The following is a 72089-nucleotide window of genomic DNA, read 5'->3' as shown; positions in this document are numbered from 1 at the left end:
TCAACTTGGCTCTATGTACTATTTACATAATAAGGTTCTGCTTGTTCACAAGTGGGTTCAAAGTGAGCTACACATTTTATTCTTCCATATTTCACAATTTGTAACTCATGTATGTAGTATGCACTATACTATTCACTCTGATGCAAAAAAATGAACAAGATGGACATAACTACTTTTTCATAACATTCACAGTCTGGTAAAGTGGATGAGAGAGTTAAAAAATAGTTGAGTGTACTAAATTCTATGTTGTGGGAATTACATGATTAATTGAAAGCAGGGAATACTGAAAATAGGCTATTATAGAGTCACTAAATATAGCATACTGCCACTTTCCCCTCAGGTATCCTATGCAGGCATTGTTAATTGATCACAGCATTCTGCCAAGATCGCAGTCATGACCTTGTCACTTTCAGCAGAGTAGTCCTTGTAGTATTTGTCAATCGAAAGGAGTTTGGCAGCAAGTAAGGCTCTTCACAATCTAGTCAAATGTTATGACCCAAAGCCCAATACCAGTATTATGCCCTTCTTAAAAAAAAAAAAAAAAAAAAAAATCAAGTCTCCCCTTTGTCTTCCAGGCATATATTTGTGCCCCTCTGCAATCTGACTCCAACTTGCAAGCACACTACCTATAACTGGCAGAGACTACTATTACATTATAACTCTAATTTGATCTTTCCAATCTCAGTTTCTTTGTGAGATGGGGATAAGAATAGCATCCACCTGACAGGGTTGTCGTGAGGTATAAAATAAATAAAGTATGTATTAAAAGCCCAAAGTCAGGCTCATAGTAAGTGCATTCTATCAGATGCTCTTTTTTAAAATATAAAAATAATTCATTTAGCTTAATATACATACAGTTGGATAGATACAGAAATAATTATAGCTATATAAATATAAATGTGTTAGTAGACATACAGTATTACCTAGGCCTGTCTTCTGGGAGGCTAGAAGCAATGATACCTCAGAGCACAGAGCATACTGAGGGGCCAGACTTGGTTTCTAAGTATAATTTCTGATAAGAAAAAAAACAAAAAAACAAAAGGGCACTGGGTGTTATATGTGACTAATGAATCGTTGAACACTACAAAAAAAACTTATGATGTACTACATGCTGGCTAACTGAACATAATTAAAAAAATAAAAAGATGGTATAGTATTAAATCATACAATGTTATCATGTATGTCACACAGAATTTAAAAAAAAGAACAAGGGCTATTAGAGAAATGGCTAATAGTAGGCTTTAAGCATGAAAAACGCAGGATGAGCCTGGAACATCTTTTAGTACCAGAAAATAAGTTCTAGGTGTTCAGAGAAGAAGAGGTCACTTCAGGCATGAGACTGAGATGGGATACTCCTTGCAAATAAGCAGGAAATTATTAAAGAATGGCCAAAGTAACAGAAGGTAAAAAGTGACAAGGTATAACAAACATATTTCTCTGAATATTGAGCATTATATAAAGTAAAGCTAGAAAATGATACTGAAAAAAAGGCTGTTTCCCCTCTTCCTATTAATTTAGAAATACAACATGATTTGTGAATATAGCTTTGTTCAAAAGTTGCAAAAATACCTAAGAAAATGCTTCAGAGTATTTATTTTAGGAAAAAATACACAAGAGTGACTGAATAAATTAAGCAAAGACATATAATTTATAAAAATTTTAGGTGATAATCAGGCTTAAGTCTTAGGTCGCATGATTTCTACCAACAGAAAACTTGATAAAGTGAGGGTTTGAAAAAGATTTGAACACCAGATTTCTTCATTTTGATTTTATGCCGTGGGAAGTTAGAATCCATTGTTTTAGAGCTATCAGTCTAGATTGCATGCATATATTTGGGGAGAAATATGAAGTATAGAGTTATAAAGTCATTCAGTAGGCTACGCAAGCTCTTCTCTGTCCATTCAAGAGGGCCTCAAAAGTGAATCCTGAATAGGAGTAGTTGGGAGAAAAGACATAAAAAGGAGAGCTGTTAGAATATTGGATATAATAATTATCAGGAAAGAATTTTGATGGAAAGAAAGGATCAGGGTGATACAAAACTTGACGGCACAGAGAATTGCAACATTAACAGAAATAGATCTGTCAAGAGGAGGAAATGCCTTACAGATATCTAGCCATATTTTTGGAGGTTTGCATGAGAACAACAGATGGTTCTAGTAGCCACAATTATTTTCTATAGGGCATATTAGCACATGTTTGGGATGAATCCAGATACAGAAAGACACTTAAAAAAAAATCCTAGTAGATCATCACGAACCTCATTTTAGAAAGTTAAATATATTTGGCAAAGTGGCAGTTGTATGGTAAACTAAGGTAAATAAATAAATAAATAAATAAATAAATAAATAAATGGCAGAACAGACAGAAAAAAGTGCACTGAGGACACACGGAAGCAAAATCTTGGACATGACGTATGACTATGGATATGTGGGTAGTAGTTTCTTAAGAGATGGGCCACCTGCTCTACCAGAGGGTGATGCCATTCCTGGGGCTTTCTCACTCACCCTCAAACGCAGTTCCATCCTTCTCCGTGGTATTGTTTCCACAAAGTAAGGCTGAAGTCTCAGCCAACGTGAGTCTATCTAGCACTTTCGTATTACTTTTATTACCTTGTGATTAGCCATTACATTTAGCCAATAATACTAAGAGATGGATGGAGTTTTTCAAATATCTTAAATGATCTAAAAATGCTTTTTCAATTTTAAAATATCAAACTCATTTAAGATAGAGTTATTTCTGTAGCATATAATAGATTTTTCTGCTTTCTTACCCAGAAAATAGTGAACATACATGAATTTTCTATTAATGAGTCAATGTGATCAACATATTATTGTCCTAATAAATATAGTGAGATGTAACTCCTACTTGCTTTGTCAATGTCACTCTCTCAACAATAAATGGTTACCTTCCTTGCCGTCAGTGGGCTTGGCTCTAAAATCCCCACCACATTCTAACTTATTATTTCTTTTTCCTTAGGAAAGTAGTTACAAAACTCCAACTTTCAATATTTAGCAGAATGAGGGAGTTACGAGTAAGTTGCAAGAGCTTATTTTAGTCTGCAGTTTGTTGTTTTATGGTTAGAGGAATGAAACCTTCTATATGCAATGAAAAAGTTTTGGCCAAGAAGAGAGATTCAGTTTAAAACTGATATATTTTCAACACCAGAACCAAAAAATAAAAATGAAAAAGTTAGATTAAGCAGCCTTAAAGATTAAACATGAAGTAAATAAAACATGTTTTCTGTTTTTATGGCCTTAATCTTGCTCGTAGTATTCATTATGCATTCTTAGATATAGACATAGAAAGAACCTACTTTGAATTCCACTTTGAATCTGGGAATTAATCTTTAAATACACATCTTAGTTGTTTTAAGAAGGAGTGCATTTGTCATACAGAATTATTAATCCAGTTAGAAGACATGCTAATCTTTGTTTTAATCAGCTACATTCTAACAAAGTGAGCCATTTTTAACACAAAATCATACCACCATCTATCTAGTGGTCATTTACTAAAGATAAAGGCATGAGAGAACATCTAGCAGCCTCTAGAGCCTTGATATTACAAACCCACATCTACTAATAGACAACTCAATTGTAACAACAACAATCTGTATCATTATTATTGATGGATCTGAATTTATCTTTAAACCTAGGAAGAGGCTAGGCATAGGGAATCAATTATATGTAGGAAATAATGTACTCACAAAAAAAAATAGTGTTTATACAATATTGTGTAACAAAAATCCATGAAGTATAGTTCCTCACACAAAACAGGAGACACTATTAGATGCACAACTAACTACAATGTGACATGAATGTGATACACGCCAAGATAGAAACACAAATAAAGGGCCAGCAGAGTGTAAAGTGTGAGAGAGAAATTCTATGATAGAGCAGCGGTTCTTAGGCAGAGCGATTTTGCACACAAACACGCTTCCTACATAGCGAACATTTAGCAGTATCTGAAGACATTTTTGGTTTTCACAACTGGGAGGCGGGGGTGGTGGTGGTGGTGCTATGGCATAAGAAAGATAGTAGACGGGGATGCTCGGAAGTATCCTACAATGTTCAAGACAGTTCTCACAAGAAGGAATTACTTGGCTTAAAATATAAATAGTTCCAAGTTGCAGAAACCCTGTTGCAGGAATTGTGAAAAGCTTCCTCAAAGAGCCCACATATTAGTTTTCCATTGAAAAATATGTAGGGTTTTTAAAGGCAGAATGGGGGCGGAAATACAATGAAATGGAACAGTCAGTATGGGCAAAATCCATTATTTTTAAATAAAGGTCATATTCAAGGAATGAAGGATTGAGAATATCATTAATGGCTGGAATGTAATGCACACATGAGGTAAGAGAGGAGGTTGAAAAATTGAGTTGAGGACCATGCCAAGACTTTGCATAAAATGTATTACATATTTACGTACAACACAAACAATGTGTTTCATTTTACAACACACTGGGATGCTTCTATAATTCTATTTTGCAATGAGTTCTTTTCTTGTTGTTTTGTTTTGTTTTGTTTTACCTAGCTGGTATTTCCATGTTAGTCTGCCAGTTTTTCTCCTAATGAGTGATTTTGTTTCACTATATAAATGCATCAGAATGTACACAACCAGTCCACCACCAATGGAAACTTAGACTGTTTTACAATACGTTTATACAAACAATACTACTATTAATATATCTGTACATATTTGCAAATGTTTTCCAGTGATATATTTTCTAAAGTACTTTAGTAGCAATGAAGGGTTTTATGAGAAACCTTTCAAACACAGATGTTTTTGCAAAGCTGAAACAGGAGATTACAAGGACTATAAATAGGGAAGAAACAGTGGGAATGCAAATAAGTAGGCCTGTTCAGTAATTATTGTAGACGTAGATATGATACAGTTGATGTTAATTAGAGGATGTGTGGAATTTGAAGAATCCACATTTTCTAGGATGAGTGCTTGATGGTGATGCGGTAATGTGATGGTTAATTTTAGGTGTCAACCTGACTGGGCTGTGGGGTGTCCGGACATTTGGTCAAACATTATTCTGGGTACGTGTCTGTGAGGATGTTTCTGTATGAGACTGACATATGAATTGATAGACTTAGTAAAGCAAATGTGGGTGGGCCCCATCTTATCAGTTGAAGACCTGAATAAAACAAAAAGGCTGTGAGCAAGAGGGAATGTCTCCTGCCTGACTATCTTCCAGCTGGGACAGTGTTTTCTTCCTGCCTTTGGACTTGAACTGAAATGGCTCTGCTGAGTTTCAAGCCTATTGGGCTTTGGACTAGGACTACACCATGGACCTTCCTGTTCTTAGACTGGAACTTACACCATCAGCTCTCCTCGGTCTCTAGCTTGCCAACCGATCTTGGAACTATTCAGCCCATATAATCACATGAGATAATTCCTTATAATAAATCCCTTAAAATATGCATACATACCTATGGATACATACTAATTACTACTGATTAATAATAAATATGCATATGTACTTATTAATATTAATTAATTATAAAATTCATTATATATTATGTTGTTATATCGCCAAATATATATATATATATATATATATATATATATATATATATATATATATATATACACACACACACACACACACACACACACACACACACACACACAATCTTGGTTCTATTTCTTTGGAGAACCCTGACTAGAACAAGTAGAAATTGTGATAACTTCTTCTTAACATACTGCTTTTGACTTGCTTTATTTGATGTTGCTTGTTTTCAGAATGAGTTTGGGTGCTGACCCAAGTCAAGTGCTTAAAAGCTAGCTCATCTTTTATTATTACCATAGCATGTATAGGTAATAATTGACTTATTAATGACTTTGAATGACTCTCTGGGACAGTAGTAGTTGCCATTCTTATCCTGCCATCAAAACCTCTTGAGAATTAATAAATCCCTATTTTCTGATGAATTCTCAGCTTCTGTTCTCCCTATTGGTGCTGCCCTTTGTTGTTTCTGTGGGATGTACAAAGTCATCAGTGCTATAGGTGCTAGCATCACCATTCTAGTTCTACCAATTTTGCCTGTTTATAAATATTTTTCTGTATCATTTATCTGTATCACCTCCACGCTGGGTGGGGCTCATGACCCTGAGATCAAGATCTGAGATCTGAGATCAAGATCTGAGTTGAGATCTGAGATCAAGATCTGAGTTGAGATCAAGAGTTGGATGCTTACCTGACTGAGCCAACCAGACACCCCTTAATACCACAGAAATTCTGAGAGGAAGTAATAGGCTTCCGACGCTCGGAAACATGTATATATTTATTTACATAGTTTATGAATCTAAATTGACTTCCTGAAATCCAAAAGGCAGAGATGACTTGAGCAAGGATGGATGTTTCTACTCAATGTAAGCTTTATCGCTTCACACAAAGGTGTCCCCGTCACTGTGGATACAGTCATGAGAGATGTTGGACTCTTGCTGCCTTTGCCTCAGGTACCAAAGACACCCAGAGATGCTCTATTTGGTCTGTTAAGGATGGACCAGTGCTCATCCCTTTGTGTGATGCCATCTCAACTCCACATGAACACTAAAGATCAAAAACTCTCTTTGATATAAGGAAAATCTGAGTTTAAACTGTGCCCACAACTTTCTACCTTTTTTTTTCTTGGGATGGTACTTAAGCTCTATAAAACTCAGTTTCCTCATTTAAAAAATGTAATTAAAAATAATTACTTTGTACAATTTTGGCAAAGGTTTTATAAGACAATGTAGGTAAGGCACTTGGAAAAACACTAAATGTTAGCTATAATTGTTGGTACAGGTTCAATAAAATGTTAATTAATGTATACACTTCAGTTATATAGATGCTTTAAACACATTTGGTGCAAGCTGGGATTTAGGCTTTATTTATTTATTTTTCTTTTTTATTAGTTTCAGAGGTAGACAATTCTAGGCTTTACTTTTTGTGTTTTTAGTAATCGTATGCATCCCATTATGACCCACAACCTTGGAAACATATATGTGGTCTATACCTTGTTCAGTGGGAATTTCAATTTTATGGATCTTACATAAGAGTTCTTTTCTTTATTTTATGAAAGTAATTGACAACTATGCTCTTCTTATTATCAGCATATATTCAACAGGTAGTAGTGAATTTATTCCAGAGTATGCATAATATCGTATTCTTTCCTCTTTGTGATAAGAGGAATATAAATTTTAATTTAATGCTATTATTAGAAATATAGCCTAAGGGGGGGGGGAAGAAATACAGTCTAAGACTGGAAAAGAGAGGATTTCTCAACACAGACTTGAGTCTCTAACACGGGAAACAAATATGTAACACAGACAATGCATTATTGGCTGACCTCCAAGGATCAGGAAACTAGACATGTTATTTAAGTATTAAATATAAATAATGAGTTAAAAATGGTAACTACTTATGTGACAAAAAAGCAAGACACTTAATGTGCATAATTGTCTACACTGATAAAAAATATCTCTTGCTTTCTTCAACAGATACCAAATTTATACTTCTCTTAGACTAGCGTACTGCCATTCTGAACATTCAAAATAACTGGGAAGTGAAGAAAAGAACAGATGTCATTAGATGGTTGATAACAAAGTGATATTTAAAACATAAACACAAACAAAAGTAATCAATACACATGATTCATTTGGTATACTGATACATACAAGTGAAACCTAAATCATACAAAATAAATTTTTACGGGAAAAAAAAGAAAGTTATTCACATTCATAGACACTACCTTTTATAACTAAAAAGTGAAATTATATATATATGTGTGTGTGTGTGTATAATATATAATCCAAGTATTATATATATAAAATTTTACTTTTTAAATTTAAAAATTCATATTTTGAAATATGTAATATATATAGTACCTCTGTGTGTGTGCACATATATACACATAGTTTGTGAGACTTGCTTGATTTTCTCTGCTGGCCTCAGTAACTAACCACTCTCTCTTAGACATACATGGAAAGGTATAAATATCCAACCATGTTATTTTTTCAGGACTTGTTGGTTTTTGCAATCAGGAAGAACAAGAAGATGAATCTGCAGGGCCCTTCTGGGAAGCCTGTTAGTGTTTATGATCCCTCCAACCCCCCTCCCTCCTCAGAGTCCCAGGGATGGATTAATGTTCATTGAGCAGACAACTGCATCTTCTTTAATTACTCCTTCAGCTTCTGGAGAACCTTTACTGTTAGTCTCACCTGCAAACTCTGAGACCATTTTTCTTTTTTTCCAAATCTATTTCCACTAAAATCACTTAATAAATTGAAATGTTGATTTAAAAAGCAGACGATTAGGGTGCCTGGGTGGCTCAGTCAGTTAAGTGGCTGCCTTTGGCTCAGGTCATGATCCAGGGTCCTAGGATAGAGCCCCATGTTGGGCTCCCTGCTCAACTGTTTTCCCTCTGCCCCTCACCCCTCTTGTGCTCTCTCTCACTCTCTCTCCCTAATAAATGAATAAAATCTTAAAAAAAAAATACATCAAGCCATGGAGTTAAAAAAAAAAAGCAGATGATCTGGTTTTCTTAAAGAATTTAAAGCATACTATGGGTAATTTCATTTCAAGTCTCACCCCCATCATTAACCTCAATTGCATGTGCCTCAGAGTTCTTGAGAAATTCTCTCAATGCTATACCACGTTTCTCTTTGTCAAGTGGACAACAGCAAGAACAAACGTTAAGCCAACTACTTTGACTGTTCCACCTGGCATTTACACCTGTCAGGGCACAACTTGTAGCCAAAGACAGAAATGTGTCTTCCCTGCCCACAATTGGCTTTCCTGAGTAATATTACATAGCATCTTTGAAAATATTTTTAATGTATTAATCCAATGTCATGAAGTAAGGTTGATCAAAAGGTGCATAAATTGGGGGTGCCTGGGTGGCTCAGTTGGTTAAGCATTTGCCTTTGGCTCAGGTCATGATCCCAGGGTCCTGGGATCGAGCCCCACAATAAACAAACAAACAAACAGTGCTTAAATTACCCTTCATGGATTTTTCCCTTTTAGTATACTGTCACATGCACCTACTAGAACAGCCCTCTTTCATTCCTCCAGCTTCTACATTTCTTCACCAGCAACCAAAGGTTAAAAGTATTGACGACAGTATTGATGACTAGGCCTACCCTCGAAAAGGAGCACAGTACATTAGGATTACAGTAGGACAGTGTATTTCTCAACGTAAAAACTGATGTTGATGTCAGTGATCGATATTCGCTGAAAGTCTTCTTCCTTTCTTGTTTGTCTGTCACTATGACACATTCTTAAGAATGCCCTCCCATGCCATTTTAGTGAATGGACTAGAGGAAAATAGTTTAGCACAGTAATGTTAACAAACACTGTTGCACGTTTAGCAAGGATTCAGGATTTCCTTTCCAAGGGCTCTATCCCACCTTTGCTGGATGTTTCATAAAGACTGGCAGATCACAGTCTTAAGATTGTTTTGTTTTCCTTTCTTTTCTTTTTGAAGTTTGCTCACCAGGAGAACATTTGATACAAAGTGGAGTTAACACTGGTGGGTAGTGATAAAAAGCCCTGGATTCAAAGACTTATTATGGTTCAGAAGCTCTTTCCTTCCTCAAGACATATTCTGTATTCCATTCAAAGGTGAAAGCTGGAAATTCATGTGGTGAAACAAATATTTCGAAGGCCTCTATCCTGGCATGCCAGATGTGAACTTTGAGATCGTTTAAAATAGCAACTTATAAAAAACAAAACAAAACAAAAACACAAAAACAAAGCAAACAAAAAAACAACAAACAAAAAATGATTTCATTAGCATACTAGTATTTACAGATTAGAAATAAATCCCTGAGTTTTGAGCTCCTGTTCTACCTACCAATTGAAGCCAACAGATAATGTTTTCAGCTTGATTTTCCCCATCTGTCACACTGGAATAATTTTCTTCTTTATATTTTCTGTGATATGATGAAGTCTCAGAATAGTGGTAACATGGGAAGCATTAGTAAAGGAGAAGTGCCATGCCTCAGCTCTCACTGCTGTAGCAAAAGCTAATTATGGAGCAGGGAAGTGATAAATATCTAGATTTCAGGCCTAGATAAAGTAGAAATTAATAAGAAGAAAAAGAAAAAAAACCTCCTTAAAGAACCTACTTATGTTTAGATGACTAAAAACAGTGTTGTCTACTGGGGAGAGGTATTTGCTGCAATATGTCCTGGTTTTGCACCTCATTTCCTTTTAGTGACTCAAGTATTGGGGAACACTGTGGGACAGGCCCTAAATGTCACAAGCATCGATACAAAGAACAGTGTTTCCTGAAGCCGGTGACACATTCTTTTATGTTGTCCTTTTCTGTTGAATAGTTGCTTACCACATACACCCAAAATGAATGCTAAGAATAGTCAACAATCCTACCCAAACCATAAAAGCAGAATTTTGATGACATACAGAGGCCTACTGGAAATGCCCTTCTGCTCTTTAAAGGTGAAAGGAGAGGACTGTCAGAAAGTTCTTACTAGATATAAGCAATCGTTTGGAGGCATAAGGAGCAAAGTAATGTCTGAGACAAAATTTACAAGCTTTTAAAAATGAATACAGTATTTTAAAGTTCACTGGAGCATGTAACTATGTATATATACACATACATACATACATATATATACATATATACATACATGTACATATGTGTGTGTGTATATACACTCACCCACACATATGAGAGACAGAGAGGTATTGTGAATTATTTTTTCTTTTCCTGATAATAGCTATGCGACACACATTAATGTTGTTTATATATTTATTTTAAACACTGATATATATAATAGACACTGTTTATATATTTATTTTAAACTACATTCCATTCACCTCTATGGCCTTAATGCATTCAGAATATCCAAGATGATGTGTGTCAATGAAAATAGTTGCATGTATATTCTTTCCCTGCAATGAATTCAAAGCCCACAACGTATATTCATGTATATTATTGTATTACAATTATTTAAACATTAGTGTTACATTGGATTTGACTCAGTGAAATACTAAATGATAAATATCCATATATTTGTTTTCAAGGTACTACATATTTTTTAAAATATGTATTATTATTGACTGTCTCTGTATATTTAAAGCCAGGCAGATGTAAGCTAAGAAGCTACCAATCAGGCAAGAGAACAATGGGAACAGATATGAACACATTCTCCAAGGAAAGTATTGATAAAAAGACTATTAATCTAGAAAATCACATAGTGATTAGATTCCTGAATTTAAAAAAAAGAACCCTGTGCATAGCAATATTGATAAATGTCTAAGAGTCATCATTGAAATTACATCATTTGTATCAAAAATTAACATTATTTTACTATAATTTTGATAGAAGACAACACTGAGAGAATAAATTATTATGTAAATCATAGAAAATCTTGGTATTCTGGATAAAATTTTAAAAAGTTAATGATATTAATAACTATGTCATATATGATTATTTATTATTTCATTATGTTATTAACCAAGGGAAAAAAAAGCCCTCAAAGACAACAGAAGTCCCTAAGGCATCCTGCTGCATATAAAAAAAGACACATGACTTTTACAATCACAGTTAGAGTGCAAAAATACAACTTAACCCTTCGACACATCCCTTATTATCCTTCCACACACATAATTGTTAATTTTATGTAAAATGGCATTTAACAAAATACATACTTACATAGTAATTACATTACTCACATATAATACAAAGTAATACATATTTTCTAAATGATTTGTCTACTTTTTAAATCATTATGTTTCTTAGAACTGGATTAAGTTGACTGAATAGTTAATTTTAGAAAAATTGATTTTTGAACTCAAATGTTGTCATTTAAGCAAAGTGGCAATGCCTCCAAATTCTAGTTGTACTAATACAGTGAATTACTATTATAATTTATTGTATTGTTGAATGAGATGTATAGGTTAAATAGCGAGATGATAATAATAGCCACAACAACGAGACAGCCTAATTCTCTCTCTTGATTTTGACTGTGCTGTTGTTTGAGAATTCTAGTTGTTAAGTTATAAATTTTCCCCTTAAGATCCATATATGGTTTTTAAGCATAGGCTTGGTATCTTATTCTTTGCTTCCCATTGCCATGCACAGGGCTTGGCATATAGTTTCTCACAAGAAAGGTGATTTAAAACCAATTAATGAACAACTCAAGTTAGAAGTGACCGTGATTTGGGGACAATTTAGGCTACTGCAGCAGGTTAAATCTACAAATCATCCCTCCATTCTACCTTCATCTATTGCTGTTTGCCATTAATTTGGAGGAAAAAAAAAGTGAGTACAAATCTAAAATATAACCTTAGGAGACAGAATGTTATGTGCCATGATACATCAATGAGATATATGTAAGGTTTTCTTGTTAGATAAGAAAATTAGAGGACAGAGGAAAATAGAGGTGTACTGGCATAAGGCAACCAATAAATCACTGTACCATCTCAATTCTACAAACATTCTATCCGGGGATGTATCTCAGAAAGATAATCAAATGCACCCTTGAAAGATAGCAAGAAGGCAATACATCATACTTAGGGAAAGCCTTTTGGCATGCTCTAAGTGTTTCATGAGAGCACATACTGGGATGGCTATTTGCCTAGGAGCCTTCAGTCGTGACACAGTGCAGTTTTGTTTTGTTGTTTGTTTATTTGTTTTCAATGAGTTGGCCGTAATCCTTTCCCTTGTAGTCAATTTATCTGAATAGCTTTCAAGTAAAAGTAGCTTGGAAAATCCCCATCTACTAAGAATCAGTATGCTGCCCTACCCTGAAGTCATGATACTTAAATATTGGTATTTAGAAAGCTTATATTTTTAACCAGCTTCCAAATTGTTTCCAATACACCTCAAAGTATAAAAATCACCGCTCTTAGACAAACTGTGATTACCATTCCCTAACTAAACACATACACTGTAGCAGGTAAATATGGCATAATGTTCCTTTTCACTTTAATGAGAATTTTGGATTCATCACTCATTTCCTAAATTTTCTTCAATTAAAACTCTAGCTCTTTTCTCTTAATATACATAAATCCTTTAAAATCAGTCTGAACCTGTCTCATGGCATTTCCCTTCACCATTCAAGCTTCTTAAATAAATTATCATCTATTTATTACTAGTTATTATATGGTTAGTTTCAGAAACATTGGATTATCCCATCTTTACTATTCCCTGACACTGTTCTGGAAAAAGTCATCAAACCTATCTTAGTTATGAAACCTGAAGGATTCCTTCAACATAAAATGAAGTCTTGTTATTTACTCAAAATTTCCATGCTTTTTTTCACTGTCAGGCTTTCGTCAGATTATCCCCTGTACCTGAAACCTGTATTAAATCTCACCACTGCTTCCCCCCCTCAATTCCCTCCCCTTTCCTTGCTCTGAACTAAAAAGCATTTATTGTTTAGTGATCTGCATAAATATTGTTTTCTCTAAAAAGTCTTTCTGCCCTTGCAGACTTGGTTAGTTGATCGTACAGCACATGTAATTATATTGGCAGTGTATTTATTCCTCACTGAAAATTCTCTGTTTTGTTGTTATCTTTCCCGCCAGGTTGCCAGTTCCCAGAGAATAGAATCCAGGTCTTTCTTGCTATGAGGCATTCAACTGAATGTCTGAAAGAATGAAATGCTTCCCCTAATGTTTGCCTTTGATGCAAGCTCCTTCTTATTATATGCCTAAAATTTTGGTTTCCACTATCTCCATTCCTCCTTCTAGGGGTTCCTAAACACTATTTGAGTGTCCATCCTATATCTTGCCAGTTTCCCACCGTATAAAGCCTGCATTTCCAGTGTAGAAGCCAGAGATCTCACTTCCCTGTCTTTTTTTTTTTTTTTTTTTGTCTTTCTTGCACATGGATGCAGACTTGTGACTGGGGCCCAGCATCAATTAAATGCAAAGATTTAGATTCAGTAGCAATTTGAAGAAATGGACACCACATGGAATCCATTTTCAATGTAAGGCTTTCTAGACCAACAAAGTGGAGATTCTAGTATCCAATTCCAAATGTAAGTAGTGTCCACTGGAACATTTGTGCCCAGTTGTGACAGGGGAGTTTGCAGGAGAAAACCATTCCAGTGTTGTATCATTCATGACCTGACTCTGAGCCTAAATTTCTGGCCTTCCCGGAGATACATTAAGCTACCAGATATCATTAAATAAATTCCTTTCCTGCTTAAGCAAGTTAAAGTGGATGTTGTTATTTTCAACTGTGAGCTCTGACAGATACATCCTATTATTCGGAGTTATTCCTTTGCAATCAGTTTTGTAGATTCCTCTCCCTATGTCTGGACTTTAATTGTATTTATTCACTTAGTTATTCAGGAAATATCAAAATTGTGTACCTGTAGATGTCAGATGATGTTCTAGTTGCCATTGATCCTGCAGAGGACAGAACAGGAATATTTTCTGCTGTGTTGCTCATATTCTGGGCTGAGGCAGAAATTACTATTTCATGAGTGATAATTATGCTGAAAAATTAAGTGGGGTACGTGGTACATGGATACTGTTGGAGGTATGGTATACAGGGAAGGCTTCTCTGATCTGGGACATTTAATGAGAATCCTAAGTCTCCGAAACAATCTTTGACTTTCTGCAGGAGGCAGTTTCTAGGCAGAGCGAAAAGTAAGCGCAAAGGTCCTGAAATGGGAATGTAAATCACGTACTTGGAAAAAACCAGGGGTTCAGTATGGCTGGAAAGAATGGATGAGGGGCAGGTAAAGAAAATGAGACCAGAAAGCAAGCTAAAGGCAGATCATGCAGAGCCTCGCAGGACACTGTAAGAACTTGTATTTCATTGTAAGTGAGACTGGAAGCCACTCGAGATTTTAAACAAAGGATGAGATCAATCTGGCTTTTCACTTAAAATACCACCCTGGCTGCTCTCGGGTAAACAGACTGGATCATGGTAGAAGCAGAGACCAAATAGTTTTCCTAGAGAAGAGGTCAGAGCACCAAGCCCTGAGCTTTTTCAGCCACAGGAAGATGAGGCAGGTCTAGCAAAACAGACGGAAAATGTGAGAGGAGGGAGGTAAAAAGGAAGAATGTGCTCCAGACCCATGTGAAGAACAAATTTCAAGGAAGGGGGTGTCAATGACATCCACGAATGTCAGTTGACAAGATGAGGACTGAGAGCTGGCAACATGGAGGTTAGTGATAGTACAAACCTAGAGTTAGTTCCCTCATTTTGTGACTCAATCCCACCTTGTCTATTCCTCGATGACATCTACTTAACTTGTCCTTTTTCTGCTACCTATATTTGATAACTACATGCTTCCATTCATTTACTGTTTTTTCTTATTTTGTACAATGCCCAAATGATTGGTGACACAAAGATCGCATGTTGCTTAATGCAGTGTCCATGCTTTCTGTGCTCCTTAGTAACAGAAGCTCATTTATTTTTTCAGGTCAGCAACAGACTCAGCTGAAAGGCAAAATTGCACAGTCTTCTTTGCAGCTAGGTCGGACCATGTACTAACATCTACGGAATGAGATATGTCAGTTTTATAGTACCTTCAAGAATCGATTTTAGGGGCAGGCGTGTTTCTTTTCTCCATCTGCTCTGGCTGTACTCTGTATGCAATCGCATGGAAAAGTGACAAGATAGAGGAACCCAAACCACTGTTAATTGTACAGATGTAATGCAAACAAAGGCCCAAATGTTGAAAAACAGCCCGAAAAGCTATCTTTCTGGACCTTGATTTTGCATTGGCAAAGCATTTTTGGTAAATTGTTACATGCTGTGCTGTGGAAGGAGGCTGCATGCTGACCAGGGCAGTAGCATTAAGTGGAATTGCAGAGGGCTGTATAGGATTACCTTGTGTTGCCTGTTTTGCTGCCTTCAGTGAAGTCCTACAACAGGATTATGGACGCAAGCCAAGAGAAGCATATCTACCAGCACAGACGGGCACCGCTTATTTTGTAGATCTGCTGTTTAAAAAGGCAACATCTCTGTGCTAGAAGATACAATGTGTTTGTGTGTAGATAGATTTAGAGAAGGAGAGGATACATTTCCTAGGGCTGCTATAACAAATTCCTACAGACTTGGTGACTTACAGCAAAAGAAATTTCTCTCTCATGGTTAGGGAGACTAGAAGTCTGAACTCCAGGTGTCAACAAGGCTAATTCTTTCTGGAGGCTCTGGGGGAGTCTCCCATAATCTCTCTGCTAGCTTCAGGTATTGCTGACAATTTGTGACATTCCTACAACTTTTGTAGTTGTATCAATCTTCTCTCTGCCTCCATTTTTCACGTGTCCTTCCTCCCTTTCTGTTGTGTCTTCACATGGTCTTTCTATAAGGATGCCAGTCATTACATTTAGGGCTTGCCCTAATCTAATATGATCTCAACTATTTATATCAGCAAAATCCCTATTTCCAAATAAACTTACATTCTGTGGTTCCACACAGACATGAATTTTTGTGGGTACTATTTGTCCCAGTATAGACAGACAGACAGATAGCAATGCTGTGGCTTTAACAGCACCAGAGCATTGAAATATGACTCTGTTGGCAAAGATGGTATTAAGGGCTTTGCTTTTCTATCCAAGCTCATTATTTCGGATGGCCTCAATTTTCAAAGAAGTGCAGATGGTAAATAAACAGAGATTAGGAAGTTTAAAAATCCTTAATCTCAAACAATTTATCTATATAATTTTTTTGGCTATGATTACTTGAATTTGGGACTGGAAGCAAATAAATCAGAAGTCTACTAAATATCTGGAGAAATTTATTACCTGTCCATACCTGTCCTGCAAAAACAGCCTGTGGCAGTTATACCCTTAGAGAAATTCTGTGTCCTTAAAACTACACCTTTGGAAAATGGTCTAAGAAAATAAAGCAAACGCCAAGGACACAGTCATCATTACTCGTCTCACTAATGGCTGTGGAGAATAGAGGGAAAGGAAGAACTTTTCAAGACACAGTGAGTGAGTGCGGCGGGCGACAGTTCTCCAGCACTGGGTTTATTCTTATGTGCAAACTTTCTGAGAAGCCGAGTTGTAGACATTTATTCCATTCAGTATTTCCAGGTCTTTGCATTTTGGAACAAAGGTATATACCCGCAGAGAACAGTCAGGCTCTAATTTCAAAGAATACTTCAGTTTATCTACTACTCCAGCAAAACAATCAAAATCTAAAACAAGGCAACAGGAAACGTCCTGTACAATTGATGGATCCATTACATAGGTTTCTTGGATTGGACTGGATAGGGGGTAAACATTCATGGGATGCAAGTGTCCTTATAAACATGAAACAGTTTCTATCTTGTAAAATAGCTAATAGTCATAAGCAAGGTTATTTTCTATGTTAACAATGATGTCTCTGGTATGTATGTTTACTCAACAAATATACACATAAAACAACTCTGACTTACCAAAATAGCTGTTAAACAAAGATTGTTATTTTCCATGTGAATAACCATATCCTTAGAGTTTTATATATACTCCATGATTTATGATAATTTTACAGTCTAATGGTTATAGTTAAACTGTGTCCGATGGTTTGGGGCCAGAATATTACAACCATAGACAAAATGGGAAGTGAGTCCTTCCAGGGCTAATTGCAAGATATTCTGGTGTCATGAAGGGTTAATGCTCCTCCTAAAAAAATAATTACGACTGTTTATATTGTCCATCAATATTAAATGCTTTATTTTATTGCATCTTATAATAACTGTAAACAAGTATGACAATCTGAATCATATTTATTTTAATCCCTAGCAAGTTTTTAAAATTATAAAATGTAAGGATTTATAGAAAGAAGAACTTAGGAATAACTTCAAAAGACTTATCATTATATGATTAAAACACAATTCTTGAATTGTACGCTTATCTTACAGAGTATAACTGTCTTCACAACTCAGAGATGGTCACATATGATTTCTCTCAAAATGTAACTTGCCTATCACTTAGAAGCAGAATATGAATAGTAGTTTGGTGACATACTGAGAAAAAAAAAAGTTGGAATACATAATATCGATAAAGCCTAAACACTGTAATTTCTACAGTTAAATACTGGATATTACAATGGTGTTAGAATTTCTACCTCTAATAAAATAACTAGTGCTCGGATTGCCTATTGCTTGAGCAGAATGCAAGATTACATTTGGTGGCTTCATAGACCTTCGCTGTAACAACCAAAGATGAAATAGATATTCACCACAGATGGGTACTGAAGATCAGGAGTACAGGCTGTAGGAGAAATGTATGAATATATAACAAGCTCCAAGCTGGGAAAAATAAAGAATCTACTGATCAAATAGACTATAAAAAAGAGATTTTTCAGGGTTGGATGTGATCACCTTTCAGCTCCATCTTGCGGAAATGGATAGTAAATATTGTTTATACATAATCTATAAAGCATACCTTCACTTATATTATGGTAGCTCTATTAGAAATCTGCAAGCATTCATATAAATTTAAGTGTTGAAGCAAAATGATTATTTTTAACCACAATATAAAACCTTTTCTCATGTAGCTCTTACAATTTGACTGAGGGAAACATATACTGATAAATTAATAAGGTGTGTATGTGGATCTGTTTGTGATCATAAAATTCAAAGTCTACAGAAACTTTTGAGGAAAAGAACATTATTTATGAAGTAAAGATCAAAGTACATTTACATGCTTATTTAAAAATGAGTCTGCTTCAAATGCACTAAGTTCATTTATCTGGAAGTTACTTATAATTATAAAAAAATTACTAAGTGCATCATTTGATGAATTTCCTCACATTTCATATCCAAAATTTACTTCAGTTGACACAAATATAAATGAGATTTTTTAAAATAATAGTTCACTTCTCCTTTTTTGTTTCAAGATGCTGGAGAAAGGAAAATAAAACCAAATCTTGACTATGTCAGGAAATGCAAAATAAAGTACCTAACTTTGAATAATAACAAGAGATACTGACAGTACAGGAAATATGCATTCATGGATTTTTAAAAAAATGTTTTCTATTTGTTAGAAACAAAAAGAAACTTGATGAAAATGCTTTCCTTTATGAGAGAAATTGGTACACATAATTCTAGATTGCATCTTCAGTTTCTGAATTAAATCTATAAATACAAATTAGAATGTCATTCTACCATAATAAGTTATGTCATATCAATATGAAACACACAATGTAAATTCATAAGCTCTAAGCAGATTTTTCTTTGGTCCCTAGCGTTTTATTAATTGCATGATTTCATGGGTAACAATTTAAGGTATAATTTTTTATATACCAAATATGTTTGTAGTATAGTTTATTAATCAAATATTATTTTAAGTAGTGGTTACCTTATTTAAATACTTAATACCTCAGAATTTTAAAATATTTCAATAGTTATTCATGATCCTAAGGTAGCTTAACTTTTTTTTATTAAACAATACACTTCACTAAAAAGGATTTCTAAAGTTCTGTGGTCTTCCAATGAGAAACTATCCAAGATAAAAAGTTTATCTGTGTGCACTTATGAGCATATCAATTTCATTCAAGTGTGCAAAATCATCTCCTATAAACTCATGAATAACAGCATTTGAAAGAGATTAGCAACAACCACCAATATTATAATAAAATAATTATTATCACAGCACACTGTAATAAGAGTTGTGTGACTGTGGTCTCTGTCTAAATATCTTATTGTTCTGCACTCACCCTTCTTCTTGTGATGATCTGAGAGGATGAAATGCTTACATGAGAGATGAAATTAGGTGAAGGAGGTAGGCATTGTGATGTATTGTTGGGCTACTATTGACCTTCTGACAATATGTCAGAAGAAAGTCATCTGCCTCCTAATCACCTGACTCTGGGAAACAAAACTGTGGGTAAGGGGGGACTACTACATATTTATTTCATAATAATAATGAACAACATACTAAAATATACAGTGATGATGAATGATATCCCGTGAATTGTAGTACTTTTGAATTATTGTAATGAAGCTAAGCTTATAATAATTAGATTAATTTTACCATTTAAATAAACAGCATAATAAAACCATTTACTTTATTATCTGTTAATCTGTGATCCCTTTATGGATAATGCTATGTAACAAATGGTCCATTAATAAAATGATTGAATTAATTTATCAGTAGAAAGTTGTTTGTTCAAGAGGTCTTTCAAACACATCAGCAGTTAAATTTTTGTTACCAATTTATCTGGTAAGATAAAATTCAAAGTTTATAGTTGTTGCTTTGTTCTATTTGAAGTGGAAAAGTTTTCTTTGAAAGAATAAGGACGGTAAGTAGTGTGGGGTTTTTTTGCACAAAACTTCTACATTTTCAGAAGATGTGTATAAAAGTAGATTTATCATGGTATTATTAGACAGCTTAACAATAAGTATTCAAATTTAGACATTTTCACTGATTATATAAGAGATCTGAGAAATGTAGCTTCAACTGTACATTGTCTTTGCCAAATTTATTTCACATAAATAAAGAATACTCAATAAGATTTGTAAAGAATCACCCATGTATTACTGTATATCAATGAGTTCCATGTCTAATAGTATAGGATTCTTAAAGTCCACATTGAAATGCTGTCACACATTTAACAGATTCTGTTTATGAGCCTATACTTTACAATAATCTAAATAACGCATGTGCAGAACATATACCAGTTAGTCTCTTAAAATCCAAAGTTAAAGTCATCATAAAAATCCAAAATGCAAATGAAAGTAAAAGGGTTCAGTATTTTAATAAGATTAAAGTAACTGAACTTAGATCCATTTACTTATCACTGTCTGAAAAAAGAAAATGTAGCGTTAAAAAGCATAATGGACAGAAAGAAAAGTGTACTCTTAATCACCTTCACCTATTTTGATCAGCACTGAGTAATATACAGAATTGTTCAATCACGATATTGTACACCTGAAACTAATACAGCACTGTATGTTAACTACATTGGAATCAAAATAAAATAAAATAAAATAAAATAAAATAAAATAAAATAAAATAATAAAAAAAGAAGTATAATGTAAATATCCTTTGCCAATGCAATTTTCAAAGGCTCTTTTGGGATTTGGGGCCATGCTACTATTTGTAAAATTTTCAACATAAACACAACATAAAAAATAAAGAAGCCTGATTTAAGAATTTCCATAATGATCAAGCCATATCACTAATTCTATGTTGCAATAAATTTTCATATCGGTCAATATTTTCTATTGAGCATTTAAGTATTCAGGAGTCTTTTAAATCTTTCATTCTGGACCACTGGGCCAAGGGAAGAAAACAACCCACTAAGCCAGTCATAGGTCAAATATTGCATGATTCTACATTACATGAGGTGTCTAAAGTAGTTAACTAATAGAAACAGAGAGTAGAATGATGGTTGCAAGAGGCAGGAGGGAAGGGGCAATGGATAATTGCTGACCAATGGGCATAAAGTTTTAGTTATGCAGGATAAAAATGGTCTAGAGATCTGCTGTATGACACTGTGCTTATAGTTATTGAATATTAACTGAATACTTAAAATATTTAAGATGATAATTTTCATGTTATGTGTTTTTTCACCACAATAAGAAGGAAGGAGTGAAGGAAGGGAAGACGGGAGGAAGGAAGGAAGGAAGGAAAGAGTTTTCCCAAAGCATACCCAACAAATGTATTAAAGCAATCATACCACTATTAATGACACAGACTTCTTAAATCAACAATCATGAGAAATAACAAACTTTTCATATAGATCATCATCTGTGCTTCTTTTACATCATGGATCATTGCATTATTAGGTGTTATTATTGGCAGATTCAACTTTCTTATATGGTGAACATTACACAGTTTTAAAGAACCTTCTAAACTCTGCATAATTACATGTTATTTAAAGCCGACACCATGGGAACAGCTAGAGAGAGGTCCATGCATGCTTTAAGACAGACTTATTTATTTCCAACATAATGTGGGATGTGAGGATGTGAAGGATGTGTAGATGCAAGAATGGACATATTTTCCCTGTGTTTCTGAATCATTGTCTTTCTTAAAATGAAATTCTTAAGCATTATGTTAACTTCTGTGGAAATGTAAAACAAATATCAATATAAGTCATTTAAGTTTCTTGCATACTACATTGTTATACTTCCTATTAAGAATAATCAATAACCTGTCACGGTATTAATTGTATCAGGTAAATGTGAAAAATGCAAGTGGGTTGTATCCAAAATTACTTATTACCAAAAGAATTTATAAAACCAGTATAATATGGCTCAATCACATGCAAATTTCATAGCCTAAAGTTAGATATGCTCAATTATTTAGTCATTAACCAATCAAACAAGTCACTTGAACTCATATTCTGTAATTTTTATATGATAATAATGTATGACTCAGATCAAATAACAAATGAGAATGTAATTAAAATGTGAAATGAATACGCAAACACCATTATCATACTTATATAAATGAATTACAGATAGGTCAGAAAAAAACTGGAGTCAATCTTAGAATGCATCTTATGTCTGAATACTTTGTTTGAGTCCTGGCTGACTTAAAAAAAATGGAATATTCACACAATTGGTTTTTTAATTTGTTGTCCATGATAAATTTCCACTGAGAAATGTATTTCTAGAGTTAGACTCTTGTTCTCTATTTTTAGGACTTCGAAAGAAATAAAGGAGTTCCCCTATTTTAGTGCTGCTTCTGTTGTCATAACTGCTTTCTTTGACCTCTGCTTATATCCCCCTCAGTGAAAAGGTCAGAAAGGAATCCCCTCATAAGCCCACTTCCACTGTTCCTTCCCAAGCAATAGAAATGAAACATAAATAGCAACAGGTAAAGGGGTTTAACATGAAGATCAATGGGGGCAAAATTTAATGAGTAAAGTATGCTGAAACAATATTCAAAAGAATTCTATGGTTATGTTCAATCTGGTGACCACATTCCCAGAACCCTGCACTGGAAAATGGTGGATGCAGAACATTTTGGTGGGAGACAATTAGAAATATTTTTTGTAAATCAAAAATATTATTTAAATAAATGCAGAACTAGAGATGGTTACAATATTTAATATTTTATAGAAATCATTCTCCCAAAATTAATCTACAATTTCAATGAATTTCAGATAAAAAACCTACAACTTGATAGTCAAAGCCAGAGTCAATAATAGACAAGAGAACTTTGTATTTAGAAAGGAGAAAGACGGATCTTATTACATTAGAGTTACAAACTTTATAAATCTATAATAATTAAGAAAGTATAGTATTGGGGCACCTGGGTGGCTCAGTCAGTTAAGCATCTGCCTTGGCTCAGGTCGTGATCCCAGGGTCCTGGGATGGAGCCCAGCCTTGGGGCTCCTGGCTCAGCAGGGAGCCTGCTTCTCCCTCTGCCCCTCCCCCCTTCTGGTCCCTGAGCGTGTTTGCGCGCGCGCCCTCTCTCTCTCTCTCTCAAATAAATAAATAAAAAATCTTAAAAAGAAAGAGAGTATGGTATTTTTGTGTAAGTTGGATTAAAAGATCAATGGTGAAATAGAAAGCTCAATTATAAAGTGAAAATCTAGTTTAATATTTGTGTTTCCCCTTTCCTTTATTCATACTGCATTAAAATTTTTTGAGATGATTTTACTCAATTTATAAAATCCTACTATTTTAATAAAGTAGTCTTTAATAGGAAAACAATAACTCTTGTAAGAATTACACATTTTAAAAGATTACAGATGACACATCTATCACATAAAAGTCAAAGACTTTAAGAGTACTTGGTTAGGAAATAATGAATGTGTTAGTTTCATTGGGTCATATAATTTTTTTAAGAATATATTTAAAGGTAGAGTAGACATCCTGAAACGAGGACCAGAACGCAGGCATAAGACTAAAGAAAGAATAGTTCTAAAGAAGGAGAGATCCTCCCCAATGAGAACTAACATTTTTTTTTCAATTAGGATGAATAAAATGTAAGAATAAAAATAAACCTAAGAACTGCTTATGTCTTAAAGATAGACTTAATTTTTTAATGATAAGAAAATGGTGATATGTTGCTATTTATGTTATGAAATATCAATGATTAATTATCATATTGATAATTATAATAACTACTTCTTTTAAAGCTCCAACTGCAACTGAGATTTTTAAATTGAAACTTAGAAAATATTGTTCCTTCTAAACACACAATAGAAGCACAATAAATACTGCTTGACTTTTAAATATTTTTATCCTTTATGAAAGCTTTGCACTTTGCTATTGTGAATAAAATATATCTGAATTTATTTAAGGTGGATATGACTTCAAAACATTTTTAAGAACATATTATATACAACATAAATACAACAATGCCTGGCATAAGATGTTTGTTCTATATTCTATGATCACTTTCTCACAGAAATGTTTGTCACAGTACTAATTTATGAAAACAATGTTTAGAAAACTATTAAGTAGTAAACAGTTCTCTTTCTTTGCCATCTAGAGTTGATATTGTTTTAGCACGATCAAGAGGAGAAACTACTTAAAGACATATTTAGTACAATTCCCCACCATTTCATTCCCCTGTCTCATTGCTCTTTAGACCATATGTAAAACCAGGTGTATCACTGTGGTAAATGAAGTACGACAAATTCATTTGAAAAGCAACCTGTCACTTCAGGTGAAATAACTGATGTGAAATGGAGTCAACCATTTTCAAACTCGGGTTAGTCACACTGTATAAGTGAATGGTGTTTGCTTGTTCTGGTTACCTTTCATGAGAATCAGATGTTTTCCCCCAAATACTTTCTTGAATTGCACACTTCATTAATTTGAATTTTTAAACATTCTTGGTTGACTGCCATGGTATTTCTCCTGGCAAAATTGATAGTTTCTCTTTATAAAAGAAGAAATGTCTATTTTTTAAAGTCAAACCCTAAATCAAAATTAAGTTCTAATATACTCTTTCTCCAAAAGAAACTTACTTATTGAAACATGTTGATTTGACAAACTATCTATGGGGTTAACATCATAAGAATATATATTTTTTGTTTGATACCAAAGCATTCATTCCTTATGTACACTCTAAATATAAAACCAGCACCAGCAATAATTATGAAGAAAGAATTAAATTGCAGGGTGCCATATGTAGTGTATTTTATGGTTGCATTCATATTGATTACATGTAATTTCTACAGCCGACCTCTTTTAGCTTTATAGAGAATATGGCAATTAGACACTGTTACCTCACTACATGATACATTATCTAATAGAAGTGCAGAAAAGCTGTCTGAATTTAAATGTGTATTTTCACTACATTTAAAAAAATACCCTGTTTGATATTTTGAGAATTATAGAACAGATAGTTTAACGTTGCTATTAATTTTTATGATCCTCTCTTATTCTATGAAAAAGAAATCAACATGATTGAATTGGAAAATTTAAAGGTATGAAATCAAGACATGTTTTCCACAGATCTACTCATAAGATTACTGATGTTTTCACTTTTTAATATAATATCTGTACTAATGAAGATTGACATTAATAGCTTTTTAGTAAAATGTGATTTTTGTACCTCTATAAATCACATGTATGTCATTCTCCTTAATGCTTACTCTCTTGCTGCTTCATAATGCAAACATTATCTCAACTTAAAAGATGAGAGAAAGCCTCTCAAATCTACATGTCTAACTATATTCTCCCAATTCAAAGACATTCCATTTTTTTAACCCAAAATGTATTGTATAAGATCCTCACACTGTCACCATAATACTCATGTACTTACTAGCATGATACTAATAAAAAAAATATGTAACATTTTTAAAGTAATTTAAAGGATTCTAAGATGTCTATACCATGTTCAGAATTTGTCCATTATGGTGAAACTGACAGTCATTCTTTCCCACACAACATTTTTGAAAGAACATTTTTGATATGCTTTCTATTTTTCCCCGTTTTTCTCTTAAATAACAAATTTACAGTTTTAGCTCTTTTTTCTGTGAAGTTTTCAAGGCAATGCACATATAAAATCCTATTATAGATGGTGATTTTATTCTACAGAAACACAAAATATGTTGCGCCTGATGAATAGAATTTCAGTCTACCTAAATAAAAAAATCGCATTTGAAGTTCACATTTGAAAGTGACCATTTTAATTTCTTTATTCATGATGTATTGGCCAGCATGTGTTCCAGAGATGTGATGGCACCAACTTAAAAGATGAGAGAAAGCCTCTCAAATCTACATGTCTAACTTCACAGATTAGAATAGTTCAACATCCAAAATACTCCAATTCTTCAGTCACTGTGAGGTAACATTTTCATAGTCCTCCTTTAATATAAAAGCAATTCGTTCTAAATACAATGTGTTTCTGAAACCAAAAGCTTACCATGAGAAATCTTTTTTTTTAAATGTCTACATAAAGATATTATCCTAAAAGGAATTAAATGAACTGCACAACCAGCAGCTATAAAACAATGTACAGTTAATTGGGTCCCATGAGAATCAAGCTTCTGATGTTGGATACAGTAGCACACAGACAAAGAACAAAGATTCCCTCAGATGCCTGAACTCAGGGCGTGATGATGGTGAGCCCTATGTTCTGCCTTCCCCACTAAGACAGCACATGTCTGTTTCTTCCACAGATTCAGCAGAAAATACTGGCATGTGATATAGATTTGGACCTTTTATTATTTACCTGCTAAAAACAGGAAGTGGCCTCACACTGTTGCCATAGATGATTGTAGAAACTTGCAATATATGACATATTAGAAAAGACTGTGACTGTAGAATACTGGAAATAATACATTGTTTGGATATTTGTGTCTTACTCCAAATTCCACTACCTTCTAGCTATATAACTGGTAGGTCTTTTTTGTTTCCTAAAATAGCAATATTGATTTATATAATCATTCATATTGTTCCATAATTTTCCATATTTTACCCTCATCCAAATTATGCATTAATTTCTTATCAACTTCAACTTCATATAAAAATAATTTCTTTATGCAAGCAATCATCAAATATAAATATATTGGTGGATATTTATTATAAATATAAAATGTTAATGTGGGAAAATATAAGTACATTAACACTTTCATAGATTGTTGGTAATCATGATTAAATATTCACAGATTTGAGTAATTCTTTTTTTTTTTTTAATTTATTTTGAGAATGAGAGAGAGAGCACAATAGGGGGCAGAGGCAGAGGGAAAGGGAGAGGGAGAGGAGAGAGAGAATCTCAAGCAGATTCCCCATTAAGCACAGAGCCTGATGCGGGGCTCCATCTCACGACCCCGAGGATCATGACCTGAGCCAAAACCAAGAGTTGGACACTCAACTGACTGAGCCACCAAGGCGCCCCTGAATAATTCTTCAGTAAATCAAAGGGGATAATGACTGAAATGAGCTAATATATGTAATGCATTTATACCAATTTAAATCATAATTTAGTAATTTGATGATCACTTCTTACTGAATTAGCTTATCAACTCAGTATTCACATCTAGTGGCATCTGTAAAATTAAGGGTTATCTAAAACCTTGGGCCTTTTCTAGTGTCTACTTTATGACATCAGTAATAAAGCACAGAAAAATAGCAGCAGCAGCAACAACAAAATATTATGTGTATCACTCAAGGGAAATATGGAACCTATTTAAGGGGTAGACTATCATTGGAACTTCTTCATTCCTGCTGGTTCGTTCATTCAACAAATGTTTACTGAACACCTGCATTATTATACCTTCAGGTGTAATATTATGAACAAGATAGAGAGTCTACTTCATTCAGGTAACAAGCCAGTTAAGAAGACTGACATTGAATAAAAAAGTACAACCTGAAGGTTCTAAGCCTCCACTGATAGCTAATTTTAGAACCCTAGGAAAGGAAGTTGTGTTTGAGGACTGGCAGTCATCATAGGGCCTAGAACAGTCAAGACTATTAGTTGACTGAGAGATTAGTTGTAGATAGGAAAAACACATCAGGATAGGTGACTATTTTCAAGGATAACAAAAGTCAGAATGACTAAGGGAGTGACTGCAGGACAAATTCATGGGAGTTTGTTCCATATATCCAGAGAAGCCTCAAGGCAGAAATACTTGAGTACAACTTCAGAAGACCAGTTGGTGTAAAATATTTTAGGCATATCTGCTTGGTGGAATTCAATGGTGGTTAACAAGTACAATACATACATTCCTTAGGAATGAGGGGATCCTGCTTGTAACTATTCTAAGTGCCAACAGGCATCAATGGGATGGAAGAATCCTGTCTGATTTCCCTGACATAGAGCTCCTTTGCTGATTTCTCTATCCTCAAAGGAGAGAAAACATTTGTCTGGTGTATGGAAGGTGGAATTACCTCCTTTCTTATTGACTCACTACTTTTACATAATGCAAGTATATTTTAGGCCAGGACAGGGAATTGAGCTGTTACTGAAATAGTGATATATTTAAACTATAACTCCAAGGATGTTAAGCATTGGGTTGATACCCATTCATGATTTGGGTGCTAAAAATGATAGAAGTTTGGATATATTATGATACATTCCCTTATAGAAAAAGTAACAATATTACAAAAATACCAATTAAGTGATTTTTGCCCAAGGTCACAGAGCTACTTCATTGGTTTAGGACAGACATTTGAACCCAATTCAGGGTTATTATTTCATGTCACTAAATCTTATTAACAGCTTTCCTAGGACCTGCTTCTCAAGATTAATTTCAGGAAATTCACTTATAAAGCATTTGTCAAAAATTACCTTCAAACAAAGGATATTTAGCAAAAATTATGACGTTATTAAAATTTTTTGTGTATGGACAAAAATTGTAACAGATAAAATAAAATAATTAAGAGGAATTTCCTAAAATTCTAAACTTAATGGTGAAACGACATTTGTCATAACAATGGTGTCAACAGCATTTTATCTAGCGAAATACCTATAATCAAACATCTAAGCATACATTTCCAATTTAAAGGTATTCATAGATGCATATCTATAAAATACGAAGATCATATTTTTCTCTATTATTAAATCTGCCTGTTTCATAATGGCAAAACCCACATTATTTGTGTTAAAATATTCAAAGTACATTTTCCATTTTTCTACACATATTCCCTGAATCCATTCAATGGTCGTCTGAATTTGCCCACAGTCTGTGTATAAGAACTTGGTAGATAATTTACACATTTTCATGTGACTTGCTACTTAATGACTGTCAGAGCCAGAGTAGCAGAAACTAACTTCTCTTATTCTGGGCCTGATTAGAAATATCTTAATATATTGTTGACTTGATATAAGATTCTAATATTAATATTGTGCTATTTATTAAAATGCATTTTTTCAAAGCATGTGAGAGTAAAAATCTGTTGTGTGCATACTACCCTACACATTATCATTTGGATATAAATTTTCAAAAGATTTTAAGGCTTTGTAAAGGTCTGTAACTAAACCCTTTTCCATCTCTACATACTGTGAGTTAGTTTCATGGCCATTTGTCTTTAGGTCTAAATTGAAAATACTTAGAATTTTACTTTTGGTATTTTGCTGCCTAAATGAGTTTTTCATTATGCAGATATTATAGCACTGTGAAAGCTGTGATTAGAATGCATCCAACTTTTTGCTGTAAATTCACAAGCACACAATTTCCAATGAGACAAGTGTTGAAGTAAGCAAGAATCTAAGATAGAATAAAATGAACCTAAAAAGGTATCATGCTCTGTTCATATTAGATCATTAGTAAAAATTAAAATATCAGTGGAATTGTTATTTTCCTGTTTTATCAAGCTCTTAAATTTCAGAGCCATCAAGTGCATCATCTCAATGATATTTTGCCATGAATATTTGTGGGATGCTAAAAATAATTTCCATCTGATTCATTTTTAAGATTCATCAGTGAAGCAAATCATCACTCCAAATTACTAGAAGACTGTTTCTACATAAATGAGTATTTTCTGGCCATTCTGAATACTTATGAGCTAGTAATCACGAGTACAGCTGATTGTTTTTCATAGCTGATGTCCATTCTGATTGATCACTGTGTCCATTTTTAATGGTTTCTGCCTTGCAGTACTGGCTGTAAAACATTTTTAATATAATCCCTGAATATATAATATAACATGGTTACATTTAGTAAAATTAAATATTTATACTCTTGACCATTGAAATATTGTGAGCCAAGTACATAACTGCTCAATAAAGTTAAGAGTATCTATTTAATTTGAATCCAACTTCTAACCAAGCTTCTCTTACATGATTGCTTATGCTGCTTTTTTTCCCCCTTATACTGCTTAATTTTTTTTTATTTTATTTTATTTATTTATTTGACAGAGAAATAGAGAGCACAAGTAGGCAGAGTGGCAGGCAGAGGGAGAAGGAGAAACAGGCTTTCCACTGAGCAGGTAGCCCGACATAGGGCCCCATCCCAGGACCCCAGGATCATGACCTAAACCGAAGATAGCCACTTATGGGGCACCCAGGTGCCCCATTTATACTGCTTTAAAGGCAATATTTTGTTAATTATTTCTCCTCTGAGAGAAGAATCTATATGCATAAATCTTTGTCATTTGGACATGCCTTTTTCTCTTTCTAGTTTTATCATTAGAATATATATATATATATATATATATATATATATATATACACACACACAATTTTTTATATATATACACAATACATATTGGAATATATATAACATATATACACACACACACAAAGAAAGATAATTAAGGAAAATGTTGGATTGGTTTAAAAATAGCTCATCTCATAAAGCAGTATTCAAATTACTCATAGATCAGGTGCTCTCCCAGTCCAATCAGCTGACTCTTGCCACATCATTTCAACCCTTGAAATCTGTGCCATGTTTTCAGTTTTCTTGATTATTTTCAGTTTAATAATTGGGTGCCTTTTATCATAATATCCATTCAACAATGGGTTGATAATTAAGGTATTTAACTAACTTTACCATTCCCTAGACACACTCCATAGGCACCCAATATCGCTAAAAGGTCTCCTCAAAAATGGAATAAAAAAACATTTCTGACTCTATCTCTATCACCTCCTCTTGATACACATTAGAAAGGCAGGTTGGTCACTGAATGTGACTGTCCCAAGAAAGGGATCATCTCTTGTTCCATAAGTGGTTAATCACAAGGACAAAAGGGGACAGAGGGTTTTAAAGAATTTCACAGAATTTTGGATTCTGCCCTGACTGTTTGTGGGCAAGACAATTCTTACTTTCTCTTAAGACCAATGCCAGGCCAGTTTGGTTGGTATAACCTTCATGTGCCAGCAAGATCAAATGAAGGCCTAGGGGATTCAAACTTAATGCTGGATCAGCTGTCTGAATCTGAATTATTTTCTTGCTCGACATGACCCTGATCATAAGGATACTGATCACTGAATTGAGTACCCTTTGACAAGGCCCACTATATTGTCCAAATTAGGTTTAATTGTGGGATATAAATGGTTTCTGTATGTGTTGTAAGATACGCACTCATGCTTCTTGCATGTGGCCCTTCCAAATCAAAGGTTTGGTTCTGAGATTGAATTTTTTAAAAATGTGATGTTATCTTTCCTATAATAGGACAAATTCTGTTTAGTATAAGGGGAAAAAAATGACTTTGGCTTTTGGAATGGGAACACCACAGCAAATGAAAGAAGTGGGAGGGTTGGTTTTCAATGATAATCTTTGTCTTTTTAGAACACCCAGAGTCTTCTTAATGAACAAACAATGCCCTGCAGTAATCTCCTAAAATGCTGCAGAAGCTTTGAATTCAATGGACTGCTGTGCTGGCTACCACTGGCCAGACAACTCTTACCATTTTTTGATTGCTTTTCTCATCCCTAACTAGAAATTGAAGAGAAACAGGTGTTGAGGACCCCAGATTTTACACCTCTAAAACAAAATACCCATGAGTACCTCTGAATATTTCCAAGCATCCATTTCTGAAGGTATTGCTTAGACATTCTTTGTGGCAGAAGAATTACACCCAGTTGGTAGCATACACTAACAAGACATATTTTTCTGTCTATCATAACTCTGTCTCTTCTCTTAAAAAAAGACTAGAATCACTGTGTATGGTGTAAGGGAATGGTCGAGTTTCATTCTTCTGTATATAGCTGTCCACCTTACACCACTAAGAATGGGAAAATTTAGCAAAGCAGGAAACAATTGTTGGAGAGGATGTGGAGAAAGTAGAACCATCTTACACTGTTGGTGTGAATGCAAGTTGGTATTAGCCACTTTGGAAAACAGTATGGATGTTCCCCAAAAGGTTAAAAATAGAGCTACCCTATAACCCAGCAATTGCACTACTGGGTATTTACCCCAAAGATACAGATGTAGTGAAAAGAAGGGGCACATGCACCCCAATGTTCATAGCAGTAATGTCCATAATAGCCAAACTGTGCATGGAGCCTAGATGCCCTTCAACAGATGAATGGATAAAGAAAATGTATGTGGTCCATATATACAATGGAATATTACTCAGCCCTCGCAGAGGATGAATACCCATCATTTGCATTGACATGGATGGAACTGGAGGGGATTATGCTAAGTGAAATAAGTTAAGCAGAGAAAGACAATTATCATATGGTTTCACTTATATGTGGTTCATAAGGAAAAGCATGGAGGACATTAGGAGAAGGAAGGGAAAAATGAAGGGGAGTATGGAAATCAGAGAGGGAGATGAACCATGAAAGACTATGGACTCTGGGAAATAAACTGAGGGTTTCAGAGAGGAGGGGGTGGGGGGATGGGTTAGCCAGTGATGGGTATTAAGGAGGGCATGTATTGCAATGAGCACTGGGTATTACATGGAAACCATGAATCATGGAGCACTACATCAAAAACTAATGAAGTACTGTATGGTGACTAACAACATAATAAAAACCTTAAAGAAATGCAAAGTTAAAAAAAAAGACTAGAATCAATTATTCAAACTGAATTTGAAGCTCTAAAATTGGAGGCAATGTCAACCTGTGTACCTTGATTGTTACAGGTCACACTTGGGGCCTTCCAACAACTTCAACACTTTCTTTTCAAGGTTGTCATGTGTACCACTGGGAATTGTATCTTTTGTGTGGAAGGTAAGCCTTAAGTCATTACTGAAAACACAATGACTTATACATTTGAGGAATTCATAAAAGACCTTCAAGTGTTTAAGCAAACATCTCCAGTAAATCATGTGAACCTCAGATACCAGGGACATTTCTCCAAAATGAGACTACCCTTGGTTAGATTTACTGGGGAGTAACTAACTCATTATTTTTGTGCATATTTTAGGCAGGTATTCCTAGAATGAAGGTTGTGGAATATAAAAGGTGTTATAAAATGTGTCCCTGACTCTACTTGAAAGACACTGATACTGACTCAGTCTTGGAAATCGTTCATGTCAACTTCAACTCACTGCTCAGGACTATTACAGATGATGGAATTGTCCTTACTTTTCTCTTTGGGGACTGAGGTGTACCCTGTACAATCATTAATAATTCCTGCTTTAACTGGACTAGTTCCTTGGGACAAGAAGAAAGGTCCATAGGAGAAAGCCACCTGGATTTCTGAGGTAGCTTAGAAATGATGGTGTATTGGCATATTTATGTGAAAATTCACCAGGAGCCAACATGCTCTAGAAATGAGTGGTTGAATATTATCGGGAAAAGACTCTAGATAGGTTCTTCATATTTCTGTTTTGTGAATAAGGAATGAACAGGGCTTTTGCCAGGATCATCTTTCCATGAATGATTTTATAGTCAACAATGTTGGAAATTAGAGATCCTGTATCCTAATAGAGCAAAAAGGAGGCTTACTTGTAACTCTGGAAGCTAGGTATTAGAGCAAAAATCAGGTTTACTTATTGTCCATTATAAAATATTTGCTTTCCTAAGAGACCAAGTTTCTTCTACTTCAACATAATCCAGTGTGTACATAAGTGCCGTCTGGCCCTTTTGTATCCCCCAATGAGAACTGAAGTTCAGGAAACCAGCACAAAATTGATTGGTTATTACTAATCTTAATTATGCCAAAATCTTGGCTATTACTAATGCTTAATTAATACGCCCCTCATCTTTGACCCATGAATCTCGTGTCTTCAACTGACACCCATGAAAGTATACCAGGCTATGTCATCAGTTTTTACCTCAGCTGAAATTTCAGACAGCTCACAGTTCTTAATACATAGCATTATGTATATTTTTGAAGAAACATGTTTTGTTTCCATTGAAATAAACACTCTCAGTTCAAATTTGCCTTTTATGTCTACAATGCTTTGGCCAAATATGCCATTCCTGGATTCAGAAATTGGTTTATTTACTACTATGCTCTTCTAGAATTTCTTCCGTACCTTCTCATAGAATTGTGTAATGTAAAATATTTATAATAAATGTCTTATTTCAGAGTTCACATAGACATTTGCTTGCTAGCTCATACACTAACTGGTACTTTATCCAACATCCACCATTTATCTATCTCCCTGCTGAGTTTCCTCATATAAAGTTTCCTCAAAATAAAGACTTTATTTATTTATTTATTTGAGAGAGAGAGAGCAAGAGAGAGCACAAGCTGGGTAAAGAGCAGAGGGAGAAGGAGACTCCAGTTGAGCAGGGAGCCCGATGTGGGACTCAGTCCCCAGACTCCGGGATCATTAACTGAGCTGAGGCAGATGCTTAACCGAATGAACCACCCAGCTGCCCTAACAGTTCACTTCTGTTCACCCAAACATAGTGAGTGTGTGCGTGTGTGTCAATGTGTGTACATACACATATCATAAGTGTTTGCAGTATATCAGCCTATCTATTCATGTATGCCTCTATCTCATTCAATATAAAGTTTTACATCAATATTATGATACTTAAAATTTAAGAAATTTTATTATAATTAAATCTTGTTATAAATGTGCATCTTTATTAGCAGTGCTTTGAACAATATAATGAAATACTAGCATGAATTTTATTAGAATCTAATTGTGTATTTATGTTGACTGTAACCTGATTCTATGCCCTAAATAAAATTTTAGACAACTTCTATGAGAATCATCTAAATTATTATATAATTGAAAATCACTTGCAAGGTATGCTATCACAATATAGATAGCATGTATTATCGTAAGTAGAGTGTTACCATAGCAAACGTGTTCTAAGATACAAACAAGTGTTAAAAGTAATATTAAAATTCTTGATTATCTATTTATTTCCATATATAAATTTGACATTAACAGTTAAAAGACAAAACTTATTTTTGTTTTTATATACCATAATCTATTTTAATTTCACTTTTCCAGGTCTTAACATGACATAATATTAGCCAAAGTAAAATCATTTGAACCTTACAGCAAGAGAATTTGTGTTTAGGTTGAATTTGGTACTGCTGAATGTAAACTCTAATCTTTGTTTTGCCTTCATGGGTTATTTAGTGATATGCTTAAAACACTGCACTGTGACTTCCTTTTTTAAATTGCATATGTAAATGTTTATTAATAATTTTATTGTTGTTAGTCAAAATATAATGCTCTACTGCCTCACTGTTACGATTCTTGATTTTATTACTAAGCCATATTAATTAATTTATTAAATATTAATGATAGAAAAATTATTTCAATAAAGAGCAAGCATTGCAAATCCTGTATTACTTTGTTTTTTAGATACTATTTCAGGAAGATAAAGGTGCTGTCAATGTCATAAATTACTAATATTACTAGTGGAATGACAAATATATAACTGAATCTGTTAAATTAATCTTGGCAACAGGCATTTCTTTTCACAAATTTATCTAATATAGACAAGAAGGCTTTCCCTGACATTTAGATAAAACAACTTCTTATTTTTGAAACCCTGGGGATAATTTTATTTTAATGTTATTTCAAGGCAGTGGGAAGCAATATCGCTTTGAGGCTTAATCATCAGTTGCCTTGATGTCATCTAGTGTGGAAATGTCTGACCAGTAAATTTGTGTCTTGTTTTCTTCCCTTGAAAAGGGCTTTGAAGACCTCTCTTGATAGATCGATCTGACCTTGACCCACAACTGGTCCTGTGGATAATGCTACATGTTGTTTTCCTTGTTGATCTACGAAGTAGTCCAGCAACTCTAACAGATAGCATTATTTTGCCTCTTTTTTGAAGGCTCTTTTAGCCAATTTACCAGGATTAGTGGACTGATTATCTTCTGAATTTTCAGAGATTCTTGTATATCCTCCATGACACAAAGGAAGCTGTGAATGGGTTAAAAGAGCTACCTAGGGCTCTTTTTTCCTATAACGCCAAGTTGCTAGTTTTATACCCCTGAATTTGTTACTTGTAGTACTGGGTGATGCTGGGTGATGGTGCTCAGTTCCATTCAACCACTTTATTCCACTAAAATTCCTAATTGGGACCATAAACTTTTTTCCCCTACTTCTTTTTTCTCATATTCTCCCAAGAGGTAGGTTTTCTTTCTCTGTGCCTGAACAATACTTACATCCTATTCTCCTCCCTAGAGAATATAGCCTGACTGCCTAGTTATTATAGTTGAAGCATATACCGTTCTCTGGAAAACAAAACAAAATAAAAACTTGCTTTGAGTATTGAGTTTTGGTAATTAACATAAGAATTAAGAAAAGCTATACAATTGGAACAAAAATATAATATTAATACTTGGAAAATATATCCCTATTACCCAATATTTAGTATTATGATCAAAACCATAGCCCTGAAAATTAAGGTTTGAGAGACAATAATGAATGCATACATTGTAAATAAGACAGGACTCTTACATAAAGAAGGTTGTAGATATAAAGGAAACACCAAAAACAAACAAAAAAAACCCCAAAAAACCTACTCTTTGGCCAATGGACATTTTTATTAATTTAAAGAGCAAGAGATTCAGGATATGAGTTTACCAGAAGTGTAAATCATGTAATGTAAAGAAAGTGGAAAATCAAAACAAAGCTTAGTGAACAAATAAGTATTGAGTTTACAAGGAATTGATATTTAAATCTGTGTAATTATTATCTGTTCATAAGGAGGAAGTGAAGTACAATGAAATGTATGTTCTTCATAAATTTTAATTATGATAAAGTATATACAAGTGGTACAATATATATGAAATAATATTAACAAAATGCTCTTAATGGGTATTTTATTGTCTCAAAATATTTCTTTTATTTTTCCAAAAATAATTTATTGAACACTAAGTGAAACTGAACATCCCAGTCAATTAAAAATGCAGTTGTCTGACAGAGAACAACCTGAGCATTACAGGAGGTGAAGTGGGTAGGGGGATGAGTTAGGTGGGTGATGGGTTAAGGAGGGCACTTGTACTGAGGAGCCCTGGGTGCTGTATGTAAGTGATGAATCACTAAACTCTACACCTAAAACCAATATTACACTGTATGTTAGCTAACGGGAATTTAAATAAAAACTTGAGAAAATAAAAATATTAATTAATTAATTAATTAATTAATTAATTAAAAACACAGTTATCTGAATAAAGAAAGGAAAAGTGAGCTTAAACTGGGAAAAGGCATTAGATTGACTTTAATACTCAGCCAAGTCTCAGGACACCTGACCCTACATAATAAACCTGCTCGCCTCCATCTCCAACTACATGGCTATCAGTATAGGTTTCCTACAGACTGTAATTCTCATTCCAGTGTTCACCGGAGTAATGCCACTCTATGAAGACTGTGCCTTAACCTAGTAAAGCAGTTTCTTCTGAATAGTAACCAAGTTGACCTCAGTGTGGTTTTTTGTTTTGTTTTGTTTTGTTTGTTTTTTGGTCTCTTAAAAATTTGTAGACCCAAAGAAAAGTAATCATATGCTTGTATTTCAGCTGGTTCAGTTAAAAGAAAAATGTTCCACATGAAACATTTATTTTCAATTGGAAGCTATAAAGTATCCATTTGTTTTATTGTGGTATAGAACTAATACGACACGAAGTTTCACAGCAGATAAAGATAGATGAGTGAAGTTGCAAGCCCGCTAAGAAAGTTATGTTGACAGATTGATATAAAAGTATCATATATTGTGGCTGACAAATGGGTCCTGTAACATTATTTTTACAGAGTGGGCTTGATTCCTCATCTACCCATTTTCCAAATGTGATTGTAAAAGGCCACACTCAATCTTCATAGATACATAGTATGTATGAAGGCATCACTAGAAGTAAAATCACATAAGTGCAATGTTTATTCTACACATAGCTTTATGTGAATGACATTGATTGTTAGTTAAAAGCAAGTTACTCTACAATCTCCCCATCCATCTGTTCCCTTAGAGAAAATTAGGACATATGCAAATGTATTTATACTTCCTTTGACAGTGAGAACTCTAATTTCAGTAAATATGAACTGTCAGTCAACTTTTGGAATAGAAGCCAGGTTATGAATAGAAATAGAAAATAAGGCATAAGACAAAAAAAGAGAAGAATTTTTTTTCTACTCAAGTTTAGGAAAACAAAGGAAGGATTATTAAGGATTAAGGTCCATATAGAAAATAATATTAATATTCACAATATTTAATACAAAAATACATACAATAGACGACTTATTGAAACAGAAGGAGAGATAATCATTAAAATTTTAGAGGTAAGATATAATTAATATAGGAGGATTAGAAAATAAATAATTTACAAGATAAGAAGATAATGACAACAGAGAACCCTGGTAGGAGAACTGAGAAACCACAGAATGTAATAGTTTTTGCTGCATTAAATTGTTTCACATGTTGGTTAAGTAAAAATCATACTGCAAATGCACATTGAATTTCAGCATAACAACAGTATCCACTATATTTAATTAACATTGTGAAGGTAAATGTTAGAAGTTTAAAGTTATCTTTATATTTAAGGTACACATTCCTTTGTAATTTTAAGTAACATTGTGATAAAAGTTATCAGTTGTATTCACTGAATATCCATTAATTGGATATTTGGGACTTGATCACAGTGACCAGGACATAACCACAAAGTAGGGTTTCTGGCCGCAAATCTTGCCTACGAAACTTCAGAGTTCAGTAAAATCCATACTATTTAAGGAAAACACTTCAAAAGTTAAAATTGCTTTTCATCTCAAGCAATTTTAGGTGTCTGATATAAATATAAAATAAACCCTCTTACACTGTTGGTGGTAAGAACTGGTGCAGCCAGTTTTCAAACTGACTTCGTAATGAAGAGGAGATTCTGTTTTGACCTGTTTTTAAATATCCTAAGAGCTATTGCACTTTTAAAGAGAGCTTAACTGTAAAACTGAGACCAACAATTAGGAGTTACAAGAAAGCAGACAGTGAAGAAATTGTTAAAGCACTCAGGTTTTGGTGAGATGGTTTGTGTCCCACTGACTGGTTCAAACACAGCTACGGTGCCCCCGCTCAGACTCCATGGGAGTAGAATTTTCTGTACAAAGATTTACAAAGTATGTTAACTAACTGGAATTTAAATAAAGTGAAAAAAAAAAAGAAGTACCTTGAACTGAATGTTCTTAAAGACTTCTAAAGTTGTACCCATTGAATTTCTTCATGGGAAAGTGCTGCTTTGTAACAGGCACGTGTAATAGGAAGAGAAATAAAAGCATAGAGAGTTAAATGATTGGCAGAGTCATAGTATGAATGAGTAAACTGAGGCTAAAATTCTAGTCTTCAAACATTAACTGGGTTGCAATATTATTGGCATTTAAAACTTCAGAACCAATTCATTCTACAACTTTTTTGAATTACTATTTTTAAGAAGTCTTTGTTCAGGCAAGTCACATGTGCTTGCCACAAATTCCTGCAGCTTTTCTAAGGTTCTTTCCCAGCACGACTGCATCCTTTATACAACTTTATCATTCATATGTCCTTGAGGTACTTTATCACCCTTTTATAATTTTTAAGTCCATTTTTTTTTAATGCCTCTACCTTTTTTGCACTTTTCTTGTTCTATTTGTTATGGCTATCTTACATTTTATTTCACTTTGAAAATCATCTCTAGTTAATATTTTTCTTTGATCTCATTAATGTTTAATTCTATTAGCTTTACTTGAAATATTTTTTAAGGCAATGTAAATATCCAATGAGGAGATCTAAAAAATATATGTGTATGTATATTTATATATATGCATATTAGTGAAAATTATATTAAGTAGCAAGATTAAAAATATCAATGCATATTGGAAGGAAAATATCATAATAAATATTTGTGTTTGAACCATACTTACACTAGGCAAACTCATGTACCAGGTTGACTGTTGTCAACTCTACATCATCCCTGTCCATACTGTGCCCTCGAGGGAAACCTAAAACTCCTTTACCAGAAAGAAGAGAAGCCGTTGTTCTCTGTTATCGGCTGAGATCATTGGTAATGGCTTCCTCGGGCTCTCAGAGGTCTTGCAGCGTATTACACACTGCACAGTGGTAGGCAGCTGGGATCATCTATGGTACTTTCCAGGTAAGACTGCTAGATTTAGCAAATAAAACGTAGGACACTAAGTTAAATTTGACTTTCAGAGAAACCAGGAATAATTCTTAGCATAGATATATTGTATGCAATATGTGGGACACAGTTATCCTATAAAAATGTTATGTATCTGAAATTCAAGTTTAACTAGGCATACTGTATTTTATCTAGCAACCATACTTCCAGGGGCTCTGGGTGTCCTTCTGAAAATGATTTATTTTGGTTCCAAGAGGCAGCTGAGATCACAGATGCCTGCTTCCCTCAATCCCTAGGTCACTGCACTTCACATTTCCAGTCTACGGAAACTTCCAGTCTCCTAAACTTCTACAACTATCTGTGATAAAGTGGTAAACTTCTTCCCATTCTGCTTTCTAACTAAAATTCAGGTAGATACTATTTCATAGATATATAATCTTCTAAATCTATATTTATGTAATGTAGATTTATGTTTATATTATATATATATACATATATATATATAATCTCTCTATATAATAAACAAAAGAAAAGACATGAATTTAGATGTTGTTTATGGGTCATTTGTTTTTTAAAACTGCCCTTATTTTTATGTTGTTTATATGTTACTAAAATACACCAGAATATCCTTAAATATGTGGCTTGAAGGTACATAAACTCTTCTGTCCTTTGCTGATTTTCCTCTCTGTTGGAACAATTTTGATTATTTGGTTCAGAGAGTCTGCAAGGTCTCATCTTTCCTTTGTTTCTCAGTTTTCAGTTCCCCCAGTGAATGATACTCAGTCTAAAAGGATTTTACAGAAAGAAACAGTTATAGGACAAAAGATCTTCACGGCACATTGCATTATGTTTTTATAGATCCCATACTGACAGTTAACTCCATCATAGAGAAATTCCCAATAAGATATAAACTTGTTAGGCTGATTAAAATGAATGGATCACAATCTGAAATGTAATTATTGGCTGATGTATAAAAAAGGAAATTATCTCTATAAAGCTAATGCTTAATGGAATTAATTCCTCTCTCCAAATGTGATAGGGTTTTTTAATTTCTTATCAAATGTTCTAAATAAAACATAATATATAGTGTGTGCATTGTTCATATAACTTCACTGGAATAATAATCCAAATAATTGGATAAATCACTTTTTTCCAAGCAAGTGACAGCCCTGGATTTAATCTTTTGCCCTGGATTTAATCTTTTAAAATAGTATGAGAACTGTAATACATATGGTATAGTGCAGATGCTTTGAAATCTGATATTTATTTTTTATGTCATTCTGCCACCTTGGTTCTATCACTTAACTAGTCGAGTGACTTTGAGCATTTCTGAACCTCATTTTCTTTCTGTGTAATCTAAATATAATAGTACTTATATCTCGTTGTTGGGAGCGTTAAATGAAATTATATACACATATGTATATGCAGGTATATAGTGTTTAAAGCATAGAGTTACTTTAATTTTTATTTATTTATTTATTTATTTATTTATTTATTTATTTATTTATTTTTTTAGTAACTGATAATCTGTGCTAGCAGTTGGCTTCATGTATTTTTACTATCATCAGTTACAGGTGGGAAAACCCATTAGCTAAACTACAGCTGTACACTATGAACAAAATAACCAAATGGTGAAAGCATGTAGTCACAGTCAGCATCCAGCTTTCCTCAGAAAGAGCTACTGGATCTCTGAATGGTCTGTCCACTCTACCAAGATTACAGATCATTTTACATTCAAAAGTACTTCAATATTTTTTAACTGAAATACAACATACAATGTTGTATTAGCTTCAGACGCATTAACATATTGATTCAACAATTCTATTTATTACTTAATGCTGACCATAAGTGTAGTCACCATACAACATTACTACAATATTATTGACTATATTACCTGTGTTGCACTTTTCATCTCTGTGACTTACGTATTTTATAAGTGAAAGTTTGTACCTCTTAATCTCTTTTATTTCATCCACCCCCCACTCAATTCCCCTCTTGCAACCATCAGTTTGTTCTCTGTATTTAAGAGTATTTTTTGGTTTGTTCATTTGTTTTGCTTCTTAGATTCCACATGTAAGTGAAATCATATGGTATTTTCTCTTTCTCTAAGTGACTTACTTCACTTAGCAGAATACTTTTAGGTCTATCCATGTTGTCACAAGAAAGATATACAGATGGCCAACAAACACATGAAAAGATATCAACATCACTAATCATCAGGGAAATACAAATCAAAACCACAATGAGATGTCACCTCACACCTGTTAGAACAGCTAGAATCATAAAAACAAGAAAGAACAAGCATTGGCAAAGATGTGGAGAAAAAGGGCCTCTGCCGTACTGTTGGTAAGATTGTAAATGGTACAGCTACTATGAAAAACTGTCTAGAGGTCCTCAAAAACTTAAAAATAGAATTACCATGCGATCCAGTAATTCCACCACTGGGTATTTACTCAAAGGAAATGAAAACACTAATTCAAAAAGATATATGCATCCCTATGTTTTTTGCAGTATTACTTAACAACAGCCAAGCTAGGAAGAGGTGCCTGGATGGCTCAGTCAGTTAAGTGCTTGCCATCAGCTCAGGTCATGAGCCCAGCTCCTGGCTCCTTGCTCAGCGGGGAGTCTGCTTTTCCCTCTGCCCCTCCCCCCATCTTATGCTCTCCCTCTCTCTCTCTCAAATAAATGAATAACATCTTTAAAAAAAAATGCCAAGCTTGGAAGCAACCCAAGTGTTCATCGATAGATGAATGGATAGATGCGGTGTATATATGCAGTATATATACAGTGGATATATAGGCATAAAAAACAATGAGAATTTCAATGTATTTTTAAAGAACAGTCCACTTCTATTGCTATTCTAAATAATGTAACACTAAAAACTAAAAAAGAAATTTTACTCACATTCACACTACTATTAAACCAACCCATTTTCATTTTTCCACACAATCCTTTACAACAGTATATCATTTTATTAGTAATATTTTTATTTTAAGCATATGCTCTCATCATCTTACACAGTTTATATTTTTCTGACTTCCAAGAAGGCAGTATTGGATTGGAAAGAACATAAACACTGTCAGTGAACATGGGTTCAGGTCCATTCTAATTCTTATTGTACTTACGATATTTTGAAAACAACTTAACCTCCCTTAAGTTCAGCTTTCTTCTTCACAAAATGTTAATTCTAACAATAATTATCTTGAAGGATTGTATTAAAGGTTAAATATCAAATGGCTTAACATGCCTTATCATATTGAGCCCTCCCCACAATTCATACATGGGTGCATTTGGATGGTTTACAATTTTTTAAAAATAAATTAATGTCTAAAGACAATAATCCTAAATGACTAATAAGATCATGAAAAGATGAATGGCGAAGGTATTATGTGAATCCTCATGAAAACATGAATATCATTTTTGAAGTAAATGTTGAAAAACATGAGCATGAAGTTTCCTATAGAAGGAAACATTAATTTACATAAATATGGAGGACAGAGAAGTTATGGGGTATCTATGATATACATGTTAAATGATAACATTTTACGATGTATGATATCACAGGGAAGTAACCACCACAATCCAGAAAGTGAGAACCACTAGAGTACTAATAACTGAATTTCCTTAATAAACATGATAAGGAAGAACTAAAAGAAAAAGAAAGAGAATATATTAGTTTTCTAGGGCTGCCATCACAAAGTAACACATTCTGTGTGGTTTATATAACAGAAATGTATTTCCTCACAGTTCTAGAGATTGTCATACTGAATTAGCTCCCACCCCCATTACTTCATTTTACTTTAACTCTTTAAAACTCTGTCTCCAAATACAGTCACATTCTGTGGTACTGGGAGTTAGGACTTAACATATGAAAAAAGACAAATACACAGTATCACTTATATGTAGAATCTCTCTCTCTTTTTAAGATTTATTTATTTATCTGAGAGAGAGAGAGAGCATGCAAATGGAGGGAAGGGCCGAGGGAGAGAGAGAATCCCTAAGCAGACTCCCCACCGAATGTAGGACCCAATGCGGGCTCAATCCCAGGATCCTGAGATCATGACCTGAGCCAAAATCAAGAGTCAGACACTTAACTGACTGAGCCATCCAGGTGCCCCTATGTGGAATCTTAAAAAAAACAAAACAAAACAAAACAAAACAAAAAAAACAAAGGCCAATTTCTTAGAAATGAAGGATAGAATGGTGGTTGCCAGGACTAGGGGAGAGGGAATGGGGAGATGCAGGTTAAAGGGTACAAATTTTCAGTTTCAGTTCCAAGGATCTAATGTACAGCATGGTGACTGTGTTGATAATATGGTAATGAATACTTGAAAGTTGCTGTGAGTGGATCTTAAGTGTTCTCACCACACGCACACATGTGTGCCCAACACACAGTCAACTAATAACTGATGGATGTGTTAATTATCTTGATCTTGGTAGTTATTCTACAATGTGTGCATATCAAATCATCATATTGTCCATTTTAAATACACACAATTATATTTGTCAGTTATTCTTTAATAAAGTTGGGGGGAAAAAACCTCCCATTTATCCCATTTGTTATAATATCATAAAGAATATCCACAATTATCTAAAAATGCTATTCAGAGCCTGGCAGAGTAAAGTCTGAAGAGCTGGGGTCCCTGATGCCAGATGCATGCCAGGTCCTCCTGGGTAAAGCTACACGACAGCCTTGCCCTTCATCCTAACTGTTTTTACCCCCACCCCCCAGAAATGTGCTGTCTGGGGCTGGCATGGAAGAACCTTTGAGACAGATTTCCAACCATGCTCCTTGCTCATTCAAAAGGCCTTAGGAGTGACCAGTTGGAGAGGAGGGAAAAAAAGACAGGTAGAAGTCCAGATCTCTAACTAATGATCTACCTTTAATAGTTCCACTTTTATCTGTTTCATATATTGAGGCTCTCCAAATGGTGGGTTTTGTTAAAAAAAAAAAAAAATAACTCATTGCTCTAGTGTCATCTAGACACCAAGACAATGAGACATACACAGCTGGTTGATGGCTGAGCCAGGAGGAGAGAACTTCAATATTCTAGTCCCTGCTTTGAAAAAAAATGCTATTCAAAGCATTTCTTCATTTTCCAGCTATATGGAAAAGGGGGGGAGGCTAAATTTCTTCCTATACTTCCATTAAAATGACAGATAGTAACATATTGCATGCAAAATAAGATATGAGAACCTGGCGATCTTCTAACAAGCAAGATATTGGAGAGACTTACAAAAACGTAAAGTAATGCTATTCATTTCACTTTTTGGGGGAAATACAGTTATTTTTCATTTAAGATGTGGAATTTGTGTTAAAATGGATTTGATTTTTATGGCTTTTAAGTGAACCAATAAATCACAAAATTAATTTCTTCATTTTAATTTATGATAAATGAACATCAATAGATATAACTCCATAAGGCAAAAGGGATTTGGGAACTTCAATAATCTTTAAGAGTGTAAAGATTTCCTGAGGCCAAATAATTTGAGAAACACCGTCATAGACAATCAACGTGAAAACTGACCAGATAATTAACATTACTGGGAAGTTGTTGCTGAATATTTTATTTGGAATAATGTTACTGTGGGTTTTACACTTGGAGCCCCCAATCACTTAGAGATAGATTTTGAAATATTCAGATAAAATAATTTGATATCTGGGGTTTGATTACAAATCTCAGGGAGTGCTGAGTTGTGCTGTGGATGGCACATAAATGGAATAAGACTGTTTCTAAATATTGTGCTTGGGTGATACATACTTGCCATTTTAATACAATCCTTTCCTTACTTTTGTATAATAAAATGTTAAATATTTGAACTGCTAAGCAAAATATAACTCTTACATTCTGATTACTTCTGATTTTTATTGACTCATGGCTTCTCCCACTTAGGACTTGTGTTAATTGATTTCTTTTCTTCTTGATGTCTACCTAGCACAGTTCCCTGCATATTCTCGTGTCTGTTGAATGTAAAATAAATTAATATCTTTTCTTGACTACTGTGCAGTACGCGTGTCTCTCTGCCCCACTGTCTGCCCATCCACCCTCTCATCTATGTCCTATAAACAAAGTCTCTGAGAGAAAAAAAAAAAATCTTGTTTTTTCCAATTGGAACCCACTAAGTAGTTTACCTACTGGGAAATTGTCATTTGCAACCGTATCAGGCAATACAAACTATCTTCCAATAAGTTGTCCATGCCTGGTCTAATCAGATGTGGGCCATAGTGGAAGAGGGACCCATATACCAAAAATATCTCAGAGTAAACTGTTACATGACAGAAATACTGAGTCTTCTTGAAAGATACGATATGTAACCTGGCAGGACCTTTTCTTGGCAGTAGAGTGGGTTTAAGCTTTGTATTAAAAGAAGCAAAGGTGGACTTATTTCTTCAGGGTCCCTAAGAAAGACTTCCCAACTCCAAAATCTGAGGACTTGGTTCATTTTAGCAACAATTTCCATTCTGTAATTAAAGATATGGTTTAACATATAAACATCCCTAGGAGGAGTTAAATAGAAATTCATATTGAAGAATAAATATCTGGTATTTCATTCTTTCCTGAGGGCAAATTTGACCAAGGAAAAAAGTGATAAAAGAGTACTGGACAATTGTCAAATATGAGAAAATGGAAATAGTTTTGAAAGACAAGAGGTACAAGAACACATTCACACTGCGACTCAGCACCAACTTTGCTCTTAAAAACAAATATAACAGAAATCTATAAATATAACATTTAATAAAATATCTCTGGGAAAGAGGTTTCTAACTCTTTGGCATTCTGTTCAGTTAGCTAGACATTGTTCTGATAACATTTAGATTTATTCTATAAAATACCTCAAGAAAAAAGAACTATACTGATATCACTGACTGTAGGCCCCATCATTCAAAAATCCTATGGACAAAACACTATCATCATTTTTCAAGAACTGTGCTATCTCATAGACTTCATCTTTAGCATTGTCAGCAACACAGAGTACATCATCAATCTTCCTTTTTTTTTTTTTCGTAAAGTTTGTTCCATAACATTTTTGAATGGAAAGAAGAAGTACTTTCTTATTCAGCTGTGATGAAAAGTAAAAGAACATTTCTTGGTAGCTCAGACATGAGCATTGTGGAATGGATGTAACGCTATTAGATTCTGCTTTTTTCATTAATTCATCTATTAAATATATATTAAGAATTAATTATGTTATGACATAGTGCTTGTATCAGTTTTCTAGGCCTGCCATCACAACAACAACAACAAAAACACAGATTGGATAGCTTAAACAATGTACATTTACTCTCTTGGTCTTGAAGGCTAGAAGGCTGAGATCAAGGTGCTGTTGGGGTTGGTTTTTCCGGAGGGGTGTCTTCTTGGCTTGCTGATGGCTATCTCCTTGGTCTGTCCTCACAACACTTTTTGTTTGGTTGTTGTTTTTGTTGTTTGAGCATCCCTGGTGTCTCTCTGTGTCACTACATTTCTTCTTATAAGGATATCAGTCATATTCCACTAGGGTCCATTCTAATGAGTTCTTTTAACTTAATTACTTCTTTATGGGTCCTGTCTCCAAATACAGTCACAATATGAGGTACTGGGACGTAGAGCTTCAACAAAGGAATTTGGGGAGGGACACAACTCAGCCCATAAAGGTGACAACCCCTCAGGATACTAGGAGTCAAACAAATATGATCCCAGTCCTCGTGGTGCTTATATTTTAATGGGGGAAGGGCTTTAATATGTGGGTAATCAAATTTAAAGATTGCTGTTTGTGATAAAAAAATATTTAAAAAATAAATAAGAACAAAATGCCTTATGCTTCAGTAGTATGGTTAACTGATGTCTTTCCAAGGAGGTGAAATTCCATCTAGAAGACGGGATAAGCCCTTCACTGGACCTGAGAGACCCTTGCTCTCAGGTGGAGCAGTTCATGTGATAAGGCTCTGGAGAGGGAGAAACCTGTATGTATCCAAGAACATTATCATAGGCTACATTGCAAGACTATAGTAAACAAGAAGAGAGCTATTATGTAAGTTTGTAAAGACTGGCAGAAGTTATATGGCACCGAATATTGTAGGCCATAGCAAATGGAAGGGTGATAACCTAAGTTTGAAAAATAATTGAAGGTTTATAACAAGAAGAACATAATTGATTTATATCTTAAAAATTCTACATTGCTCTACTGAATATCAATGGGGTAGCATAAAAGAAAAAAAATAAAGGATTTTGCAGTAATTCAGAGACAATATGGAGGTTTGGAATAAGCATTAGTAGCAAGAGGAAAACAGTAAACAGGATTAAAACATGTTTTGGAGGAAGATAAGTGGTCTTGCAGTTTGGCATCAGTCCACGTCAAAACTGTGAAGGATCTCAAATTGTGGGTTTTGTTTTTTGTTTTTTGTTTTTTTGTTTTTTAGAAAAAACTAAAAAGCTAGCCTGTCACCATTCCATTGACATGGGCAGAAGACACAAAGCCCTTGGGTTCAAAATAAGAAGTTAGCCTGTTGCAGTTAATAAATGCTGGCCAAAGACACCAGAATCCTAGGGCAGAGACAAAGGGAATTATTATTCCCAGCATAACCAGTAGCCAGACTATTGGCATTTTCTTGTACCAGTTCACTGACTGCCAATTCCCACAGGGTCACATGAATAGAGGTCCTAGTGACACCTGGACATGTAATGAGGAATGTTCCAGGGGAGGATCCCTGAGATCAGGGAACTCAAACATTTTACAATGGGCAGTACTACGGCTCTCAAGATGTACATAAACATGAGACACATATGGAGAATTGTTTCCCAACAATATCTAACCCTTCTTTCTACTCTGTCTTGGCTTCTGGCAAATTTCCCCATGAGTACACTGTTCCATCAGCCACTTCGATTAATGTGACAGGTTGGGAAGAAATCTGTTCAGTTTGTCTCATACAGCATTTAATTAGGGCTACTATCAATAGGACTCCAGTAGGATGAGACCAAACTACAGTACGCACTTCAACCATACCCCTCAAAGTCATAGACCCCCAAAAACTGAAAAAGAAAAACTAAAAACCATTAGATTTTTCCTTAGAAAACGAAGTTGCTTAAATTTAAGAAATCAAGTTACTTAAATTTCTGTTGTGCTGTTATTTTCCACCTCATGCACTAATGGAGACAGAACACGATCTATTGGCTCAGACTAATATGCAATTGCTCAGACTTCACCATGGATTACGAGGAAGCATCTATGGCAAGTCTGTCATCCATAACAAACAACACTGGCCAATGAGTTGAGACTGACCTGAATGTCTTCTTTGGGCTGAAGTGGTGTAGTTGATCTCTTCAGCTAAAGTCAAGAACATCTGTACCACTTCTGTAATTATATCCCTTCCAGCATAGAAATAATAGCTTTCAGGGTGGTATAAATGAGTAAGATGGTATCTCTCCAGGAAGTTCCCCAGAGTAACCAAGGTGGTGGTACTTTGAAGAGGTCTTGTCGTTGTCTAAGAGTTAAATCATCTTTTGGTGGTATTTCCTTAAACACGTGAAGGTCTCCAGTGATCACCTCTAATGTGTAAGTCATTGTGTTTCAAGAAGGAGGCAAGTTAATGGTTGAATTTCCATGTAAGAAGTACAGTCAAGGAAGTGTGCGTGGTAGCACTCAACCATGTTAAAAATTGCTGGGGGCCCCCAAACAGGATCTACATCTCTTAGTGCCTCTGGCATGTCCTCTAGACTCACACATATGGCTAAGGCTTCCCAATTTATTTCAAATAATTAACTTTAGTCTTTGTTTTTGGAGAAACTGCTGACAGAAATCAGTACGAATTGTCTTCTTTGTCCATGGTATCCAATGAGTAAGGAGTGAGTAGGAGAATGGCAAAGGAGACAATCTAGACAGAGGTGGTAGCAGGTGTTTTGTGAATGATGGGTTTGAAACTGGGGCCATATCCCTCTCTATCTGATAGAATTCTTAGTAAAATTAAAGGGAATGGCAATGAAAACATGGTCAGAGCCTCTGAGAAATGATGGCCAACCCAGAAGTTATTTAAATGTAAAGCAACTGCAACAGTTTGGGAAATGTACACTGATGCATTTTCTTCATGAGTCAGTCTCTAGGAGAAACTTTCAAAGATTATAAATGTCCCTTCATTCTCTGTATGACCAAGCATCTAAGAAGTTCCCTCTGCAAGTGCCGGGTTTTTTACTCATATTCCAGCACCATAAAATTAGTACATTCCATCCAAAAAACTATAACTTCCTCTACTTCCCACTCATCTTTTACTCATATCCAAACTTTTAGCTTAAAATGGCTAGGTGCAAGAGGGAAAAGGTATTTTATAAATTTACATGTAATCACTATATCCCTACTTTGGCCTGTATGGCTACTGTAGGATGACTGGACAGTGATTCAGTCAAGTGGTCATTATACTGATGAACCTGGACCATGTCATTCCAACAAGAGAATCCAGGTTTCTGAAGTAGAGTTATGATTGAATCTCCTGGGTCCCCTTTGGAAAGATTGCCACATGGACGATACACTAACTAGACTGGTATAGAGTTGCTGTTAGGAGAAAGAAAGAAGTATCATATCTAATAATGGTCAGGGTTGAATTCTAACAAAAAATTTGAAAGTCATTCTCTATCGATTTCATACTGATCATGACCCAGGAAGTGGCTGTGAGTAGATAATCCCTTATTCAGAACAGCAACATTCAAGTTTTGTTTTTTGTTTTTTGTTTTTTTTTTCTCTTGATGGCTTCCACAGCAATAGCAGAAATGGCCTCTGTGGACTTATTTTATAAAGGAGGCATGAAGTCAATACAATGGTCATTTGTAAGTCAGGAGCTGATTCCCTCTGAAAACACTGCACAGTATTTGATCTACTCATGTGAAGGGCCAGAGAACCTCAGGGGAAGATGTTGGGAGATTCCATAATATTTTTCAGGTCTTCAGGAAATAGATATTGACAAAGGAGTACATTGAGGAATGGGTCATGGGGACAATCTGTGGTAGCATATAAAATATAAGGCTACATCTAATAGTATTTCCTGGATGAATGATTTAATACTTCATCTGGTTGTGAATATGACGGTAAGGTGTGGTAACCCTGACCCTCAAACCACATATAACAATATACCTGATGTAGAGTTAAAATTTAATACATATTTATTAATTTTGAAAAAGACATTTAATATGTATGTGGAGATTCAAAGACAAACACTATTATATCCCCGATCATTTCTGGATGAAACTCTGACTTCCAAGTAGGATAAATGAGTACTGAAAATACCCTATGTAGTATTAGCTGAGGCAAACTTGAATATTAAGAAGTAGTGCCATGTTAAATAGGGAAAAATCATTGACATTCCATTAATATGTTTGTAGTATTAAGTAATCTTAACAAAGATTCACTATGCTTGATTTCATTCATATGCAAAAATGAAACAATCCAGGGTCACAGAAAATATGACAACTTCTATATGATAGTATTCTCTAAGAAATGTTTTATCACCTTTCCTGACTCGTTTCCTGTTACATTTTTACTATGTGAATCCCATTTGACTCACAATGTTCTGGTGGAGGTGGGGTGGATGGGTGGGGCAAATAGGCTTTCAACCTTTGTTTTTCATGAAATCAAAAATAACAAGCAGTCAATTATTAGAGTGGCAACCCTCCAAATGAGATATGATGTTGCAAAAGATATTTTAGTATTTTCTTCCAAATTGGGAATACTAATATTTTCCTTATCTCCAACATAATAATTTTATCAAGTTAAAATCTAGATAAATTAATCCACAAGAGTAGCTTTAATTAAAGAAAAGCAAAACATGTATTCCCAATGCTGTCAGTCAAACAAAAAGGACAGGAAAAAAAAATGAGATAAGATGAGGAAAGAGATACTGAAACAGAAGAGAGTCTGTAGGGATCTAGGGAAAGGGTAGGGAGATTGTCTGTAAAATTTGTTAGACGTGGTGATCAAAGGAGAAAAAAATTTATCTGTGCAAGGTGCAATACCCTGAGGGATGAGCAGCATGAATAGAGCTTCTATAGAAATCTATGAGAGGATCGGACAAGTGCACTTAGTCACTGGTCTAGTGAAATAAAAGGAAAAAGTGAATGTTAAAGTAATTGTTTTGCCGAGAATTATTTTCTTTTGAAATAAATCCAATCATCTAGATCCTTTAATTAAAACGACTACAGTACTAATAGCAACAACAATAAAACCTCTGTTAATTCCTCAATTGCAATTAAGTCACTACTCTCTGGTAACACCAGGACTGTGTTACAATGTATCTTTATACCACACTGTTTTCTTTTATTTCTTTTTCTTTTCTTTTCTTTTTTTTTACTTTTTCACTTGGAAAAGTTCTACTCCAAATATAAAATCAGTTTCATGGAAACATTCTTGAGCTCCTTCATGCAAAGTTCCTTCTTTTTTGCCCCTTTAGTAATGGTTTGGGCTGTTGTTAGAGCACAAACCATATGGTACTGTAGTTTATTTTCATTTCGTCTCCCCCCCCCCCCCCATCACAGAAAACTCCTCCAGGGCAGAGATGGTGAATACTTCACCTTTCAGGCCTTCCTTCTGTAGCAGTGCCTGGCATATCACATGTATTAAATGAAAACTGTCAAAGAAGTTTTCTTTCCTGAATTCTGGATGTGAGTAAATAAATGGATATTTTATAGGGCAGAGCAAGAGTGCTCTTGAGGGACAGTATCTGGAGCAGAATACAGCATTATTGGATGCTCTGAGATTGTACTGTGACATATCTAGAGGTAGAGGAAGAGACCTCTCTCTGTCTTTGCCCAGTCTAGTTTAGTTATGCTGTCACAGAAGTAGGCTCTTGGTTTACAGTAAAGAAACATGACCGTTGATCAGAACTGGTAACTGAGTTTGGGGTTCCCCCTGCTGGACTTTTTCTTATTTCTTCATCACTGCCTTCTTAAACATCAAGAAGCCCCAGACAATAGACTGACTGTTGCAGGTACTGAGGGCTCTCTAGTTTCTGAGTCCTTAATCAATATTCCCAATTTGTTGATTTCTAAGAACTATTCAATAAATTACTATTGATTATGCCATATGCTTCGGCATGTAGAAATTGTGTAGATTGAAAGTATAAAATATTTGTCTCAAATAGCACAAATCAAAATCAGACCTATAAATACAGAGAACAATCTGATGGTGGCCAGAAGGGGTGGGTGAGGGGTTGAGCATAATAGGTAAAGAGGAGTGGGAGATACGGGCTTCTAATTATGGAATGAATAAGTCACAGAAATATAAGACACAGCATAAGGAATATAGTCAATGATATTGGTGGTGTATCAGAGCAGCTGGTAGCCACAGTTGTGAACACAGAATAACGTACAAACTTGTTGAATCCCTACGTGGCATACCTGAATGTAATGTAACACTGTGTCAACCATATTAAAAAAAAAAATTATACAACTTTAAGTGAAAATGACTTCGGAATTTTTAAACCTCTTTTCTTGTTTTCACACAGAAATTTGCATAGTACCTGTGGACCTCTTGAGGTCTATTGACAAATATATTCCATGTGGGTATAGGGTTGCACTTTCTTGGGTCTACAAAGTTAAGCATGGCTATCTGACTTGCTTCAGTAAATGAAACGGATGGTGCTGGTCACTTTGAGTGGAAGTCTTTAAGTTCTAATTTTTTATTTGTAATTTTCCCTCTCTTCACACTCTCAAGTGCCAAGCCAACATTCCTTATGGAAGCTGGGTGAGCTTGGCTTACAGAATAAGAATGATGTAAGTCAGAAGCCCTGTGTTCCCCACTCCTCTTTCATATACATTGACCTGAAATGATACCAATTATGAGTAAAAAAGAAACCTGCACTGCATGAAGTCACTGAGATTTTTGGCTTGTTATCCCTGCAACTCAACCTGGGTTATCTCAACCTACACAGTACCAATATAAAAATGAAAACAGCCGCTTTATCTGTGTTACATTCCATTTCTTTATCACAATCACATAACATTGTGCAGAGTAAATGAGGTTACTAGTCCCTGGGAATTTGAGTGACTATTAGTTTTCATTCATTCTGCCTTCATCAAATCATGAGTAAACATTATTTCTACCACGGGAAAAATAATTGGATCTGCACAGAATAAAAAAATATTTGTTTATAACACCTTCAGGAGAAAATTAAATAAGTTTAGAAGCATATTTTGCTTATATGTATTATTCAAATGACACCCTCAGGCATCCCCATGCATTTAGGTAGGAGCTGTGATTGCACAAAGTGAAAGGGTACCTATGTTCTGTTTGTTGTCCCCTAAACTTAAAGTCACAAGTTCTTGTCCTGAATTTTCTAGATGTTTGCTTTATTTAATCATGCTGATGATGTTGGTGGGAAAATAAATAGAAATGCTAATAAAAATGAGAAAAAAATGAGAATCTCTGAATGTGACACAATTTGAGAAACTGAAGGGTACCATCAAAATTAAATGGCTCACAGATCAGAGGAGAGGCTAGAATGATAAGGATGAGGGTCACATTGCAAAAAGAAAAATGTTCTACCAGGAACATATAGAAATAAACAATGATGTGTAATAATCATCATTATCCATAATGAAGAAGGGTTACAGGTTATGGCTGTTTTCTGCTTCCAAACAGCACTACTACCATTTCATGCCAAATGACACCCATGTGTTCCCTAGAGGTAAGGGTCCCAACAAAGGGGGCCATAGCTCTCCAACATTTTATGACAGAGAAAAATAATATTCTCCAAGCTCATATCCATTCCTGAAACAACCTTCCATTTCCCTTATGGTTATTTAAAACTTCTGCAACTTTCAAAGCTCAATTTCAATAATCTCACAGAAAAGTAATATGCTACCTGAGGGAAAACAGAAATAGTTTCCTCTGGGGTCCTTTCTTTTCTTCCTTTAAAAAAATCCTATAGCATTTAACCATAGTTTGATGGTTAATGGCCATTTTGCCTGTTACACATTCCATTCCATTCAAGCAAAGTAAGCTGTGTTTGGTAGTTCTCTGATTCACCAGCCCCCCGCCTCCCCCAGCCTCTCTCCCTCTCTCACATACACACACACACTTGTATATTTGGAAAAAAATATATAGCTATAGAGGTTTCTTGATTCACCTTCATTCTGATATATTTTACACACCCACCCACCCATACACACACACATTGGTAAATGAGGAGTTAGATGTAACCCTTTCATTCATTTCATTCATTCATGTATTTTCACCCACACATTTACATAGAAGCAGACAGATCTTCTGAGAGGGATATTAATATGACCTTTTTCAAAATTACAATTATCCAATGAATTGGGGGTGGTCCTGCCCAAGGACAGAATTAGAGGACAAATATAGGGAACTCACAGTGGGTACTGCAGGAGTCAGGATCCTTGACCTCTGTCTTTTCGGCCAAAAGCACGAGTTCATTCATTCTAGCTCTGTAAATTGGCTGGTACTCAAATCTGTCCCGCCCCTGGCATCTGAAGGATGTCTCCCCCCTTAAGGAGTTTGGTTATGAGACATATCCAGAAATGTAATATATGGTGTCCAGATCATTACAGTGTGGTTTATCATTGCTCAAGTCTAATTTTAATGGAGGGATCGCCTTTGAGGAATTACTGTGACCACATAGATTAGTTATAATCCGGGAGCGGCTGCACAGCAAGTATGGAGTCAGAAATAACCAGGGCAGGTAACTCAACTGTGCCTCATCTCTATAGTCTCCCCATGCTCAAGCAAGTAGCAGGGCTCAGCAAGGACAATAAAGACAGGAGGATCAGAACAGCTAAGGACAATTCTGCAGTCAAGGCTCCTTTCTTCCTAGGGCATCCAGGCCTCTTCCTACTCGTGAACACAAGAACTCTATGACTATAAGTTTGCAATACTTTGGTTTCTGAGAAAACTTAATTCTCAACGGTTGACTCATTTTTTTTTTTTTTTGATCAAGCAAAGCTAAGTTGAAAAGGCAAACTGCTTGTTTTATTTATTTTATTTTCTTAAGTAGGCTCTGTGCCCCATGCGGACCCCAATATGAGGCTTGAACTCACAACACTGAGATCAAGACCTGAGCTAAGATCAAGAGTCAGACGCGCAACTGACTGAGCCCCAGATGGCCCCAACCTGTTTGTTTTAGAGGCAGACACCACTGTATCAAAGTCTTGGTAGGGGTGCAAAAGGGGCTGGTGAGCAAAGCATGTTTATAAGGTTTTGGTTTCTGGACTCGTGATTTAATGCAAGTCTTCAAGGTGGGAAGTGATTGAGTTTGGGTCAAGACTATGAAAGACATAATTATTTAGAATTATGGGATGCTGTGAGGTGAGAGTCTGGAAGTGAGTTGTGATATGTGTATATTGTCTAATAAGCAAGCTGTATATCCAGACGAGCAATGTACTGTCCTGAATGAAGAGCTGTTTGTTCAGAGAGACAAATTATTTTCCTGGACAATAGGTTTGCAGCATTTTTCTGATGGAGTATTGAGGTTCTTTATTGTTTATAGCCTTAACTTTATGAGCTAAAAAACAATGTAACAAAGAGTGACAGGAGTCTCAAATCCCATTCCCAATGATTAAGTTCTATGGACACAGGTAATCCCAATTCTAAAGGCTAGTCTTTCTTTTGTTTCTATTTCCACTTTTAATATATCAGAGAAAAAGTATTTCTACTTTGAGTCATGAGCAGTGGTGTGTGAATGAAGTTGTCTCATATAAGCTTGTGAGAGCCTACTGGTAGCATCTCTTTAAAGTTCATGTTCAATGTTGTTATGTCGTTAGCTTGACATTAGCCAGTGGGTGTATTCAACTCCTTAGAATTGTCAAACACTCCAAATCAGGGTGTTTTGTTTGTTTGTTTTTTCTTTTTTCTTTCAGAGAGACAAAGGCAAACATTTACCAGCATACTATTGCATGAAAGTTAATGCAAGGTACTGTCATTCCCACATACACTCCTCCAGGTGGAGACTGCACCCATTCACTACAGTTGAAAAAAAGGAATGTTCTGGAGTACCCAGCACTTTTTAAAGGTAAACACTCTACATTGATATGGAATGGATGGGTGAGTCTCAGTTCTACGCTAGATCCAATCAATGAAGATAATTAGAACTGGCTTCTAATGTTTCAATAAACACCTTTTTTATTGATACTTAAAGCAGGAAGGAGGTCCTTCATTCAACTAGGGTTATTTTAGATGTGGCTAATGTGAGTTCTTTTTTTTTTTTTTTTAAACTTTTTTTTATTATGTTATGTTAGTGTGAGTTTTAATTTATGATTTTAATGTGAGCCTGGAAAGGGCATTATAAAACTTTTGAGGGTCATGGAATTTATATACTGATCATGGTGTTGGTTACAAAACTGCATGCCTAAAGTGGATGAATTTTATTGATATAAAGTATTTCAACACACCAGAATTTATGAAAGAAATATAACGTTCACTTTATTTCTATCTCAAATCTAACAAACAGAGAGTCAGAAAAAGATAGACTGATCTATTGTTTCCTGTTTATATTATTAATTTCTTTAACTAAAGTATTTTGTAATCTAGGAATCCCATGATAACCTAAAAAATGTAAAATTTATAGGCATACCTTAAAGATAAACTTTTGGTGGATTAGCCAGCTGATGCTAGAAATACCTTGTCTAGAAAGTGGATTTGGGATAGAATATACTGGGTATACACTACCCATTAATATTTAACTTGTTTGAGACAACTTTCATTTTACTAGATTTATAGAAAGATAACCATATCATTTTGATGTGAAAAATTTAGATCAGGGTTCTATGTTTCTGTTGCTAAGAAAAACCTGGATTCCCAGGCCCTCTCCTTAGAGTTTCTTGTTAAGGAGATCTGGGGCCATGCCTGGATGTCTGACCTTAACAAGTATCCCAAGTGATTCTTCTGATTTGGTAAATTTAGGTAACACTTGCATAAACTTCCAAGAAATTTTCCAATATCACTGAATCTCTTAATAGGGTTCACTTACTATTTTTTTGTTTTGTTTGTTCCCATTCTCAGCCAGAATAATGGGAAGAGAGAGAGTAGTTAAAATCCCAAATAAGATATTAAAAAAAAAAAAAAATTGCTCAAGGGAAGCTGAGCAGATTCTACTACTGCTCCTTACCCCACTGGCTATGCGAGCTCATAATATCTTTTCAGTCCTTCTTTCTACTCTATGAGGAGCTATGAGGATCAGGTGTTAGGACACATCTGTTATTTTTTAATTACTGGAAAACACTGGGAAGATGAACGAATCTCAGTTTTAAAATGAATTTGACCTAGAATCCAAACTGATTAAATTTTTTTAAAAGGCAGCCTTTCCAAACACTTGGAATAATGGACCATCATTGGAATAAAGGACCATCTTAAGAAATAAGATCTACAACCACACAGTTGTGAACTTTTTTTTCAATTCTTTAAAGTACTTTTATGTTTGAGTTATTTATTTTATCAGCTCTTCAATGTCCTTAGGATAAAGGGAATGTACATTACCTCCACTTCCTAGCAAGTTCCTACATTTGTGATATGGATTCATTACATAATTTATATATTTGTGTATTAGAATGATTAATTATATATAGGAAAATCAGATAATTATCCTAAAGTTGCTAATGATAAAAAGCAGGTCAGGTTTTTAAAGGTAATGTCTACTGATCTAAACTTTTGGCTTGAGTTACAGGTAGTTTTTGTTCATGCCATTGTTGTATTAAATTTAAGCATAAAACTTCTGAGCATTATATAAATACAAAAGAGCATTATAAATTCATACAAACTCCTTGCACAAAAAAAAGACTAGGTAACCTTCAAATTATCTTCTAAGTTAATGATGTGTTTTTCATGTGCACGCCAGTCTCACTAATATCCAATTAAATATATTTCTTCTACACCTGATCTGTAATGTATGCAGTGCTTTGTGCAAACACAGCATGAAGGAATATTTACCATCAAGTTAATAGAGATCACTTAGCTGGCCGTGATACAAAGGTGTTTTCCATTTGTTATCGACACACACTGGAACGCATCAGGTGTGAAATCCATAATTTAAAACTCAAGAGTAATTTCAGATAGACATCCATCATACACGTTTAATTGTCAGTTTAATATTACATTTCCATAAAGATGAATTATTAATATGAGGTAAAAAAAACAAATTATAATCACCAGCAAAAGTTACCTCATATTAGTCAAAAACATTAGTATTGAGATCTCAATTTTTCAATGATGAACAAGAAATTCATTAATCAATAATATTAAAATATACAACAGCATCGTATAGCTGATGTATGCAAAGTATCCATATTTTATTCATTAGATTTTTAATTTTCTTATTTCTGAAGTTTTTGATTTACAGAAAAATTGTGAAGATAGGGAGTTCCCCAACATATATCTCACCCTAACTTCCCTATTATTAACATCTTACATAAGTACATTTCTTAAAATGAATGAACTACTATTGATAATTTTTATCAACTGAAGTCCACAATTGATTCATATTTCCTTAGTTTTTACCTAACATCCTTTTTATGTTGCATCATCCCATCTAGGATGCCACTCTACATTTATTTATCATGTCTTCTTAGGCTCCTATAGGCTGTGACAGCTTCTCTATTTCTTTGCTTTGATGACCTTGGTAGTTTGAAGAGTACTGATCAGGTATTTTAATAAAATATTTCCCCACTGGAATTTGTCTGCTTTTTTTTTTTTTTTCATGATTAAACTATGGCAATGGGTTTTTGGGAGGAAGATGATGGAAGCCAAATGCCATTATCATCACATCAAATCAAATATAGAAATGTTAAGACAACTCCAGATGCTAACCTTGATCCCCTGGAGGAGGAAGGGTTATCAGAGTTCTCTGTAGTAAAGTTATTCCTCCCTGACTTTTCCATTATGGACTCTTTGGAAGGAAAGAGAGAAGAGTTATGCTCCACATCCTAGAAACAGAGTATCAACATTATTTTGAATTCTTCATGACAGACGTCTTCCTCTGTTTTTTTTTAATTTAATCACTCAATTATGCCAATATAGACTCATGGATATTTATTTAATACTTTGGATTATAATCCAGTTGCGTTACTTAATTTGTTGCTCAAATTGTTCCAGCTTTGGGCACTGGGAGCTTGTTCAGTTGTCTCCTGCATGTCTTTTAACATATCCAATAATTGTGATATATTTTTTTTATCAGTTTCTTAATTTCTGATACTGTAAGAGGCTCATCTTGCATATCTCCTGTCCCAATCTACTATGAGGCATTTCTACAAGGAGTCCTGGTTCCCTGTAATTGAGAATAATATTAGAAACCAAGATCTCAGTTCTGGGTATGCTTACTGCTACTAAAGTGTTACTGCTTCTAGGCCCTCTCAACTGACAGAAGAAGGAAATATACGTGTGTATGCTAACCTGTGTATATATACACATATTTATAAATATTTCTACATGTAACCATGTGCAACTCTGTTATAAACTAACCATGAAGTCTTACTAAGTCTCCATCTCTGATCCACTTCACATGTATCATTTTAGCCTCCTCCATTTGCTCATCTATGAATTCCCATAGCAACAATGACAAACCTGATCCCATCCTCCATCTGCTTCACTGTTCAGTACCAGTATATGTGTACAATGGAAGCAGAACTGTTAACCTGTTCCTCATGGGAAACAACTTACTACCTAGAGTGCAGTGCTGATGGGCAGATAAGTTGAATTTTAGCATAACAGTACAAAATAAAGTACTTAGATCATCACCCTCCCCCCATCTACTTCAATGAGATTATTTCATTCATTTTTCATATAATTTGTCTCTTGTCCCAGTCTGCATTCCTTCCAAGGGTCACCAACTTCCTAAATTATTTGTTAAAAATTTTGCACACATTAAGGTTCACTCTTTGTATTGCAATGTTCTATGGATATAGATAAATTCATCAAATCATGTATAAACCATTACAATAACATACAAAACAATGTCAATGCCCTACATAATCCCCTGCATTTGACTTGTATAAGTTTCTTTGATCCCCCAAACCCATAGAAACTGCTGGTTAGCTTACCACCTATTTTTGTATTTTACAGAACTTCACATAATTGGAATCGTATAGTATGCAGCCTTTTCAGAAGAGCTTTTTTCACTTAGCCATTCTAATAGGTATACAGTAGTACCTCATTGTCTTAATTCATGATTCCCTAATGACAAATGATGTGAGGCATATGTTCATATACTTATTTGCTATTTGTATATATTCTTTAGTGAAGTGTTCATTTAGAACTTTTGCCCACTTTTATTAGTTTTTAATTTTATTTTTAAGTTTTAAGGGCAATTTTTGTATTCTGGATACAATCCTTTATCAGATGTGCATTTTGCAAATGATTTCAGCCACTAAGCTCACTGTATTTTATTTTCTTGACAGTGCATTTGACAGAGCAGATGTATTTAATTTTAATAAAGTCCAACTTAATCATTTTTCTTTTGTGGATCACACTTTTGGTATTATATCCTTTTTATTTGTTTTATTTTGTTTTAATGGATTTACAATTTTAATAGATTTAAGGTATTAAAAAGCAATTGACTGATAAGCCCCCTGTTTCTTCATTTTTAAAATGAAGAAAATGAAACTTATGGTATACTATATGCTGGCTAACTGAACATAATAAAAAATAAAATGAAGAAAATGGTAATACTTGGCAAAGAGTGTTGTTATGAAGATGAAATGTATTAATATCTATAAAAGTGGTGGAACCATCCCTGGCACAAATTAAGAACTCAGTAAATACTAGGTATTAGTAGTGGTGGTGGTATTGATTAGCTGGTAGTAGTGGTTGTAGTAGGATTGCTAAAATATATGAAGATCATCACCACTATAATTAGTATATTTGAGGTGAATGTGTTGAGCTAGTGGCAAATGCCAATCAATTTTCAATTACCTAACATTTAGCTACAGAAGGTCAATAGTGACTGGCTGATTCACAGATTAGTAGGTGGTATGAAAATTCCCATCAGAAACATGGAGGTAATTGCGTTTGAGTGAAATTGTTAATCACCTTTTCCTGATTCTCCCTGAGGAGAAACAAGAAGAAATCAAGTAAGATAAACACTAAAAGTCGTGTTATCATGCAAAAAAAAAAAAAAAAAAAAAATTGCAACAGATTTAACCAAATTTCTTCCCAAAAGAAAATGTAAAAATGTATACTTTTTCTGATAGCAAATGAACATTTTTCCATACCATTAGAGATTTTAAAACTTTAAATCTCAATGTATTTTCTCTATTTTTTTCTTTTTTAAATTCCAGTATAGTTAACATAAAGTGTTATATTAGTTTCAGGTGTACAACATAGTGATTCAACAATTCCATATGTTACTCAGTGCTCATCACGATAAGTGTACTCTCGATTCCCTTCACCTCTTTCATCCATCCCCCCCCCCCCCACCATTCCTCTGGTAACCATCAGTTTGTTTTCTATAGTTAAGAGTCTGTTTTTTGGTTTGTTTCTTTTTCTCTTTGTTCATTTGTTTTGTTTCTTAAATTTCACATATAGGTGAAATAATGTGGTGTTTGTCTTTCTCTGATTTATTTTACTTAAGATTATACTCTCTAGCTCCATCCATATTGTTGCAAATACCAAGATTTCATCCTTTCCTATGGCTGAGTAATACTAGTGTGTGTGTATGTGTGTGTGTGTGTGTGTGTGTGTGTGTGTGTGTGTGTGTGTGTGTACTGTATCATCTATCGGTGGACACTTGGGCTGCTGAGGTGTTGGTTGTTATTTCTCCTCTTTCATTTCTGATTTTTGTTTACTTGAGTTCTCTCTTTTTTAGTATTATATCTTATACATGTCATCAACTCCAAGCTTCCATACATTTTCTCTCAGAAGTTCTATAGTTTTTCACTTCACATTTAAGTCTATGATCCATTTTGAGTATATTTTTGTGCAGTGGGAAAGGTCTGTGTCTAGGTCATTTACTTTACATATGGAAGTTCAATTTTCCAGTAGCATTTGTTGAAAACACTCTCTTTTATCCATGTAATTGCCCTTGGTCTTTTGTCAAAGCCCAGCTTCCTGTGATTTTGACAGGAATTGTATTGAATCTACAGATAAAGCTGGAAAGAATTGGCATCTTACAATATTGCTTCTTGAAATCCATGAATGGAATATCTTTCCAGTTCTACAGACTTTGATGTCTCTCATCAGCATTTAGCAGTCTTCCACATATAGGTCCTTTAAATGTTTTATTAGATTTGTATTTTATTTCATTTTTTGGTGCTACTATAAATGGTATTTTTTACATTTCAAGTTCTAGTGATTACTCGTGTATGAGAAAATTATCTATTTTTGTATTTTAACCTTATATCCTGCTACATTGCTATACTAGCTTACTAGGTCCTAGAGTTTTGTTGTTATTGCTCTTGATTCCGTAAGACTTTCCACAAAGATAATCATGTTACTTACAAATAAAGGCAGTTTTATTTCTTCCTTTTCAATTTGTATACATTTTTATTTGCATTTATTATCTTATTTCACTAATTAGGACTTCCAGCACAATCATGAATCAGAAGTATGAGAAAGGGCATCCTTGCCTTTTCTTGATCTTAAGGGGAAAGAATCCAGTTTCTTATAATTGAGTAGGATATTAGCTGTAAATTATTGTAGATGTCCTTTATCAGGTTTTCAAGTTGAAGAAGTTAACCTGTATTCCCAGTTTGTTAATAATTACTTTTTAAAAACGTGAACATAAATGTTTGTTGTATTTCAATTTTTTTCTGCATCACTTATATGATTATATGGCTATCTTCTTTAGCTTGTTAATATGATGGGTGTGATTTTTGAATACTGAACCAGCCATGCATACCTAAAATAAATCCCACTTGGTTTCAGCATATAATTATTTTTATACATTAGTAGATTCCATTCACTAATATTTTTTGAGGATTTTACATCTATGTTCATGAGAGATTTTGGCCTATAGTTTGCCTCTCTTGGAATGTCTTTATATGGCTTTAGTATTAGAGTAATACTAGGTTCACAGAATGTGTTAGGGGGTTGTACTTCTGCTTTCGTTTTCAGAAAGAGATTTAGGAGAATTGATAGCATTTCTTAAATGTGTGGTAGATTTTCCCAAGTCAAACTCTACAACACGGTGCTTTCTTTTTAAGAAGGTTTTTGTTGTTTCAATTTCTTTAATAGATTTAGGTTTATTCAGATTATCTATTTCTCCTTGTGTGAGTTTTAGTTGTTCATGTCTTTCAAAGAGTTGGTCCTTTTCATTCAAGGAATCAGTTTGCAGACAGAGTTGTTTGTATTATTCTTTATTACCCTTTTAATTCCCGTTGGATCAACAGTGATGATACCTTCTTTATTTCTGGAATTGGTAATTTATGCCTTCTATTTTCTTGGTTAGCCTCATTAGAGGTCTATCAGTTTTATTGACCTCATAGAATAATCAGCTTTTGGTTTTGTTAAATCTCTCCATAGTATACGTTTTTCAATTTCATTGATTTCTGCTCTAATTTTTATTGTTTCTTTTTTTTCTGTTTTAGGCTTAAAGTTTTAAAGTTTCCCTAAGGTGAAAGCTTAGGTTTATTGACCTTAGAGATATGTTTTGTTCTATTATATGCACTTATTATGATAAATTTCCCTCTAAGCACTGCTTTTGCTGCACTCCACAAATGTTGAAAACATTTGTATGCTGGTGATGAGTCTGAATTAGCCAGAATTCAGAATTTAGTCACAGATACCAATGATTAAAATTGCATTATAGACTAGGGGTTGACAAAGTATTCTGTAAAAGATCATATATTAAATATTCCAGAATTTGCAGCCATACTATTTTTTTTTTTTTTTAGATTTTATTTATCCATTCGACAGAGAGAGAGACAGCCAGTGAGAGAGGGAACACAAGCAAGGGGAGTGGGAGAGGAAGAAGCAGGCTCCCAGGGGAGGAGCCTGACATGGGGCTCGATCCCAGAACGCCAGGATCACGCCCTGAGCCGAAGGCAGACGCCTAACGACTGAGCCACCCAGGCGCCCCATCAGCCATACTACTTTTGTTATTATCAACTCGTATGTTGTAACATAAAAGGAGCTATAGACAAAAGTTCAAATGAATGAGTGTTCTGTGTTCAAAAACAATTTTATTTATAGACACTAGAATTATATGTAATTTTATGTCATAAAATATTCTTGGTTTTATTTGTTTAAACATATAAAAATGCAAAAACTAGAGGTGCCTGGGTGGCTCAGCCAGTTAAGCATCTGCCTTTGGCTCAGGTCATGATCCTGGAGTCCCGGGATGCAGCCCTGCACTGGGCTCCCTGCTCAGTGGGAGCTCCCTGCTCTGTTTCTCCCTTTCACCCTCCCCCCTCTCATGCTCTCTCTTACTCTCTCTCTCTCTCCCTCTTTCTCAAATAAATAAATAAATAAATAAATCTTTTAAAAAATGAAAAACTATTCTTAGCTCCTGGGCCATATAAAAACAGGCAGGAGACCAGATTTGCCAGCATCTCTTATATAGGATCACAAGAATTTGGGTCAAGTCAGTAATAATAAATTCTGACTGAGTCTCTCCTGATTTACGTGATATTAGTGCCAAGTATTGGTTTAAACATCCAAATATAAGGTTACCATTTTTATAGTCTTTCTGAAAAAGATTTACCTGTATTATTCTTTTATATATCTATCTTTTTTTGAGACAAGTTTTGTTAGTTTCTTTCTGGGATTACTTTCCTTTTGAATGTCTCTTTAAAGAAGATCAGATGTAAGGAAATCTATTAGTTTTGGTTAAACTGAACATTTCTGCCCTCTTTCTTAAAAAAAAAAAAAGATTTTTCTGGTACACAGAAAAAGTTGAACGTTATTTTTCCTTAGGACTTTGATAAAGTTATTACACTCTCTTCTGGTTAAAGTTTTGATCTTTGTATAGAAGATAAAATAACCATCTTCTTTTTTTTTTTTCTATCTCTTCTTAGAACCATATTTCGTGTTGATCCAAAAGCTATGGTCATATGAGAGAATGCAAGAGCCTCTTAAGTAGCCACAAGTGTGGGAAGTGTTTCAGCTGCTCTGGTAAAATGGTGCAGGACATGTGATCTTACATATATTATGAAGATAAATGAAAAGTTTTAGAATCCTTGAGCTAAAGGGACTTTGGTGCCAATTATTAGCAAGTATAGCTCTCTGAAGGGTTTTTGGGAGACTCCTTAAAGGTACAGATTTAAACAAAATCTAAAAATATGAGGGTTTTCTCTTGGTAATACAGGGAGAGAAGTTACTACTTATGTAGGTAAATGGTAACAATGTTTGGCCCTCAGAACCAGAGAGAAAACCTCCAGAAGTCTAAACTGGAATTGTGAGGAGCCTGGAGGTCATTATCCCTTGACTTACCCTGCTGCACTAGAGAAACGGTTTTGAAATGAAGATAACATACTTTGCTAAGGGGTAATACTAGCTACAGTGTTTTATGGTCTCACAACCCCATCTGCTCACAGTGAAGATTTACATATAAGAGATTCAAATATAGCAACCTTAGATAAATTTGAGAGCAAAGATCGTAGAATACAGGCACTCAAGAGAACAAGTATATCCATGTTGGTCGTTAAAAGGGCAGATTTTTAAGTATATATCACATAACTCACACATATCCTAATGCCACTAAAGGGACATGAAAAATAAAAATCAGCTTAACACAAGAAAGATGCTTATTATGTGGAATCTATGCTCTAATTACCAGCATGTTGTCTAGAGATGGATGGATGTCATTACAAAAAGACATCACTTTATGTACGCAACTTAAGAAAAATTATCTTTTGAAAGGACAAGTAATTTTTTCCCATTGTGTCCATACCACGTCTGCTGGTTTCACTTAGTTTTCCAGCTTCATATATACTTAAGTTTAGTGGTTAAATATTGCTATTGATATTTTAATCTACCATTTACACCTGGAAATTTTACTTCTAAGATTTGGCAAACAGAGTATGGCAACCTGTTAAACAATTTGTGAACTGACTATTGAGGTTTCTGAGTGGTGACATATTCTTTTGACTTTGCCCACCCCCACTGCCCACTGGAATACCCTTTATTTTTTAAATTTTATTTATTTTTTAAAAAATATTTTATTTATTCATTTAACAGAGAGAAGAGAATGAGAGGGCACAAGCAGGGGGAATGGCAGAGGGAGAGGGAGAGGGAGAGTGGGCTCCCTGTTGAGAAGGAAGCCCAATGTGGGGCTCGATCCCAGTATCCTGGGATCATGACCTGAGCTGAAGGCAGGTGCTTAACCGACTGAGCCATCCAGGTGCCCCTGGAATACCCTTTATGTCTACTAAACCAGCTTACTTAACAGAAGCACAAGAAATTAAGATATTGTTACATATGCCAACTACTAACACAACACAAGAAATTAAGATATTATTACATATGCCAGCTACTGTGAGGAAATACCCTTAAGAATAGATAAACCAACACGAGAAGTAATGAATGCCCAGTCTAAGTCAACAAAACAGAAAAATGACCAAAATAAAGGAGACAAGAAATGTCTTCCAAGCCATTCCTTACCTATCTTGCTGCACTTCCTACTAGGTACCCTTTCATCATACATAGACTTTGGCTTTTGTCACTGTCAAAAATTCTTGGCAGACAATAGTCTAAATTGGAACAGTTTCTCAGTGTCTCCGAGTAAGAACTTCAACTTGAAACCTCATCAGAATTTTCCTTCCTGCAGACACTTGGAATGCACCAACTCTGAGTGCTAAGGCACTCAGCAGTGGCTTGTTTCTTTCTTTGAAATGAGAATATCGTTAGGAAAAACAAGGTAAATATGCACTGTGAAGGTTGAAATCTATCATAAACTATGTTTGCCCAAAAAAGGACTACAAATCATTGTAAATTGACATGGATATCTCCCTTTCCTCAGAAAATCCAGAAGAGGAGAAATATCTCTCTTTGGTTTAGCAGAACTATCACAGAAGAACATCTGTTAGGCTTTGTGAAGGAGCAGGAGCATACAGAATTTGTATTACTGGAAACAAATTTTATCTTTAATAGTTTATTTCTATTTATTTCTTAGTAAAATAACTCACCTAAATGGGTATACCCATAATAAATTTTGGCTTTCTTAATCCTAAAACAGTTAACTGAGATTTGTTTTCACTGGTTATATCGCTTTAGATTTATTTTTTAGCTTAATTTTTTAGGCACATTTTAGTGCCATTAAAGAGAGAAGCAGAATCTCCAAGTAAGTACAAAGCTTTACTTATTTTCTTCCCACAGATACTGTCCAAACAGGATCATTTTCAACTCAGGATTCCTGTAGCTGAACTAAGTTAAGTTTATTGCTTGCTGCACTAAAGGAGAACACATTAAGAAAGAAGTACCAAATGTCTCAGTAAGACTGCACTAAAAAAAAATGTATTATAAGGTTTTTGAGTTTGTTAGGTGATTTGTGGGAGAATTCGAGGAAGTGTGGTGGTGTTTTTGAGTGGATGCTGTCAGGAGGGGAGTAATTCTATCACTGAGCACCTTAATCTATCTAGAAGGTTTGAAGAATCAACAAAATTTGGAGCTTTAATTGATAAACAGGCAACAGTCCCCCATACAAGCTGAGATTTAAGGGTATCAATATTTTTGAGATTTGCACTGTGACCTTCCTTTTTGTTTCTTGTATTTTTTTGTCTCATTTTATCTTGGTCACTTCACCACCTCATATGATCAACAGGAGAAAACCACAGCCTAGCTGAGAATGCCAGCTCCCAACAACACCAAGGGCTAATTGTTATTGTCAGGTGCGTTCCTGTATGTCAGAGACTGTGTTTACCTTTCCTTTTTTAAAATTTTTTAATTTTTTAAAAAGATTTTTATTTATTTATTTCAGAGAGAAAAAGAGAGCATAAGCGTATTTGTGGGGGAGGTAGAGGGAGATGGAGAAGCAGCCTCTCTGCTGAGCAGGGAGCCAGATGCAGAACTCAATCCTAGGACCTGAGCCGAAGGCAGACACTTAACCGACTGAGCCGCCTGGGTATCCTGCATTTATCTTTCTCAATCCCTCCCACTTTCCTTGTTTTCCTCCTCCCTCACCCCAGTCCACCTTTTAAGTCAAAGGCAGAGGAAGCTAGGCACTATGACATCGATCCATTATATCCTGATTTTCACCAGAGTCAAATTTTGCTGAATAAAAGTTTGTTCAGAGAACATTGTCTATAGCTGGAGTAAGATTAATCTTCCCTGCTCCCTTTGTTCCCAGGTGAGTTTTAAATCCTCTGATGTGACAATGGCTACACAGTAACATTTAAGAGTCTCGACATAATATACTGGCCAACTGTAACACGCACAGTTACCAGAAACAATAAAATGGTTCTCAGTTCTTGTAACAAGTATTGAAGCCAGGGTCCTAGATAATTAAAGTCCAGGCACTGAAAACATGTCTTAGTATTCAAAGGAGTCTCTTTTAGAAGTAAAGTTCATTTGTTTATTTCTTTGTTTGTTCAGCTTGGTCATGAGCTGTCCTGACTGTTGGGGTGTGTAGCTGCACCACGAAGTGTTTGCTGTAGCAGAAACCTCTCTTTGTCTGGGTGAAATTGCTTATTTTTGCCTTGCCAAATTTTAATCATGATATAAAATAAGTGTTCATGTAGAATACAGTAGCTATTTTTAATTTTCTAACTTCTAATTTTCACTTGTGTCTGGAGAAAACAGGCATTGATTACTTTGACTAAATGTGGCAATTCATATAAATCTTTAATTATACTAGGTACAAGAATTTCAGGAAAAATATGAATTTAGGATTAAGAAAATTTATGCTTAGTGTCTTTTTATTAAAATTTCCATTGTAGCTTATTCAGATAGAAACTTTAATATAAAATATACATGGTTTTAATATATTCAGTCAATTACATTTTAAAGCTTTAAAGTATTACAATTTATATGTTTACGTATCTGAATCTGCCTGAATATACACATAAAGTTAAAACAATAAATCCTTCTTGGCAAATTGTTACATGAAAATGTACTAGAGTAATAAGATTAGAATCTGTGGTGCTTTTTTGTAAAATTACTAAATCGTTTTATTTTCAGATTCGTGGCACTTTGCTATGCTACCAAATTATTCTCTCGATGCTTTTAAGCATACTTTAAAAATACTTAAAAAATATCTCTTGCTTTAAAAAGGGTTAAGCTCCTGGGGCGCCTGGGTGGCTCAGTCCTTAAGCATCTGCCTTGGGCTCAGGTCATGGGATCATGATCCCCGCGTTCTGAGATCAAGCCACGCCTCAGGCTCCTGCTCAACGGGAAGCCTGCTTCTCCCTCTCTCACTCCCCCTGCTTGTGTTCCCTCTCTCGCTGCCTCTCTCTCTGCCAAATAAATAAATAAAATTTTTAAAAAAATAAATAAATAAAAAATAAAAAGGGTTAAGTTTCCTAACAGCTATTTTTCTTGCTGTTCATTTTTATCAAGCCACTTATAATTATATGTGTTTTTATTTTCTCCAGGATCTTTCCTTGATATTGCCTTTCCCAAATTCTAATTGACAAAAGTGATAAGATTTTTTTATGCTGGTACTATCTTTGGCTTTCCTAAAATGGTCATTAGGTAACACAGATTTGCTTCATCACCGTATTAAAAGGAAGGACAATAAGAATACTGTAATTATGTTTGTCTAAAAATCCTTCAGGTTGTAATTAAATGCAAACTGCTATAAAAGTGTTTGCTTACCAAACTTGGCATAAAGAATCCCTGAAAAAAACAAAAACAACAAAAAGAAAAGATTTTCTTTCTAGACTGATGATTAGCATACTATAATATGCTAATACAAATATCTTTCAGTAATTTACATACTTTTCATGCATACTCACACTCATGTTTTAATACAAAAACTATATCTAAGAAAAGATAATTTTTCCAGCACTCTCAATTAGGACACAAGATAGGAGCAAAAGCCAAATCAAGGACATGACCCTTAGGTCTTTTGATTTGAATAAAGTAACCATAGTGCATTGTTTTAGTTAAATAAAATGGCCCAGGTACAAATCATAAAGTGTCATCCCACGAAAGCTGGTAAGCTCAAAATTTACCTAACTGATAAAGAGAGACTGAGAGACATCTTCAAAAGAATTATGGGTGTGGCCATTTGCATATGATGCTGAATGGACTAAAATAAGCACCAATATGTTTTAAAAGGTTCTTATTATTAAAAATGCCTTTGATTTGGGTTAACAAAGACTCTAATCGATGAAATGTAAAAGGACCCTGGAGACCTCAAATATCCTTGGCAAGAGCAGGCAGAAGCAGCAGCACAGCTGCCAAAGAGGGTGTATCCCTCAACTCCCTTTTCTTTCTTTTTTTAAAGAATTATTTATTTATTTGAGACAGTGAGAGAGCAGGCCTGTGTGCATGTGGGGGGTGGGGCAGAGGGAGAGGGAAAGAATTCTCAAGCAGACCCCCTTCTGAGCATACCTGACTGGGGGCTGGGGGGTGGGGCTTGATCCCAGGGCTCAGGGATCAGGACCTGAGCTGAAATCAAGAGTCTGATGCTCAATCAACTGAGCCACCCAGGTGCCCCCCTCCCAACTCCCTTTTCAAATCTGGTCAGGGAGGATAATGGAAAGAAGGACTTCATGTGTGGAGCCAAAAACTATGAAGAATAAAGGACAGGATACCTAATCTCAGTCAGCAGAACTAAGGCCCAATCAAAAACAATAATCCAATTGAAGAATAGGATGACCTTGTAACATTTCTCCCCTTGGATGGATTTCTAAACTGTCATGAACTGCCTGTGTGCTTCCCATTATTCACCTTCCTTAATGTGATCGTTTAGCGTAGTCAGCCTCTTTTCCTCTGTAAGATGGTGTGTGTATATTCGTGTGTGTGTGTGTGTGTGCATGTGTGTGTGTGTGTGAGGCAGATGATGTTTTTGTTTTAGTTCTT

Source organism: Ursus americanus, chromosome 10 (assembly GCF_024610735.1).
Source record: "Ursus americanus isolate L20-20 chromosome 10, mUrsAme1.1.p, whole genome shotgun sequence".
NCBI lineage: Eukaryota > Metazoa > Chordata > Mammalia > Carnivora > Ursidae > Ursus > Ursus americanus.
This window is presented reverse-complemented; position numbering follows the sequence as displayed.